Source organism: Salvelinus namaycush, chromosome 14, assembly GCF_016432855.1.
Source record: "Salvelinus namaycush isolate Seneca chromosome 14, SaNama_1.0, whole genome shotgun sequence".
Lineage (NCBI taxonomy): Eukaryota > Metazoa > Chordata > Actinopteri > Salmoniformes > Salmonidae > Salvelinus > Salvelinus namaycush.
Window position 1 is genome coordinate 18,982,105 of NC_052320.1, and position 71,595 is coordinate 19,053,699.

At 43.8% G+C, this 71,595-nt stretch overlaps 4 protein-coding genes and 1 non-coding gene across 5 annotated transcripts; 3 read left to right on the forward strand and 2 right to left on the reverse strand.

Annotated features, from left to right (window-relative positions):
• The first annotated feature begins 489 nt into the window (after window positions 1–489).
• Window positions 490–5,868, forward strand: LOC120058881 (dnaJ homolog subfamily C member 5-like). Its single transcript, XM_039007626.1, has 6 exons — window positions 490–591; window positions 1,749–1,801; window positions 1,983–2,120; window positions 4,685–4,898; window positions 5,126–5,297; window positions 5,480–5,868. The coding sequence occupies exons 3-6, from the start codon at window positions 2,005–2,007 to the stop codon at window positions 5,584–5,586; spliced, it is 609 nt and encodes a 202-aa protein (XP_038863554.1). The 5' UTR covers window positions 490–591; window positions 1,749–1,801; window positions 1,983–2,004; the 3' UTR covers window positions 5,587–5,868.
• A 2,164-nt stretch (window positions 5,869–8,032) lies between these two features.
• Window positions 8,033–12,775, forward strand: LOC120058645 (tumor protein D54-like). The gene is made up of 10 exons (XM_039007400.1): window positions 8,033–8,045; window positions 8,320–8,457; window positions 8,930–9,045; window positions 9,283–9,431; window positions 9,897–9,944; window positions 10,639–10,740; window positions 11,392–11,418; window positions 12,165–12,209; window positions 12,526–12,574; window positions 12,692–12,775. Exons 1-10 carry the CDS (start codon window positions 8,033–8,035, stop codon window positions 12,773–12,775), a joined length of 771 nt encoding a protein of 256 aa, XP_038863328.1.
• A 649-nt stretch (window positions 12,776–13,424) lies between these two features.
• On the reverse strand, window positions 13,425–13,496 carry trnae-cuc. The gene has a single exon. It is a non-coding gene; the product is annotated as a tRNA-Glu (tRNA).
• A 467-nt stretch (window positions 13,497–13,963) lies between these two features.
• Window positions 13,964–17,332, forward strand: ppdpfa (pancreatic progenitor cell differentiation and proliferation factor a). Its single transcript, XM_039008123.1, has 4 exons — window positions 13,964–14,156; window positions 15,702–15,883; window positions 16,114–16,207; window positions 16,377–17,332. Exons 2-4 carry the CDS (start codon window positions 15,751–15,753, stop codon window positions 16,501–16,503), a joined length of 354 nt encoding a protein of 117 aa, XP_038864051.1. The 5' UTR covers window positions 13,964–14,156; window positions 15,702–15,750; the 3' UTR covers window positions 16,504–17,332.
• Window positions 17,333–31,000: 13,668 nt separating this feature from the next.
• LOC120058646 (nucleolar protein 4-like) lies at window positions 31,001–59,445 on the reverse strand. The gene is made up of 11 exons (XM_039007401.1): window positions 59,326–59,445; window positions 56,252–56,363; window positions 54,595–54,704; window positions 47,083–47,224; window positions 36,229–36,515; window positions 35,907–36,092; window positions 35,203–35,391; window positions 35,121–35,123; window positions 32,558–32,683; window positions 31,729–31,936; window positions 31,001–31,221 (listed from the first exon to the last, which is right to left on the reverse strand). Exons 1-11 carry the CDS (start codon window positions 59,395–59,397, stop codon window positions 31,001–31,003), a joined length of 1,656 nt encoding a protein of 551 aa, XP_038863329.1. The 5' UTR covers window positions 59,398–59,445.
• Window positions 59,446–71,595: the final 12,150 nt, after the last annotated feature.

A 71,595-nucleotide genomic window follows, 5' to 3' on the forward strand; every position in this document is an offset into this window, starting at 1 on the left:
TCTGTGGAATTAACGCAATGTGAAAATGAAGTTAAGCAAAGACAGGTATTACTTCTTAGGGTACTTTGACGAAAAAAGATTGCAGTCAGATGTATATAACTGCAGTTAGAGTGCAGTATATCTGCCATTATTCTGCAATTGCTGCATTCAAAATACCATAGTCGACTACAGTTGCTGCACTTTTACTGCAGTTTCAACACTTCTATTTTTTTTGCAAAAGTAGGCATACTAGTGTTTTCTCTGAGGGGGTATCTGGTTGAGAATCACCTAGGCCTACTTTACTGTATTACATCTCTTCAAAATTCCTTCAAAAGCAAATTACTTCATCCCGTTGTAGCTATGTTTATTTATGTTTAGTAAACATTAGTTTATAATGCAGTAATAAGGCTGAGGGGCATCCCAATCAATGATCGTGCGGCGCGCAGGTCGATTGGAAGGTGGTCGGGGGCGGGGCCAATATACTGCTGCAGCTGTCCATGGTTGGGTTTGGTGGGTACGCGCGGTTCTCTGGGATGAAACCATAATCAGACACCGTTATTATATCTCTCTGGATCATTTCCATATACAGCGCATCAAAGCCGACTTCAAGAGGTAAGCATTGATGTGGATTGTTTATTTTTTAAACCTATTCTCCCTTGCCCTTGAAAATTACTGCTGATTTGAACGAGTCCTGTCTTGCATTTAGAGAAGGCCAGCAACAAACCAACATGGATGCTGCGCAGTGCTGCTGCTGATGCAGCTACATAGACTAATCGCTCCAAGCATCGCATTTAGGCTACAGATTCAAAAATAATCCTGAATATATATCATAATATTCTAGTTGTCCTTATAGCAAACGGACATTCCATGAATGATGATCATGTATTCCATTTATTTGAACAGCGTTATAGTGTACGGATTTTAACAGCCTCAGAGCTTACGGGTTTTGACATTTTGCAAAAGTCGATTTTTGTGACAATTTGTTGTTTGGTCAGTCATTAGTGTCATTGACTAAAAAATTGAATAGTTTGTCTGGAGGTTAAAGAAAGGGTATTTTACGGCTAGTGCGCCATCTCAATAAATCTAGCCTATCTATGGTCAGCTGCTTCCTTGGAAGTCAATAACGATTCTCCTCCCCAGGACCACATCACATAAAGTCTCACCATTTACACTAATTACTTGAAATGTAGGATCCAATTAATTACATTATTTGAGTTTACATCTTTTTTTATTCAGGGACAGGCCTATGATGGAAAATGCTCAAAATTAAGCATTTCGGCCTTAGCATCACTGCAGAAGGTCCTTGACGTTTTCTGAATGCTGTAGGCCCTTGGGGTTCTCTGAATGCTGTATGCCCTTGTGCAGTCTGAAGCTGTAGCATCTTGATGTTTGTGATTTGTCGTTAACTTCTTACAGATTTCCTATCAACAATCCAAACAATTGACAGTGAGAGAGTTGACAGAGTAGCTACTTTGAAAAGAGACCCCCGAAGGGTACACATTGCAATTAATATCAGTGATTTGTGTGAGACCTCAGTTCTCAATTAGACACTGAGTGACTGAGAATGACAACACTCATATCTCATGTAAGTGAATTTGTTATTGATTTAGTTATAGCTACAGGATCCTGACATTTGTAGGCCTATTCTAAGTAGAAACCCAATAGATATACAGTAAGAATATGTGACTAGGTTGTCTGATCTGTTGTCGAAAGGGAGAGGGCATCTAGGTTCACAGCGAGATGATTTACTTTACTCTTTCCTCTTACAGGGTAGGAACCCTGCTGAGAGTGCACCATTTTGGAGTGGCGGTAGGGATATAAGGTGTGCAATAGATTCCTGGAGTGTGGGAGTATTTAGTGAATTTGGGGCAGAACCACATATTTGTGAGAATGAAAAATACACTGCTTCAGTCAACACACAGGGTGCTATAGGCTGAATAATAGTGTAATGATGACTCATTGGTAAATAAACATGTGCAATTCTTCCTTTTCTATGTGTTCAGATTGTGAAGGACGTGAGGCATCATGGCAGCACAAGAACAGGCGAGGCAGCGCTCACTCTCCACCTCTGGTGAATCACTCTACATTGTGCTTGGCATTGACAAGCTAGCCACTCCCGACGATATCAAGAAATCCTACAGGTCAGTCAGAGAGGCGCAGCCACTTACTGTAGCAGTTATACTACAGTTTTTTCCAATTGCTAACACACTAAAATGACATGCACAGCACAATTATTTAAACTGACACACAGAGAGCAAAACCTCTTCTCAAGTCTCCAAAAGTCTAAACACATTTTCTGCTTCATACACATTTTGCAATTCAAAATGGCACTTTTTAAATGCACTGCACACAGTTCTCTGCATAAGACACAACAATCTGACATAAAGTCACATGTTTGCCATTTCAAAACACTGCCATTCAAAATGACACTACATGAGCTAATTGGCCAATACATGTGCCACCTGGCCAAACACCCCAATGGTTAATTGTTACCACTTCAATCAGGAAGTAAGCACTATGAAAAGACCACAGGTGAGCACCTTTTGTTTTACAACAACAATGGAAGCCATTGCAGAGAGAGGAAGAGGGAGGGTGAGAATGAGAGGGGGAGGAAGAGTGAGAGGTAGGGGTAGAGCTGGTAGAGGAGTTCATGGCCAAAGAAGACAACAACTTTCAAATGAAATCAGAGCAACCTTAGTTGATCATGTCATCAACCATGGGCTGACAATGCGAGAGGCTGGACAGAGAGTGCAGCCCAACTTGAGACGTTTTACTGTCGCCTGTGTCATCCGGACATTTAGACTGGAGTACAGGTATGTAACCAAAATTTCTTTCACACTATGTAGTACACCCCATGTCATAGTGTATCAGTTGGGTGACACCTGTTTACTTCATGAATGTCTGATGTCATACACTAACTGCACAAATTTCCTGTAGAATTTACTCTACTGTGGGGGATATATCTTTAGGCTGCATTGTCCAAGCCCTATATTTTAGTTTTTTTGTTTTTCTAAAGGACTGAGAGACGCAACCATGGTGGAGGAAGGGGCCAAATGTTCACCGGGGTACAGGAAGCTGCCATTGTAAACTTGGTTTTGGAAAATAATGAAATCAGATTATGAGAAATTCAAAGCCACATCATCCAAGACAACACCATATTCAACAACATTCAACGAGTCAGTCTGTCCATATTGGCTCGCATTCTCAAGCGAAACCAAATCAGAATGAAACAACTTTATAAGGTGCCGTTTGAGAGAAACTCTCAAAGAAACAAAGAGGTCAGACGAGCATATGTGGATGTAAGTACAATATTGACTGCAGTACACTACACGCAACATTGTTTCCCAGTGTACTGGATAACACCATATTGACTGCTTTTGTTCTTTGTTTTCAGGGAGTACTGGAAATGGATGCTCATGCAATCCCACATGAGTTCATCTTTATAGATGAGGCTGGGTTCAACCTAGCAAAGACCAGAAGAAGGGAGAAACGTCATTGGCCACAGAGCCGTTATAGATGTTCCTGGCCAACGTGGTGGGAACATCACAATGTGCGCTGCCATCTCCAATCCGCATGGTGTCCTCCACCGTCATGCCAACCTTGGACCATACAACACAGCCCATATTCTCACATTTCTGGACATACTCCACAACATTCTCATACCACCAGAGCGTATGAATGATGCAGACCATCAAAGAACCCGGTACGTTGTAGTATGGGACAACGTAAGCTTTCATCATGCAGCCCCAGTCCAAAACTGGTTTGCTGACCACCCACCATTTCTCGTGTAATACCTCCCACCATACTCACCATTTCTGAACCCCATAGAAGAGTTATTTTCGGCATGGCGGTGGAAGGTATACGACCGGCAGCCCTTTGTGCGCATGCCTCTTGTGCAGGCTATGGAAGAGGCATGTGATGAGATTGATGTGGGTGCGATTCAGGGATGGATAAGGGACTCAAGGCGCTTCTTCCCTCGATGTCTGGCAAGGGAAGATATTGCCTGTGATGTGGACGAGGCGTTGTGGCCAGACCCAGCTGTGCGGCAAGATGCTGCCTAATTATTTTTCTTGCCTCTTTTTTTCTGTATATTTTTTCTGCACATTTTTTCTGCAATTTTCTTTTTCAGTTTACTGTTTTTTTGTGAGCATATTTTTGTTCAGTCCAATGTAAATATATCTGCTGTGCATATGTTTTGCACGGACTTGTTTGGTGAAAAATAAAAAAATAAAATGTTTCAACAGCATGTGTGTGTATCTGCAAATATTTCTGTGCATCTGAAGAATTTTCTACAATTTGAACTATTTTAGTATTATGGCAAAGCATACTAAAGATGAGAGGGCTTTTCATTATGCCCAACAGTGTGTAGTTGGTTAGACAAAAATCTGGTAATATGAATGAAGTGTGTGCCATTTCGTGCAAACGTTTGATTTTGATAATGCTATATGTAGTTTTGGTTGCAGTGCTTCATTTTGCAGGATATATGAGGTATTTTGCCGTTTGGGTGTGTGGTTTTGTGAATTGTGTTAAGTATTTTGATAAAACCAGCCTAGTTTGCAAAATTGTGTTTTAGCAATTGGGAAAAACTGTAATACTCATCAATAAAAATATAGCCACATTATTTTCTAGAGTTGTGCCACATATAAATATAGTCTTATGTTTTGTTAATTGGTACTATCTGATTCTCACTCTTATGTGTTCTTAGAAAACTTGCATTGAAATTCCACCCTGATAAGAACCCAGATAACCCGGAAGCTTCTGACAAGTTTAAGGAGATCAACAATGCCCATGCCATTCTGAATGACCCCACCAAGCGGAACATCTATGACAAGTACGGCTCCCTGGGACTGTACGTGGCTGAGCAGTTTGGCGAGGAGAACGTGAACACCTACTTTGTCCTGTCCAGCTGGTGGGCTAAGGTGAGACTGCGAGGTGCCATAGGGAGGTGGGGGGGTCGACATGTAGAATTGACTTTGTGTTAAAGATTAAATGGCATATTTTATAACACAAACCCTGTAAAAACAAAACAAAGCCTCTCTAACACTGTTTTCCTTGATTGTTATTGTTTTATCTTCTTGCCACACTCTCTTGATCACTCTTACACCTCTCTCACACACTCACACACTGCCTTGTTTTCTCTCTGCAGGCCTTGTTTGTGTTCTGTGGCCTGGCCACTGGCTGCTACTTCTGCTGTTGCCTGTGTTGCTGCTGTAACTGCTGCTGTGGGAAGTGTAAACCGCGGCCTCCAGAGGGCCAGGAGCCTGACTTCTATGTGTCCCCTGAGGACCTGGAGGCCCAGATGCAGTCTGATGAGAGAGGTGAGATCGACTGCTTATTGTGTAAGAAACATGTTTCTGCATGAACACAAATCACTTCATCACTGACCATTGACTTGTTTCAATTGCATGGTCATTTACTATGGAGTGCCATCATTACTGACCATGTATATCTTACCTTGTGTGTGTGTGTGTGTGTGTGTGTGTCGCTCTCTCTCTGACAGAGGCTGGTGGTGAAGCAATCTTGGTGCAGCCATCAGCGACAGAGACCACCCAGTTGACGTCAGATGGTCACCATTCTACCTATCAGACCGACATGGGCTTCAACTAAACCCCACCCCTGTCCTGGCCTGTGGCGCTGCCTGCTACCCTGCTCCACCTTAAAAGGATGAACGAGAAGGGCAATCTGTTTAAACTTCACTAAGAGAGCCAAGTCCTGGAGAGGAGATGGAGGAGTGAGCGTGGCCCACATACAGAACTCTTTAAGATACACCTCCCCTTTCCACCCGCTCCAGAGTGGTCCACTCCCGCCTCAATGTAGGAAGAAAGAGAAAGAAAACGTTTGCTTCCCTTCCGTTTGTTCTTTCATATTCTTTGGCCTTTGACCTCACAATCCTCCAACCCCACAGTCCCCTATCCATATTTCATGTCATTGTGTAGCATGCACTGTTTTGAGATAAATAAATAATTGTCTTCATTTGGAAAAAAAATCATACTGTTGCTGCACATGTGAGTGTGATTCATTTGGGGCACAGTTTACTTTATGTTTTTGCTCACTGATAAGAGAGGTTCGGCTCAGGGAGGTTGTGGATAGTGAGGTGTTTCTGTTCATTGTCTTTGCTGCATGACGTCATCACTAAACATTCAAAATAGAGCTACACAATTCTCAGTTTAGAATTGCCATCAGCTGATGCCAGTTATAAACACATAGCTCCTTTCCTTTAGCCACTTAAACCCATAGATTTGGACTCCTGTTTACCTGTGTTTGTGCCCTTCCCATTGCATTGTGGTTATATTGTGCTGAGATCTGTGCGTGTAGAAGGGTGGAAAGGGAGGGCAGGGCACACAAGCTGCATTTTATGACAGCAATATCATGAAATACTGATGGTGACATTGCTTTCTTAACATTTGGTGGGTCTTGAATTTAATTGGTTTGGTTTGGTCTGTTCTTGTGTGAAGGAAGCATTGCTTTGTCCTGCCCCTAAAACCCGAATTGAATGCTTGTAATCTTGCCCCTGACTTCCCTGCATCGAAGAACTGACTAACACCAGAAGATAAATATCATACATAGGTTTGTTAACATATGTAGTCATGTATATTTTGTTTAGTTTTACTTGCCACTGTGCCACCCGCAGTCCCGTTGGATTGTTGGGATGTGACCCAGACATCTCTGAGCAACACTTCTCTGCACATTTGAGTGGTTGTTCTCAATATCCAGTTATTTTATGTTTTACCTGTGTGTAATTTTCTTGTGGTTCAGAGTGTTACCCCACACTGTCTAAGCCAAGGACCATGACCTGATCCAATTTAGAGGGGGACATATTTTCATTCCAAGCACTGTTAATTTATGTTTAGATGTGATGAAAAAGACTACTGTATGGGTGTAGGGAAAAGTTGGGAGCATTTGAAGAATATTATCATCTTGTTTTTTATAATTCTGTTGAAGGGAATTCAGAAGTGTTGTAATTGTCCAATGCTGTGTTCATTTCTTTTTACCATCATTGAATTTTGAGTGTCGATATTGGTACTTTCTTAGGTCATAAGTAATTTCATCAGTGGGCTAGCACTACCACAGGCAGCTCTTATCCTATAACCAGAATAGATTTATGTTTTTAATATAAATATATACAACTAAATATATGTAAAGTGTAACTAATGCATAACCTGCCATTATCATAATTTGTTTGTTTCATTAATGCCAATTATGTTTCAATGGTTTACAATGGATGTCTGAGCTCCTCTCATCTGCCCTCTGCTTTTGATGGTATGGTTGTTTGACATGTGTGGTCCTTTTACAGTGTTTGCTGTGCCCTCCTCAGAAACCGCCCCATAGATATACCTACCTGTTATCGCTTATTTATTGAGATGTTGGAAAATGCTAATTGTTAAATGAGCTGAATGCAATGTGAGTTCAAAAAACTACTGAACCAATGATCAGGAAATAGTTCCATAAAAATGTATCGATACAGACGACATAGTATATAGTATAATGATAGTGATATAGTAATTTTGTGAAATTCATTTTATTTAAGTTAACTTATTTTGTCATGTTTTGATGATGAACGGCTATAGTTATAAATGGTATGTTTTTTGTTGTTGATGTGGCCATTAAATTTTGCAACGCATGGTTTAATGGTTAAGGTCTGTTGTACATACACTTAAATATTACGTATAAATCTGGACCTTTATGTTGTAGCATGGTAATGTGTGTGTGAAAGAAAACAAAGTGGGTCATTGATCTGCTGTTGTTAAATAAATGTTCCTGAACATTTACTGTTGTTTTCTTTATCATTTCAATTCTCATGCTTCTACAAGTATGCTGCAAATATAATATTCTCGTAGGACTACCGGGACCTTCAAATAAACCTACACTAGAACATGAAAGGCGGCTTGGTGCATTAATTTTGCCAGTAGATGGAGACAGAGCCCGTGCTGTGGAATCCTCTGTTTCGCGCCCTCACTCATTTTACCACCTGATGGATATTTTCCCAAAGATCCAGCAGTCTGCACAGGTGCCAAAATTGCGTTTCCCGCATTAGCAGCAACGTTCTTACAACATGAATTGGGAAAGTAGCTTATACTGTAAAATAGCATCGATGATCAATGTGGCGCATCTTCTGTATACAAATACCTATTATTTGTTTACCTAACCGGAGCGCACTCCCCATTATCACACACTCTCACGTGCGGAAGATTAACTCTCATTCTCATAATTACAGGTTGCTTTTTCCTCTTGAATAAACAACATTACTTTTCCAATAAGACTACATTATAGTGTTTTCTTCGCTTTTCTGTAAATGGCTTAGGCATGTAAACCATTGCGTGAGACTGAATTTGAGCATAGAGAAGCATTTGAGAGATCTAGTATCGACGAGTAGGGATTGGACTCCATTTAGCAAGAGCAACGTTAGCTTGAACACGGAAAATACGTACCGGGTGAAACTTGAGTTTTTCATACGTCTGCTGATCATGAATAGGCAAGGTAAGTCGGTTGCATTTCATTTACTAAGTCTAGATTGTTCAATTGTTTAATTACCAACTGACATACTACTCAGAATCACGCGGGTAGATACAATACTTTATATTAGACTACCTAGCCTCTACTGCTATGCGTGATTGGCCACACGCAATGTTATTGTTAGATCTACAGGTAGCCATATAATTCCTTACCATGGACAGCGCACTGGGCGAAAATGAGTACAACGTACTGGGTCAACACAGTGGCTGCCCTACATGATGTAGCTACACATTTGTTCAGGACATTTTCAGCCTGTCCTTGACTAGACTACATGAATGTATTATTTACTTCATGAAGATGATTTACTTCATGAAGATGAACTGTATGTTTGAATGGCCAGTAGCTACTGTAATTAATGTCAACAACTGATCGAAAATGTATGCCCAAGCATCTATGGTTTGCATCTCAGACAGTAACATCTATACTCCTTTAAAAGGTTGCAGTGGGGGGAATGTTTCACCAAGGAACATTTCCATTGGAATATCAAGAAATGGTCTGACTAACGGTTTATCAGAGGAGGATGAGGATGATTTAAAGATGGAGCTAGCAAAGGTAATATTCCCTCTGTGTCTGTCCAACGTTGCCATTTTGTCCCATTCTTCATGTTGTCAAACATTGTCATACTCATGTATGATGAATGTGTCTCTTAGGATAATACTTTGTAAAGATTTGATTTAGCACCGTACCCAAATGAATGGAAAAAGACAAGTCATAGAATAATTTCCAATACAATTATTATTACCTCTGGTTCCTTGAAGGTAAACTTTTCTGTCATTTTGTTCTGCTCAGACAGAGGATGAGATGCAGACATTGCGGCAGGTGCTCTTGGCCAAAGAGAAATATGCGGTGGACATCAAGAGGCAGCTGGGTATGGGCCCCTTCAGTGAGATTAAACAGAACATGTCCAAAGGCTGGCATGAAGTCCAAACCTCCAACATGTAAGTACTTCCTGTGAGATGCCATCATGATGTCACGCTGTTTCAACCACCTATACACCATCACCACCACCAGAAAAATTTCTTAAAGTAACCTGAGGTATTAGAAAGAGCTTGACAATAGTACATCAGATATAGCATCAGAATAGTATCAGAATTGAAGGCATTCCAAAACTGTGAATAGATTTCAAACTAATGAAGAGCCTTTGCAAATGAACCAGGGAGGTTTTGACTCTGACCTAATGTGAGTAAAAGTTGGGCAAAGGTCAAACAACAACCATGCCTGCCAAAGCAGCTATTGTAGCTATTATTATTTCTGGCAGAATGTTGTGGGAAAGCATGCAACGTCAGCACCCTGTTTTAGCCTGATGTGATAGTTGCTGGGTACTCCTGAAAGGCACACTCATGTTTGGTACTTAGTGTTCTCCAAGATGGAGCCGTGATGATAATCTACCTCTATTTTTACAGATATCTGACCGCCTCAGCTACTCTGGAGGACATCAGCCAATCTAACGCGTGAGTGGTTACTATGTTTACATCCTTCATATGCATTATATACTATATGTTGATTTAACCAAGATGGGGTTTTCCGAAAGTGTTGTTGTTCTCACATGTCAACTAACAAGTAATATGTGGGGACAGCTGATGGGATTTTAAGGTCAACTAGGATCAGATGCCTGTTAATAGCCTGTCTAATAGCCTGTCTTAACACTGGCAGTAGCATTAACACAACAGGCTGGCCTGGCCAGGGAGGAAGCACTTCATTTGGTGAAAACAGAGGGGGTGGGGATATCTGGCTATATGCACTAGGACGGGGGTGAAGATGATGTACGAAAAATGTATGCACTCACTACTGTAAGTCACTCTGGATAAGAGCGTCTGCTAAATAACTAAAATGTAAATGTCCATCCATGTTCACTCCCTTTGTCCTGCTGCTGCTGTTTGCTACACGGAGCTCGTCACTGTGACGTTGTCTCAGAGATTTCCCTTTTTGTTGTTCCAATTCTAAATCTACTTTAAGGAATGGGAGGAGACACAAAAGTGGAATGTGAGGATGTGGTCGAAATACAAATATGAATAGAATACCACTTATTGGGTAATTGAACACAGTACCTCAGTGACATAGAGATTGTGAATTGCCCTTTTCAACAATAAAAGAAACTCCTGTCACTTCATATAGTCAACACTCTCTCCCTCTCTGTGTCTCTAGGTATAAGATGACCCATGACACTATTTCTCATGCAGGACAGATCAGCACTGCTGCCATGTCCACAATGGGTGTGGCCATCACAAAGAGACTGGGAGAAATGAGGTACCTTTCAGCCTTCCCTTGACTCTTTTATTATCCTCCCATACATCCTCCCATTCTTTCCATCTTCCTTTACCCCCTCTAAAACTCATCCGTCCACCATTGGGGCCACCCTTCATATTCGTAATCTCTTTTCTTAATCCGTTAAATTATCCATCCATCTTTTTAATCCAGCTAAATACTGTATATTCAGCTATTTTCATGCAGTTCATCTTCACAGGACACATTTGTTGAGGACAAAGGTTTCTTCTTTCGGACTTGTTTATGAATGCCAGGGAGAAAACAACAGCCTTAATCCAATCAGATCAGCCTGTCTTAGTTGGCAACAATATCTGTTTATCTACTGTACTGTTCCTACAAAGCCTTTAAATGGAGCCTGTGTAAAGGGTAGCTACCGATGTGATGCATTTTTGCTTTCCATTAATGGCAAGCACACACAAACACACACACACACACACACACACACACACACACACACACACACACACACACACACACACACACACACACACACACACACACACACACACACACACACACACACTCATACAGCGCACTGCCAATTTACACCTCCATGTGGCCTCTTGATTACTGTATCTGACCCATCTCTCTATCCCCATCTCTTTCCTGTGACGCTGCACACTTACCGGATAGAGCACTGCCTTTGCCAAGCCCACCTCGGTAAGGATAGTACGAGTGCCTTGGCCTCCAGCCTACTGCACCAGATTGTCTCACCTCTGAAGCTTTGTGATGATGAAACATCTTGATTTCGATGTGATGTATTCTCAAACTGTTGCATTAGCTTTAGCCTCGGGATCCAGGCTCCTCGGCCCTGCAATACTATATTACCTTAGACCTGAGTGAACTACCTAAACTAACTAACTAACTAGTTAACTATAACTAACTAACTACTGAGTGAAGTGTTGCATTCGTTTAGACCTGAGTGAACTGCTGATAGAAGCACGTTAATGTTGCTGACCTTTCACCCTTCACCTAATTAAGCTGCTACTGATATTATCTATTGTTCTTGCTGACATGCTGTACTATTGTAGGCCTGCCCTACTACATGCTGTACCGCTGTAGGCCTTCCCTACTACATGCTGTACTGCTGTAGACCTGCCCTACTACATGCTGTACTGCTGTAGACCTGCCCTACTACATGCTGTAGACCTGCTCTACTACATGCTGTACTGCTGTAGGTCTGCCCCACTACATGTTGTACTGCTGTAGACCTGCCCCACTACATGCTGTACTGCTGTAGGCCTACCCTACTACATGTTGTACTGCTGTAGGCCTGCCCTACTACATGCTGTACTGCTGTAGACCTGCCCTACTACATGCTGTACTGCTGTAGGCCTGCCCTACTACATGCTGCACTGCTCTTACTCATCTCTCTTTGTCTCTCTTTCTGCTCTCTGAAACACCAGCCCCTCCTTGGGCCACTCCATCAGTGTGCCTGCTATGAGTATGAGGTAAGACACTGGGCACGCCTGTTTCACTCTCTGACATCCCTGAAATTCTGCCCTACTACCACTTCCTGCAGTACCTCCATAGGCGGTGAATGACATTTGAATGATATTAACCTCGTCCCCAGGCTAATTGCGAACAGCGCTTGGGGAGGAAGACTCTGGTGAACGAGATTAGAATTACATTAATGCTGCAAGTAAAAAAAGTTTAATTTAAAGTTAAATTTAGTTTGATTTATCTTTCAGTGAATCGTTTAACCTGAAATGGTACTGTACCTCAAAGTGATTTCCATTGTTTTAGAGATCATTCTTTCTGCCTTAGACATTCCAATACATTCAAGTCCTTTGAAGACATGGTGGGAAGCGTGAAGGTTAGTGTCTGTGTTCTCTCACAATCACAAACAAACACAAAGAACAGAAAATATTGTATTGTCTCGTCTTTGATATTCAATTCCTCATCTCTCTACTGTTTCCTGTCTCTCACATAGAACAAGGTGTCCGGGAGTCGAGGGAATGACGGAAATGTCTCTGGGTTTGGCAGAAGCCCATCTCAGAACAGTGGTTCCTTCTAACATAATCCACCTAATTTTCCATCTGTAATCTTATTACAGTATACTCCCTTAATCACTTTCACCTGATGTCATTGTCCACACTATCCCATCAGACATTAAACATTTGTAGGATGTTGATGAATGAATAAATTACCAAATACAGTTTCTATGGATTCCATGTGGGCTATGCAGAGATATTTAACTTTTTTGTTGATGTTGGAGTGGGGTGGGAGAGATTTAAAATGTCATACTGTGAATTGAATGTCATCAAGGTACAAATGTTTTTCTACAATTTTATAGGATGTAGCTTCACTTTTGAGATAGGAGTAATGCATTTTGTATAGCTTTGTCAGTGTTGGTTCCAACCATTCATTAATTTAAAATGGTAAATAGTATTTCCAATATCCAGCTATTTATATTGTCCTGTTGATTGAAGGAAAATATTACTGTTAGCTTATATCCTGCTACTGCATTCTAAGAACATAACAATCCCAAATGTACAGTGAAGTATTTTTGTACTTTGAGAATTTTTTATTAAAACGTATTATATGTGGTCTGGTCTCATGTGTAATGATTTTGGATAACATAACTTACGGTTAGCATAACGAGATACATAAACATGATTATTGCTGTTTCACATTGACAGTCATTTTTGTCAAAGAAAAATGTGTTCCCTGACCGGGAATCGAACCCGGGCCGCGGCGGTGAGAGCGCCGAATCCTAACCACTAGACCACCAGGGAAGGTTAAAATAATTGATTACAATATAGTTTTTAACCTTGAAAATCCGAAGATATTATACAGTTCTTTTAGGAACAATTGTTACACTTGTCTGATTCCAAACAACTTACAAACACTGAAAATAATAAATTCTGATAATGACATCATGGCATATGTTCTGCTAGAGTTATGATTCATTCCTAAATGCGAAATTCCACGCCATAGCTAGAAAACCAAATTAAAACAATGAATCAGAACATTCACTGGGTTAAAGTTCGCTGACTTATAATCAGTTCTTCGTGTTGTTTATTGTTTCCACAGAATTGACGTGGCAAGGGCATTGCAACCAAATGATTGTGATTTCATTGATTGCAACGCATGTTTGTGCTTGCCTTGCCTTGCCTAGTGCAAACGCTGTATAAAAGTGCCCTGTCCACGCCCATGAGCAGCTCGTCCAGTAGGCGTCATATTCTGCACTGTATAAAGCTACCTGCCTTTCGCTCTTCAGTAGCCTGCCTATTCCTACAATAACGACACCATAAAGACCTTGAAGGGTCCTTTCAGAGAATATACCCACAAATGGGCAATAATAGTCCTTTAGTGTAATTCACTGATCTTTGCCAACCGACCCTCATCCTCAATCCTTTGTTGTTTTTCAGCATCACCAAACGCCAAGTAAAAAGGTAAGATTGATTTGATTGCTTTTAGATTAAGGCAAACAATATGGGCCTCTGACTATGCCATCTTCAATGTCAATTGTATAACCTATATTTTCTAATAATGGACAATGTATTTCCAATCCTATATATTAACCTATTAAAGAAAGAGCTATGGTACTAAATGATATTGTATTTATTGTCCTGGCACAAATCATTACAAATTCACATTTCACATTGTCTTTAATAATGTAATAGGTATGTGGTATGTGGATTTTGACTGCTGATGTTTTAGTCTCTTTGCATCTACATTTTATCTGGATAGTCTGTTGTTTATTATGCACCTGCCAGTGCCACTGTCATTTATTGTACTGCACATGAGGTTATATTGTATTGGTCCCCTGCTGGCATTGTCTTTGCTCCCTAGGATCCTTGGGACCTCCCTACTCTAAACCCTAACCCTTACCCTAACCTTAACCATAACCTAACCTTAACAATATACACACATAAAAAAATATCAGAATGAGCAATGTCAGAGTCCGGAATATAAATATATATGTATATACAGTTTGGACAGTACATGAATATAAAAGGTGTGTACAGCAGTAGTTATAAAGGTTGAGCCTTGACTAGAATACAGTAAAACAGTATGAATATAATGTGTAATGCGGATGCATATTCACACACATCTAATGTGCCCCACAGCAGTAAACATTTATTTAAACTTTATTTTTCCACTGTGTGAAGGGAATTGGTTTATCCTTGAGATGTTTTATTTGCAACTGCCTATGTAGCACAGACGAGAATTAGGCTGGCAATCCCCAGCCATCTGGACAAGAGCTTCTGTCCTGTTTGGACCGGTTCGGACATGATAGAACTGACTTAGCATCGAACATGTAATCATGAGGTTGCTTCTCAGTAAACTATTCACTTTTGCTTATAGTAATGTAGTTTGGTTGGGGAGTAAAATCACATTTTTGGCATGTTTCATTCCACTGCAGTGTTTGAGATGTCAGTGTGAGTGATTACCACAGTTGAACTGTTGGCAACCTTTCTCTTAGAAAAAGGTTTTTGATTCCTGTATAGTCCTGCTTACCGCTATATTCTGTTTTTCGAGTGGCTTAGTCAGTACCTTAGAGGTCCTGTAGCGGCTAGCCCCAGTGTTGAGCCCTGCCACGCACCTAGCCGGTACACAGCACTCTGTTTCCTGGCTAGGTTCCCGGAAGTTGGGACATTATACCTGCAAACCCCAGCCCCGCACTGTCCAGTTATTTTCAGAACATGGTGTTGAAATCAGACTCTCAACTGTTGACCTCTCTAAGCCAACATTGAGACCTGCCTATAATAGGCTAATGATATGCTTCTGTTAATGGATGATGCTAGTAATCATGAAATAGGTCGTCAATTTGCACAAAGGCTTTTGCACAGCTTTTTGTCTATGTTCAGGATGTTGTGTTATGGCACATTCAGTGAGATCTCATCCCAGTATCACTTGCCTCTACTTGCAAGGTTCCTGTTTCCACACTCGTAATAACCCATTCTTCTCTCTCTCCTTTCCTCTCTCTCCCTAAGGTTTCCCATCTTCCATCTTTGAGCGTTTTTGAAGGAAAGGTTGAAGAAAATGGCAGCAATTCCATCTACCGGCTCTCTCATCGCCACCCATGATTACTACAGAAGGCGCATAGGATCCACCTCTAGCAACAGCTCTTGTGGCAGTTCTGAGTACGCTGGCGAAGTCATTCCACACCCCCCAGGTACAGATGATCAGATAACTGCAACGGTGCCTCTGAAATGGCACCCTATTCTCTATATAGTGCACTACCAAGGGCCCTGGTCAAATGTAGTGCACTATGTAAGGAAAAGGGTGCCATTTCAGACAACTCTCACTCTAACAAATGCCTTTAATTAGGAACATATCCTATATCTCTCTGTGCAACTTGATCTGACCAGGTTCCTAATCTTCCTTTTGTATTATTTTTCTTAGGTCTGCAGAGACAGGACTCTGGTCACTGGTGGTCTTCTTTCTTCTTTGCAAACAAACAGAACCAGCCTGGCAGCATGGTTGGATCTGAACAGAAGTGAGTTCACTAACCTAAGAGTCACATAAATTAATCAAATCCATGCATGGTTTAAATGTTGTGCTTGATTTCTCCTTTCTTTGTAAAATGTCTAATTTTGAGTAACCAGTTGTTAGGCCTAATTGTAGCCATGTACCTCTGTCTAAACAATATTTCCCTCTTGTTGCAGGAGTGGAACATACACGGTGAACAACGGTCGGGTGACTTGTATTGCCAGGGAGATGGTGTTGAAGAGGCAGCTCAGTGAAAGCAGCGACTCTGGGAAGATGGAACATGGGAGCCCACCACCCTCCTAATTCCTTCTCCTCAACACCCAACATCCCACTCCTCACCACCCCATGGAGATGGAGGCAGCGGAGACTACTTTTTTTTACCTTTTAGTGATGGAGGCTGCTTTTCCTCCCTCTTTGTTTATAAGTAATATATTCTATCTTTTTATAATTAAAGACTAAAAAAGACAAACAAATTTTTTTCCCCCCCAGTGTCTGTCTGATATGCTTTTTGCTGTTAAATAAATCAAAGTATTTAATACTTTTTTCTTGAATTGTATAAGTCCCTAAATATTTTATTTTATATATTTTTTGTTAATATTTTTGTTTATATAAACTTTACACACAGAAAAGATTAGGGCAGAAATTGCTCTCTAGTTATTTCACCTGATTAGCCTAGTTAGTGAGAAAGTGTAGTTTATAATAACTTACTTTCTATAACAAGCGTGAATATTCCTATAACTCATAGCCACTATATTGAACATGTGAAGTGTCCATGGCTCTGATGAAAGGGGATAGACAGACTTTAGAAGGAGCAGTTCTGGCATCCACAATATGTAACCCGATAACAATCCTGAGAACTCCATTGTCAGGTTTGTTCATGTCATTACTGATGTGTAGAATCTGTATTACAACATGCTGCTAGCCAGTGTTGATGTACTTGCTGAATGGAATTAACACGGTTAGGCTGCAATGTGATTAGCAACAGCTAATTGATAAAGACGATGGCTTATATAATACATTACACCTGTTCTGTTCTGAAATATAGATCAACCACCTGTGGAACATTCTGCGTTATTGCAGTCATTAACATTGTTTCGCACAACCTCTTGGGGATAAAAGTGAATGTCAACTATATTTTTGATACAGTCTTTCTATGATCTCAACATATTGGCATGGTGGAGTCAACACCTAGTTATATCAACAAGGATCCGATAAAATACACTTTCAGGATTGTTCATTAAAGCATGGAGTTAATGGGAAGAGTTTACTAGTTTTACACTGACTGAAGTCATCAACAATGTTTACTCCAGTTACTGTAGTTAACCATTTAATTGAACCTACTGTATAGTTATACAAGTTATTCTCATTGAGATAAAATCTATTTAGCAAAAGAGACCTGTAGACATGGCTCTTACATACAGTGTCACACCCTGACCTCTTTTTATGTCTCTATTTGGTTTGGTCAGGGTGTGATTTGGGGTGGGCATTCTATGTTTTTGTTTTCTATGATTTTGTATTTCTATGTTTTGGCCGGGTATGGTTCTCAATCAGGGACAGCTGTCTATCGTTGTCTCTGATTGGGAACCATACTTAGGTAGCCCTTTTCCCTCCTTTCTTTGTGGGAAGTTAACGTTGTTTGTGGCACTTAGCCTTAAGCTTCACGGTTGTTTTGTATTGTTTATTGTTTTTGTCGGCATCATCCTAATAAAAAGGAATATGTATGCTCACCACGCTGCACCTTGGTCCAGTTCTTTTGACGGCCGTGACATACAGGCTACATATAGTTGAAGTCAGAAGTTTACATACACTTTAGCCAAATACATTTAAACTCAGTTTTTTACAGTTCCTGACATTTAATCCTAGTAAAAATTCCATGTCTTAGGTCAGTTAGGATCACCACTTTATTTTAAGAATGTGATATGTCAGAATAATAGTAGACAATGATTTATTTCAGCTTTTATTTATTTCATCACATTCCCAGTGGGTCAGAAGTTTACATACACTCAATTCGTTTTTGGTAGCATTGCCTTTAAATTGTTTAACTTGGGTCAAACGTTTCGGGTAGGCTTCCACAAGCTTCCCACAATAAGTTGGGTAAATTTTGGCCCATTCCTCCTGACAGAGCTGGTGTAACTGAGTCAGGTTTGTAGGCCTCCTTGCTCGCACACGTTTTTTCAGTTCTGCCCACAAATTCTCTATAGGATTGAGGTCAGGGTTTTGTGATGGCCACTCCAATACCTTGACTTTGTTGTCCTTAAGACATTTTGCCACCTCTTTGGAAGTATGCTTGGGGTCATTGTCCATTTGGAAGACCCATTTGCGACCAAGCTTGAACTTCCTGACTGATGTCTTGAGATGTTGCTTCAATATATCCACATAATTTCCCCCCCTCATGATGCCATCTATTTTGTGAAGTGCACCAGTCCCTCCTGCAGCAAAGCACCCCCACAACATGATTCTACCACCCCCGTGCTTCACGGTTGGGATGGTGTTCTCCGGCTTGCAAGCATCCCCCTTTTTCCTCCAAACATCACAATGGTCATTATGGCCAAACAGTTATATTTTTGTTTCATGAGACCAGAGGACATTTCTCCAAAAAGTACGATCTTTGTCCCCATGTGCAGTTGCAAACCGTAGTCTGGCTTTTTATGGCGGTTATGGAACAGTGGCTTCTTCCTTGCTGAGCGGCCTTTCAGGTTATGTCGATATAGGACTCGTTTTACTGTGGATATAGACACATTTGTACCTGTTTCCTCCAGCATCTTCACAAGGTCCTTTGCTGTTGTTCTGGGATTGATTTGCACTTTCGCACCAAAGTACGTTCATCTCTAGGAGACAGAACGCGTCTCCTTCCTGAGCGGTATGACGGCTGCGTGGTCCCATGGTGTTTATACTTGCGTACTATTGTTTGTACAGATGCACGTAGTACCTTCAGGCGATTGGAAATTGCTCCCAAGGATGAACCAGACTTGTGGAGGTCTACAATTTTTTTTCTGAGGTCTTGGCTGATTTCTTTTTTGATTTTCCCATGATGTCAAGCAAAGAGACACTGAGTTTGAAGGTAGGCCTTGAAATACATCCACAGGTACACCAACGATTGACTCAAATTATATCAATTAGCCTATCAGAAGCTTCTAAAGCCATGACATCATTTTCTGGAATTTTTCAAGCTGATTAAAGGCACAGTCAACTTAGTATATGTAAACTTCTGGCCAACTGGAATTGTGATACAATGAATTATAAGTGAAATAATCTGTCTGTAACCAATTGTTGGAAAAATGACTTGTGTCATGCACAAAGTAGATGTCCTAACCGACTTACCAAAACTATAGTTTGTTAACAAGAAATTTGTGGAGTGGTTGAAAAACGAGTTTTGACGACTCCAACCTAAACTTCGGACTTCAACTGTACGTACATGTTACATGTTGTGACATAGCCTACAGTACATGTTGTGACATAGCCTACAGTACATGTTGTGATGCACAGTGTGATATGTATAGCACCAAATAGTTATTGCGGTCGCTTAAGCGTTTCATTTATGCATGGAAGATATTCTGTGCGCATGCACAATACACTTTCACGTTCTTGCCATGCTGACAGATCTGTAACTGGAGAGGAATCAACAATCTGTCAACATCGGAGTTGATAGAGCAGGTGCATGTGTCTTGAACCAGGCTAACCAAACACCAAATCGGTGTAAAAATATCTACAATCTCCAAAAAACAGTAGTTGTTTTGTTTTGCAGACTGACCGTGAAACTAAACAGAAAAAAATAAGGTTTGAGAAGCCACTGTACAACCGGGAGAGCTTTAAGAACAGAATCTTGAACTTATCTTACTCAGCCACTGGAACATAGGAAATGAACATAACAGGCCAGAAAAACGGTAGGAGCAATCCTTATTAACAGTTTAAAACGGGTTCAAACAAAACAATAACCTGGAACAAAACTAAACATGTGACTGACAAAGATTGTTCAGAGCACCTGACCTGTGTCAATGTGTGATTTAAAGATTAAGCACCTAAATACCATTGCCTCAACAAACACCATAACCTTCAACAAATACACTCAACGCCCCCTCCTCCCCCCTGCCCTCCCTGTTGCTATTCCTGACTTAGCATTTCTAATTATATTCCAGTCTCTAAATCTGTCACACCTACAGACATGGGAATCTCGCATCCAGCACACGCATGGTCCGAGCATGCGCTGTGACTGGCACTCCTTATTTTACCTCAGAGGACAGAGGATATTGTAGGTTACCCTGCTCAAAGTTTAGGGGAGCACAGTATGTGAGAAAGAGAGAGGGGGGGGGTCGAGAGATAGAGAGACACAAATATCACTTTCACTACCGTATGAAAGGGCGAGAGGTAAAGACAAACAGACAGAGAAACAGACATTACGTAAAGTGGGTAAGAGGTGAGTGGGTTCAGATATCATTTTTATATGTGGTCTCAGGTTGGGCCTTGTGTGGCAGCAGGCCCGGTAGTCCCGGATAGACAGTCCCTCATCATGGGCTCAGTGATATAAGGGGAATCTGGGGCAAACCTATAGCAGCTGCCTGGCCGAGTCTGAGCTGTGACTCACTAGATCTACTGAGCTAGAATGCAGCCTCCAAACTTTCACAGTAGAGTTGGGAGGTGGAGGAATGGAGGGGATGTGGGATGACGGGGTTCTCCACATCACACAGAATATTACAGTAACATGGAGTCTATTAGGCGTGGGACACAGAGTTAATATTACTCTGGTTGGGTGTTTTTTGTATTTTGTATTAATTATTTGTGTACTTGTTTGACATTTTACTGCATATTTAGAAGCTAGTAACATAAGCATTTTGCTACACCCGCTATAATATCTGCTAAACTGTGTATGTAACAAATAAATGTTGATATGATTTGTTAGGGTTAGGTTTAAGGTTGAGGGTTAAAGTTGAACTGGGATGTAGACATGAAGCTAGGGTTAGAGTTAGGGTTGAGATTAGTGTTAGGTTGAACTGGGATGTAGACATGAAGCTAGGGTTAGACTTAGACTTGAGGTTAGTGTTAGGGTTGAACTGGGATGTGGAGACGAAGCTAGGGTTAGAGTTAGGGTTGAGATTAGTGTTAGGTTGAACTGGGATGTAGACATGAAGCTAGGGTTAGACTTAGACTTGAGGTTAGTGTTAGGGTTGAACTGGGATGTGGAGACGAAGCTAGGGTTAGAGTTAGGGTTGAGATTAGTGTTAGGTTGAACTGGGATGTAGACATGAAGCTAGGGTTAGACTTAGACTTGAGGTTAGTGTTAGGGTTGAACTGTGATGTGGAGACGAAGCTAGGGTTAGAGTTAGGGTTGAGGTTAGTGTTAGGATGGAACTGGGATGTGGACATGAAGCTAGGGTAGGGGTTAGGGTTAGGTTTAAGGCTAAAGCTAAGGCCAAGGTCAGGATGTTCTCCCCTTTAACCCTTTAAACAGAATAAACCAGTAACCTATAAGTATTATGAGTGGGAAAGAACACATTGTTTGTATCACTGTCTCAGTTGGTTTGTGGCTAGGGCCACCAATCTCTGAACGCAGGGAGAATGTGTACACACTGGGATCATGTATTGAGTATTTGCACATGTCCCAATGTGAAATTTCAACATAAACACAGAGATCCCGGAAGTGATTGATGATTGATAAGCTCAGTTACGTCTTTACGCAACAACAACAGAGGGCTCCTGGCAGTAAACTAACACTCAGGTCACCTCCACATGTTTCTGGGAAACTCAGAAGCATAAAGTGATAAAGAATAAACTCTGGAGAATAAGTTGTGTAATACAAATAGTAAGTTAGTGTTATAATGCTATAATAATATGTTTCTAAGAATATGTTTCTAAGAATATGTTTATAAGAATACTGTTATGATTCAGTTATAACGCAACCCCAATCAGCATCAGAGGTCTGATAAATTGCTGCATGTGAAACATGGTAGAGGGAAATCCAGCCCATGCTTCTGGTACCTTCTCGGCAGGTCAAGACAGGACTAAGTTCTCCCTCCAACTGGATGCTTGGTCCATTTCCGTGCCCTGATTGTGAAATTGCTTTTGCTTTTTGATCCTAGCCAGACATGTAACCGTAGGCAGCCAGAAACATGTAACCTATTCGTTCAAAACCTCTACTCAGTCGCCATTAAATGTAAATATAATTGTCCCTAGAATTTCTGAGCAAACAGCTGGAGGCAGGGCTTTCTCCTATAGAGCTCAATTTTTATGGAATGGTCTGCCTACCCATGTGAGATGCAGACTCGGTCTCAACCTTTAAGTCTTTACTGAAGACTCATCTCTTCAGTTGGTCATATGATTGAGTGTAGTCTGGCCCAGGAGTGTGAAGGTGAACGGAAAGGCTCTGGAGCAATGAACCGCCCTTGCTGTCTCTGCCTGGCCGGTTCCCCTCTCTCCACTGGGATTCTCTGCCTCTAACCCTATTACAGGGGCTGAGTCACTGGCTTACTGGTGCTCTTCCATGCCGTCCCTAGGAGGGGTGCGTCACTTGAGTGGGTTGAGTCACTGACGTGATCTTCCTGTCTGGGTTGGCGCCCCCCCTTGGGTTGTGCCGTGGCGGAGATCTTTGTGGGCTATACTCGGCCTTGTCTCAGGATGGTAAGTTGGTGGTTGAAGATATCCCTCTAGTGGTGTGGGGGCTGTGCTTTGGAAAAGTGGGTGGGGTTATATCCTGCCTGTTTGGCCCTGTCCGGGTATCATCGGATGGTGCCACACTGTCTCCTGACCCCTCCTGTCTCAGCCTCCAGTATTTATGCTGCAGTAGTTTATGTGTCGGGGGGCTAGGGTCAGTCTGTTATATCTGGAGTACTTCTCCTGTCTTATCCGGTGTACTGTGTGAATTTAAGTATGCTCTCTCTAATTCTCTCTCTCTCTCTTTCTTTCTCTCTCTCGGAGGACCTGAGCCCTAGGACCATGCCTCAGGACTACCTGGCATGATGACTTCTTGCTGTCCCCAGTCCACCTGGCCGTGCTGCTGCTCCAGTTTCAACTGTTCTGCCTGCGGCTATGGAACCCTGACCTGTTCACCGGACGTGCTACCTGTCCCAGACCTGCTGTTTTCAACTCTCTAGAGACAGCAGGAGCGGTTGAGATACTCTTAATGATCGGCTATGAAAAGCCAACTGACATTTACTCCTGAGGTGCTGACTTGTTGCACTCTCGACAACTACTGTGATTACTATTATTTGACCATGCTGGTCATTTATGAACATTTGAACATCTTGGCCATGTTCTGTTATAATCTCCACCCGGCACAGCCAGAAGAGGACTGGCCACCCCTCATAGCCTGGTTCCTCTCTAGGTTTCTTCCTAGGTTTTGGCCTTTCTAGGGAGTTTTTCCTAGCCACCGTGCTTCTACACCTGCATTGCTTGCTGTTTGGGGTTTTAGGCTGGGTTTCTGTACAGCACTTTGAGATATCAGCTGATGTAAGAAGGGCTATATAAATACATTTGATTTGATTTGAAATACTTATTTTATTAGGCCATTGCTCAGGACCCCATTTGAACTGAAGAGGCCTGTGAAATGAAGTAATTTTCTAATTTAAATGAAGGATTGCATTTTAGGGAAATAGTATTGACATTTCTTCACATGATTTCTTCACATGATGCAGAATACTCTCAGTTCTTTGGAATGGATACACCTGATAATAACTTTACGCACACTAACTTAGTCAATTGCAAAGAGATTGTCCACTTGGACTGAGGTAATTCACTCAAACACACAGGCTATTAGCAGATGCTGTATGTATGGGCACACTTAAAGCATCTGTGAAGCTCAAAAAAATCGCACAAATCTGCAGTCAGTGCTGTTACTGTCAATTGGCCATTGTTCTATGCTGCGCCCTCGTGGCTGTTATTGGTTTGCTGAAGTTTAAATGGACTGGACTTTCAGTCTCCCTGCTGCTGCATTCTGTCTCGTTGCTGAACTCCTGTGGACTTAGGCTGTCACTACGGTTCTTTGCATAGTGGTACACGGTCAGAAGACCTTCCCCAAAGCAGAGAGACATTTACTCTGTTCCCTCGTTCTCAGGTGTTGTTTGATGTTTTGCATCTTATGACATCATCATTCTACTGGCTTCCAGAGCTGGATGGACTGGAAATGCTGCATAATTATCTCTACACGACAGATTAAGTATACACATTTTAAACGTATTTGAGGCCTTGGAAGGAGACAGTGAATAGTTATGTACTTCAACTCATTTTTTAAAAAGTGATTGGCAAGGCAAAGGTAAATGTGACAGAGTATGGACAAATCTTTATAACTGTGTTGGAGTCAGTGGATATAGGCACATTCAGGAGGTGCAGCAGCTCAGATAGTGACATCGAAAAGTATTATGTACAGCTGCATCCGTAACCTGGTCATTCTGTAGTTATTATATACAGTATCTATATAAAGAGAATGAAGGCCTCACCATGGCAACAGAGCACATCTATCCACAAGGTTAATCCATCTTTCCAACTCTATCTCTCCATATCTGTCTCTCCATCTCTCTCAAACATTGTCTGCACTACATTCCCAATCCAAGAAATTAATCAAAGTAGCCAAGTTTCAGTTTTATTCAGTTACTGACATCTCTGAAGAGAAGCTTGCAATTCTGCTGTTGGTAACCAACATTTTTTACCGTAGCGTTGACGTTACACTGAAAAAGCGCTATTTCAAAACAAGAACAAGTCCCTCATCATTAGTGATATGTAAGAGGCAGAGAACATCCTGCCTGGGCGGCATTGCATGAAACAAACAGATGAAAATGTTTCTGCCTTTTCTTTTGTCTTTTTAGTCGCTTCACATATATTAATTCATATTTATACCTATAAACACTTTTCAAAAAAATCTAAATATTCAGTCACATGTACTGGAAAAAGCTCCACTTTTAAATCACAATGATAAATGTACAAAACAATGATAAACGTTTCATATAAATGTTATGGTAACAGGTAGAGAGACTTTACTGTCATCAGTAAATATCATAATGGAACAAAAATAAACTCAGAGATTCAGCGTTTCCTGAGGTTCTTGTGTTTCCCCTTGAGGACCAGGAGAGGGGAATGGCTTTTACATCACATCACTGAGGAGCTGTTACGAGAGGTCAAAGTGTACCTTATAACAACCAGGGAATGTGATCACAATAGAATCATCATAGAATGAGTGGCTACCATTGCGTTTGAACTACTGTAATCCTCCTACCGTTATATTATGTTGCTCAGTGATTGAGTTACATGCTAATGATCCTTTTGACTTCACCCGCCAGAAGCTTGTTAAAACACGGCTATTCAGAAGGGAAAAGGTGGCTGGGTTATCTGCAATCGTTCAATAGGAATCTGTGTATCATTATGCTACTGATAAATCTGACAGAGGTAGGCTATTCATGGTGCACTTTGAACTGGCATGACGCTCACTCTCACTCCTGAATCCCTAAAGAGTCTGATGCTATCAGCCATCACCAGATACCAACCCCAACCTGGTTGTCTTAGTCTAGCCTCACTTCGACCATGTGAATGTCATCTGACCACCTTTCAAAGCAGTCACATCTGTCTGCATTTGATATAATGCACTAAAGAAATGTCTGAGCAAATATAAACAGGAAGGGTAGGTGAGAAAATATCATGGACAAAAATGTAAAGTATTTGGAAAAATCTGTACATGTAAACATCACACTTTCACTGAGTCCAAAAAAACAGAAATAAAAAATACAAAGCTTCACATTGGTATACAGTACATTACAACCCCCTGCACAGAACTACAGTCTCTGGCCAATGCAAGAGAAGTAACAAGTAAAATAATATCAAGAACAATAGAAGTTTTACAGAGCACCACCAACTGTTAAAACAGGCAAGGGTTGAACTTGAAACCACATACATTTTCTGGAACCGTGCTGTACACCACAGAAAAATTATTTAGGTTTAAAATGTTTCTTTTACAACCTTTTGTACAGCTATACATATATCTGACCACATCAGCAATCCACAAGTTACTAGGGCTTTTACGCTACATTTTTATAAAACATCTATACATTAAATTGTCCTGCCAATGCAACGAGAAATCCACTGGAATAAAATATGTCTACAAATGGTTGCGTTTCATTGGTCACAGTAACTGCAGCACACACATGAAATGTAGCTTGTAGTCTTAAGACAAATTAAGAAGAGACCCTTTTCTGGACACACAAAGAAAAGTGATGCGTTAGAAACGTGAATTTAGATCAACCCGGCATCAATAACATAATGTGTATCTGCATTGTGATATGTTGTTGTCTCACCTAGCTATCTTAAGATGAATGCACTAATTGTAAGTCGTTCTGGATAAGAGCGTCTGCTAAATGACTAAAATGTAAATTTAAGTGTAGATGGCAGTTTACTGATGGCTGTTGGAGCTTATGGCTGGCCAAAAGTAAAATAGGGGCAAGGTGAAGGAGACATGGAAGACATTTGAGTGTATCAGGACAGAGCCCTACCCACTGAGCACAGATGTCAATTCAACGTCTATTCCACATTGGTTCAATGTAATTTCATTGAAATGACATGGAAACAACATTGATTCAGCCAGTGTGTCCCCCAGCGGGTACACTCTTAGAAAAAAGGGTTCTAAAATGGTTCTTCGGCTGTCCCCATAGGAGAAACTTTTTTGATTCCAGGTAGAACTTTTTGGGGTTCCATGTAGAAACCTCTGGGGAAAAGGTTCTACATAGAACCCGGGTTCTACCCTGGAACCACAAATTATTCTTCAAAGGATTCTCGTACAGTATGTTCTAGATAGCTATACCTACACTCTTTGGAAAAAAGGTGCTATCAAGTTGATTAATCCAAATGAGTCTATTCAAATTAACTTTTTAAATGCATTCAAATGTGTACACACGCCTGAGCCCCCATGATTTTTCAAAATAACAGTTTCTAAAGCCTGACTAGTCTAGCTAAAATAAAATGTCTGAAGTCTGATGCGTGCAAAATATAATTCTCTTTTAAAACAGTCTTTTCTTGTGTTGCTAGTAAAAATTCAGATTGAAGTTATTTAGTTAAGACTGTGAGATTGGCTGATTCTTGCATGAGCCTTGCCATGTACTTTAAAACCCAATATTGTGCATTTTAATAATGATTTCCACAATAAGTTATCCATAAGATGATCAGTTTAGTGGACAAAAATCATGTACATTTAAATCAATACAGACATCCAAACTAAAAAGTTAAACACACACTCAGATCAGCTCTGATCATAGACCACCATGATCAACCCATTGTCAGGCATGAGTATCTTAAATATGTAAATTGAATATGTGAATCAAGTATGATTGTTCTGTAACAATGTCCGGTTACAAATATATACCATGTAATTTTATCCTGAGCTGTAAAGTGCTTCCAAACTTGCAATAGATTATACATTTGAAATATGATAAAGAAGTCAAATTTTGTCATGGATGGTGACCATAAATAAATTACAGATTATTTTGTGTATGTCATTTTAGACTGACCTGTTCTTGGAATGATCATCATCACAGCAATGTAGTAGATATGTGCTGCTGACATCATTTATTATTAATTACACTGAAATGTATTCCTCTCTTATATGAATTATCTGACAAATCTACAGTACATTCGGAAAGTATTCGTACTCTTTCCCTTTTTCCACATTTTGTTACGTTACAGCCTTATTCTAAAATTGATTAAATAAAACATGTTCCTCATCAGTCTACACATAATACTATATAATGACAAAGCGAAAACAGGTATTTTGACATTTTAGCACATAAAAAAATAAATAATAATATTTACATAAGTATTCAGACCCTTTGCTATGAGACTAGAAATTGAGCTCAGGTGTATCCTGTTTCCATTGATCATCCTTGAGATGTTTCTACAACTTGATTGGAGTCCACCTGTGGTAAATTCAATTGATTGAACATGATTTGGAAAGGCACACACCTGTCTGTATAAGGTCCCACAGTTGACAGTGCATGTCAGAGCAAAAACAAAGCCATGAGGTCGAAGGAATTGTCTGTAGAGCTCCGAGACAGGATTGTGTCGAGGCACAGATCTGGGGAAGGGTACCAACATTTTTTTTACAGCATTGAAGGTCCCCAAGAACACAGTGGCCTCCATCATTCTTAAATGGAAGAAGTTTGAAACCACCAAGACTCTTCCTAGAGCTGGCCGCCCAGCCAAACTGAGCAATCGGGGGAGAAAGGCCTTGGTCAGGTAGGTGACCAAGAACTCGATGGTCACTCTGACAGAGCTCCAGAGTTCCTCTGTGGAGATGGGAGAACCTTCCAGAAGGAAATCCATCTCTGCAACACTCCACCAATCAAGCCTTTATGGTAACCACTCCTCAATAAAAGGCACATGACAGCCCACTTGGAGTTTGCCAAAAGGCACCTAAAGGACTCTGACCATTGGAAACAAGATTCTCTGGTCTGATGAAACCTAGATTTAACTCTTTGGCCTGTATTCCAAGCGTCACATCTGGATGAAACCTGGCACAATCCCTCCTGTGAAGCATGGTAGTGGCAGCATCATGCTGTGGAGATGTTTTTCAGCGGCAGGGACTGGGAGACTAGTCAGGATTGAAGGAAATATAAACAGAGAAAAATACAGAGAGATTCTTGATGAAAACCCGCTCCAGAACGCTCAGGACCTCAGACTGGGGCGACGTTTCACCTTCCAACAGGACAACGACCTTCAGCACACAGCCAAGACAACACAGGAGTGGCTTCGAGACAAGTCTCTGAATGTCCTTGAGTGGCCAGAGCCCGGACTTGAACCCGATTGAACATCTCTGGAGAGACCTGAAAAAAGCTGTGCAACAACGCTCCCCATCCAACCTGACAGAGCTTGAGAGGATCTGCAGAGAAGAATGGGAGAAACTCCCCAAATATAGGTGTGCCAAGCTTGTAGCGTCATACCCAAGAAGACTTGAGGCTGTAATCGCTGCCAAAGGTGTTTCAACAAAGTACTGAGTAAAGGGTCTGAATACTTATGTAAATGTATATTTCAGTTTTTAATATGTAATAAATTAAATGTTTTTTACTTTGCCATTATGAGGTATTGAGTGTAGATTGAGGGGGAAAAACGATGTAATCAATTTTAGAATAAGGCTGTAACGCAACAAAATGTGGAAAAGTCAAGGGGTCCGAAAACTTTCCTAATGCACTGTTTAAGGTGCTGACCAGGTTGACTACTTAAAATAATATTTAGTCTTTGTTTGGAATGTTTAAGTGTACCGAGCAATTTTTTTTACTAAAGAGCTTTGAAAGGGCAACTCCACTTCACTTACACAACAAACAGAAATAATGCCAACGTTTACCAACAATAAAACGACCACTTAGGACAGAGTGCTCAAATGACTGGCCTGTCAAAGTATGTTGATAGAGGATGTTACGGCTACAGTACTCTGTTCTGCTCTCACATACAGTACACACACCATAGCAAGGAACTGTTGAGTAAACTGTGATGCCATCACACATGATCAAGATTGTCTTTTGCTTCTTTTTTAAACAGTGTGTTTTATGTCATAATTTCTGCTAATGAGAAATGCAAAGACCGGTAAGAAAAAGGAGTTGAGGTGGAGAGAATATGGTGGGATTTTGAGGGAAATCGTTTTCTATAGCAGACCAACAGCCGTTACAAGGAGCACAATGCATTCACCATACATTTCCATGAGACGAACATGTGACGTTCATGAGACAAAGTTTATGACACAACCATATGCTGTTCATATCTGACTGACTTAAACCAACACAAACTGTTAGTCTCTGAAATAATCTCAAATGACTTAACAAAGGTTATTTGACCTCAAGTCTACTATCATTGTATATCAGGTCCTCTGTCCTATTCACATCTATCTGATTGGTGCCAGTCAATGAAAGGCCTCAGTTATGAGGTTCCAGATAAAGAAGAGCATCTTTCAGAACAGACAACAATGAAGCTACAGTGCTGCCATGAGACATACTTTCTTTTTACACAGCATTCCTGATTGACAAATTACGTTACTGCTCCCAGCGGAGCCTTACAAAATATTATGGGATGTTTGTGGTAAATCTGCTATCTCTGGGGAATGTTTTACATGTTAGCTCATCATGCTGAGACTAAAAGCATGAGGAGGAGGTAGAGGTACGCTAAGAAGACCTCCCTTTGCACAAAGTCCCACAAAAAGACTGAGTATGTGGAAATTGGCTTGCATTTACTGATTATCTTCCATGTTGCACCCTGTTACACACTTTTCCCAGAAGCATTAACCTTTTGCCGGCAATCCAAAGCCTGTAGGTTTGGACACATTACAGTACTTTACCCTACAGGTTTAACATCCCCCTTTTCTATGATCACACTTTGCATACCTAAACCTTCAAACTTTAAAAACTACTGTTGAGGTTAACAGAGCAGTGGCATAATGCCAAATCTGAAGCAGCAATTCATGTTTGACAAATACCTCCTCAGTTTAGAAAGAAAATCCGTGGAAGGAGGTGACTTGGCGGTGTTTCTGGGGGTATAAATTAAGTGGGTGAGGAGTAGGTTTGTTATGGGAATGTAAAAGCTAACTGGGCACTAAGATTAGTGTGAATGTATGGATTTTATATTTCTGTAAATTGTTTGTGTTCCTGTGACCATATATCTACTATCTACATGGCCCAATTGCGCGATGTAGTTTGACTCCTAGTTTTTACTTTGACACTTTACTGAGTTAAACTCTTAAGTGTCTGTCTGTCTGAATGTGTTTGACTGAGGGTGATAGTACAGACAGACAGCCTGGGGAGACGGGTCTTGGCACGGCATAGTTCGTCCGGTCTGGCCTGGTTATGGTTCAGTTCTGCTGCAGGATCAGGTTCTCCAGCTCGTCTGCAGATCGGAGCAGGAAGGCAGCAGACTCTCGGTACCCGGCGATGAGCTGCCTCACCGCTGTGACCTCAGGGGGGCTGAGCTGAGCCGAGGCACCCCCCCCACCTCCACCCTGACCACTGTGACTGTTAGAACTGGAGGAAGAGGATGTGGGAGCCACAGACTTCATACTGAGATCAGTGGGACCTGGAGAGAGAAATGATAGTGTACTTTAAGTGTGATAACCCCATACAGTAAAGAAAGCACAAGATTACTGGGTCACAATTTATTAGATTAGTCCATCTGTAGATGCTCATACTGTCAACAAACTAGCTGTTGCTAAGCAACTGCTTCCTAAGGTTAGGGTTAGGGTAAGGTTGAGAAAAACATTAGGGTAAGGGTTAAAGTTAGAGTTAGGGCTAGGGTTAGGGTAAGGGTTAAGTTTAGGGTTAGCATAAGGGTTAAGGTTAGGCTAGTAGATAGTTCGTTAAAAAATGACTGATAGTCTGTAGATACCCTGTTGAGCATCTTCAGATGGACTATCCAAATAAAGTGTTACCGATTATTTATATACAGAAGGCCTATATAAAATGTTACATTATTGATATACAATATAGGCAATCAATAATCACACTAATATAGATAGAGGTACATACAGTACAAAAACACATTCTAACTGAATCTCAGTCTAGGACTTAGGTAGAAGCTAATTACCATTGGTCTGTGTGGTGGTGGCACCAGTGGTCGGCAGGTTGTTGCTCATTGCTCCGTAACTGCGGAAGCTGTAGTTGAGGCCCCTGTTGGTGCCGTTGGTGTATGCTGGGTCCTGGGACTGGGAGTAGGCTGAGGCAGCCAGGGAGAAGCCTGAGGGGGCAACTGAAGCTGGGTCCCTGGAGCCGTTCTTATCAGCAGTAGCAGGTTCCTCCTACAGGAGTAGCTACAATAGTTATTACACTGTACTTATTGGAAAAATCACATAGTAATAAGAACATGTAAATTTTTAGCAAGATATACAGTATTTGAATCTACTGTAGCTACAGTATGTACATACTGGTAATGATGTTACCGACAGAAGAACATGGACTTCATTTACTGTCATGGATAAACAAACACACAAATGAACACACTCCAAAATAACATTAATTAACAAATACACACATGCTGTGAACACACAAATACTGTAACGGCTGTTGGAAGGAGAGTTGACCAAGGTGCAGCGTGGTACGTGTCTATATTTATTTAATGAACACTGAAATAACAAAAATAACAAAGAGAACGACCGAAACAGTTCTGAAAGGTGCAAACACAAAACAGGAAACAACTACCCACAAAACACAGGTGGGATGAGGCTACCTAAGTATGGTTCTCAATCAGAGACAACGATAGACAGCTGCCTCTGATTGAGAACCACACTTGGCCAAACACATAGAAATATAAAACATAGAACAAAAACATAGAATGCCCACCCCAACTCACACCCTGACCAAACCAAAATAGAGACATAACAAAGGAACTAAGGTCAGGGCGTGACAAATACATGTACACTCACAGGGCCTTGATAGACATCTAGTCGCATCCTCTTGGCAGCGTTGCGTGTCTCACTTTCACAAGCAGCAGCGAGAATGTTCTCAGCCATGGCAGATGTGAGGTGTGGGGGTGTGGGCCGTGTCTGACAGCACAGACAATAGTGTTAAGGGTGTGCAGTATAATATTCATGTGTGAGTGAATTTAGTGTATATTTATGCATGTTCATGAAACTTGAAATTGTACATTGGCAGATACAAAATGATAGCTTTCTACAAATCCTGGCCATCCCAGTCTCTACAAACAATCAACCCCCTTCAAATGAAATTCCAAGTTCAAGAACACTGGGAAACTGCGGCACTCCAAAATGTTTCTAAATCAGAGAATCAAGAGCATCTTAGAGTTACAGTTGGTGCACAGTCTCTAGTAGAACTTTCGGCCAGTGAGAGGGTGTGGGAAGTATTTACAGGTTGCAGTGTTGTTACATTGAACCAGTGGTGACACGTCATTCTGTTTTGAGCACCACATTTTTAGCTACAAAAAACTAAAACAAACTGAAAATATATATACACGTATTAATGCCAAAATATATATACACATATTTATGCCAAAATAACATGCAAAACAGGCAAACCCAACCCCCCAAAAAACTATAATATATATATTTTGGGGGGTGGGTTTGCCTGCTTTGCATGTTATTTTGGCATTAATACGTGTCACATATCACTTTGCAAACAATGTAAAAAAAAAAATCTAAATCATTAAGTTAATAAAGCTGCATACAAACATGGTCTCATTTTTGCTTTCTTGAGTAAGCAGCTCCAAAATGCAGGTGTTTCAGCCTAGCTCAATGCTTTCTGTGGTGGTGGGACAGCCAGGGGAAAATACGGAGCGTAGGGGTTGGTAATGTTCTCTAGTTGCGCCGTGACTGGCTCAGTGTTCTGTCATTCTTTGGGACTCTACGTCACAGCAAAATCTAAGGGTAGAGCTCCAAAATTCAAGCCCATTGGGTGCTGCCATATAGTTACATTCGAAGTGCCCATCTAAGAAGTCTCAAGGTTATTGGCCACAGATAAAATGACGTCAAATCACGTTATATCTACAGTAGCTTTGATTGGACATACTTTCTAAATGATCTTACGATCAAGATCATACTTATGATCAACATCATACTTTCTAAATCTTAGCTAGCAGTCATCATCATGAATTAAGTCAACAATCTACTGGCAAATCCTTTTAATCCTTGTTATATGAAGAGAAATAATTAAGAGAAATTATAGATAAAACGTATCGTGCTCATCGACCATTGAACATAAACATTACACAACAAGTTGGAAATCGCAAATTCAACAATGAGTGGTTCGGAAGTAATCAGTGGCTAACTGCAAGCATTGCAAAGCAATCACTAGCCTGCTATTCAGTGGAGTGGGTGTGTGGTCCTAATTCTGGGTTTAAGGGTCTCTTTTCCAAGCTTAAAATGATAAACATTCAACATTGGCCATGCTGTCAATCCAGCATGATTTCTGCCACGCTCTGTTAACTCGGAACTGGGAAATCTGACTTCAGTGAGTTCAAGACAACTGGGAATTTGGGAAAAAACGAGCTAACCTATAACCTGTTTTAGAGAAATGTAATCATTAAATATTGTAAGAGCTTTCATTGTCTGCTTATATGCCCCCTTTTATTTATCCTACGGTTCTGACTTGGTGTACAGGGAGAACACTGTAAGAACGGCCATGTTCTGAATTCTGTAGCTGTACATTTCAAAAGTGTTGAACAAATAGTTGTATTGACTACGTCCGTCCTAGCTCGCTCATTAATGTCTTAATCGAAATTACGGATTGCCTCTTATCCGCTTGTCGTCCCCTTATGCCATAGTTTGTGTATCTCAATTGTCAGTAGGAACCACATTTGTTTAAGCAAGTCAGCCATATCAGCTATGTTTTTTTAAAAGGCAGTAAATTAGGCTGAATGAACTGTTTCACTGCCAGACAAGATAGCCAGGTGTAACAGTGGTAAGGTGTTGGGACTGCTGTTGGGACTCTGCTGTTAGGACAGCTTTATGTAGGCCCTAACAGTTTGTGGGCAGAGTTTGTCACTGTTATAGTGCAATTAATGTATTGTTTCAGTGTTGTGTAGTGGCTTTGGAGGCATGCATCCCCAATTGTTTTATTTTGTTTGCCCCACCAAGATTTACATGCTAAAATCGCCACTGCATTGAGCACATCTTCCACACTTATAGTTCCCAGTTTGAACAGTAAGGCTTTTGGAAAGAATGGACCAGCGTATCTCTGATCGTCTGTATGAGAACACACCAGGCTGGAGCATCAGCTCTATTTGTAGAATAGGCCAATGTTTCAGGATATTTTTTTTTAACAATGATTGAAGTCTGTTATGAAGCACAGCCATGACGTGCTGTCCTTTTGGGGCTTCTGAGCTAGAAGTGATGGTCTGGGCATGTTCGTGTGCTGCTGTTTTCCAATGTTCTTGAACTTGGGATTTCACTTGAAGTCATTGTCATATATGGCAACTAATAAAGTCCACTCTACAATCAACCCCCCTTCGTAAGATCAAAAGACTACCATCTACTAAATAGGGGGGGGGGGGGGGGGGGGGGGGGGGGTTAGGGACTATGGGGAGGATACTGAGGGGAACAGTGCCTACCTCAAAACCAACCTTCTTCAAACGGCGGCAGGACTTGAGGTAGGTGCGGATGCGCTTGCGGGAGCGCTCCTGGAACTCAGGGAACTGTCGGCTGCATGACTCGATGATGGCCTGGATCTTCTCCTTGGGCTGCTTGGAGATGGGCACCATGCGGTCCAGGTTCTCATCCACAAACAGACGAACAAACATCTGAGAGGGTAGAGATAGAGGGGGGAAGGGAGGAGAGAGAGGAGGATGGGGTGTATAAGGGAGGAGAGGGGGGGGTAGGTTTAGAAGGGAGACGAGATGATGGGAGGTGTAGAGGGGAGAGAGGAGGAGGGGGTGTAGAGTAGGGGGAAGCAGGAGGGGTATGTGTAAACAGACAAAAAGAGCAACAGCAGAAGTGGGGGAGTAAACATGGAGGTAGAGCATGAAAGAGGGTGCAAAGAAAAGGAGCGGGATTAAATAAAGAGGGGGGAGAGATGAGAAGATATAGTGAATGCAAAAAAACATTTAAAATGCACAATAACATGACAATGGTCTTAAGGTTGAGGAGTGCCATTTAACATTTTCCCTCTGACATTTATATTATTTTGAAAAAGTGCTAACTTAACTTCTTTGTAGATATTTGGGTTGCATGAAGACAAATTGTGTTGCATAAAGGCCAATTTCTTCAATTTCTTGAAGTATATATTTAGTTGTGACAGCTGCGATGATACTCTTACATTAAATGCTTTCAGCCTCTCTGGGTCCATTCCCTCAGCGTCAGTGATCTTGTCACTGTCATCGTGGTCGTCATGATCGTCATCATCATCATCGATGATCTGAGCATGCCCAGAGGTCAGGTCCTCAGCACTCATGCTCAGTTCTGTCTTCAACGAGTCATAGCTTCCGGAGCTGTGCTGAGGAGACTGTAAACACCCACAAAGAAACAAACACTGTTACTATTGCCACAGATAAGGACACAAAACAGCATTCAAGTTGTAATAAAACATCTGGTGTGGCTATCACCAACACGCCATATTCAAATGTATTTTCTGTTCTTACCTTGTTGCCGTAGTCTGGTTTCCCAGGGGACTTTCTCGTAGGGTCAGCTGAGTAGGGCATCCCAACAGGGCTCCCCACAGGCAGCAGTCTGTCAGTCAGATTGATGGGTTGCTGGTCCTCTGATGAGGAAGAGGAGGAGGTGGTGGTGCTAAAGTCCAGGGGAGCACTCACCCCGTTCTCAGTCACCTCCCTGTATGGAGCCACACCATCTGAAGGGACACTGCCCACAACCATTGCCTCCGGGGGGGTCAGGGATGGCAGTCCGTTGGCACTCTCAGACTCGTCATCTGAAAGAGAAAGAGGGAGAGAGAGAGAGCGAGCGAGCGTGAGAGGGAGAGAGGGCGGGGAGAGAGAGAGAGAGATAGAGAAAGAGAGAGCGAGCGAGCGAGGGGGAGAGGGCGGGGAGAGAGAGAGAGAGAGAGAGAGAGCGAGAGAGAGAGAGAGGCATGATATAATAAATTAATTAGTCTCAATAAATCCAGATATTATTATTCATAAAATTTTCCTTTTTCCGGCCCCCATTTGAAAATGTGAATTGCCAAATCCTACAAATTGAGGTTTTTGCTAACTGTCATATAAGTAAGATGACTTGGTGTGTTGTGAGGATGTGCAATGTAGTTGTTTTTGTAAGAGTAAATGTGTGTTTATTTATTTACTCAACCATTTCTATCACAATCACTCTATTTGTGTGTGTGTGTGTTGAGGGCTGGGGTGGATTTACATGCTATATGTTGTGCTCTCAGTGTTTGTATAGGAAGAGGAGGGTATTGGGGTCAACTGTCAAACTAAATAGGGTGTGCTGCCACTGTGGAGGGCTGTGTTTCTAATGGGGGAGGGAGGGATGGAGATGAGGAGAGAGGAAAGGAGGAGGAGGACATGATGGGATGGTAAGGCAGGATGTGATGGGATGGTAAGGCAGGATGTGATGGGATGGTAGGGGAGGATGTGATGGGATGGTAAGGCAGGATGTGATGGGATGGTAAGGCAGGATGTGATGGGATGGTAGGGGAGGATGTGATGGGATGGTAGGGCAGGATGTGATGGGATGGTAGGGCAGGATGTGATGGGATGGTAGGGGAGGATGTGATGGGATGGTAGGGGAGGATGTGATGGGATGGTAGGGGAGGATGTGATGGGATGGTAGGGAAGGATGTGATGGGATGGTAAGGCAGGATGTGATGGGATGGTAAGGCAGGATGTGATGGGATGGTAGGGGAGGATGTGATAGGATGGTAAGGCAGGATGTGATGGGATGGTAGGGGAGGATGTGATGGGATGGTAGGGCAGGATGTGATGGGATGGTAGGGCAGGATGTGATAGGATGGTAAGGCAGGATGTGATGGGATGGTAGGGGAGGATGTGATGGGATGGTAAGGCAGGATGTGATTGGATGGTAAGGCACGATGTGATGGGATGGTAAGGCAGGATGTGATGGGATGGTAAGGCAGGATGTGATGGGATGGTAGGGGAGGATGTGATGGGATGGTAGGGGAGGATGTGATGGGATGGTAAGGCAGGATGTGATGGGATGGTAAGGCAGGATGTGATGGGATGGTAGGGGAGGATGTGATTGGATGGTAGGGGAGGATGTGATAGGATGGTAAGGCAGGATGTGATGGGATGGTAGGGGAGGATGTGATGGGATGGTAAGGCAGGATGTGATGGGATGGTAAGGCAGGATGTGATTGGATGGTAAGGCACGATGTGATGGGATGGTAAGGCAGGATGTGATGGGATGGTAAGGCAGGATGTGATGGGATGGTAGGGGAGGATGTGATGGGATGGTAGGGGAGGATGTGATTGGATGGTAGGGGAGGATGTGATAGGATGGTAGGGGAGGATGTGATAGGATGGTAAGGCAGGATGTGATGGGATGGTAAGGCAGGATGTGATGGGATGGTAAGGCAGGATGTGATGGGATGGTAAGGCAGGATGTGATGGGATGGTAGGGGAGGATGTGATAGGATGGTAAGGCAGGATGTGATGGGATGGTAGGGCAGGATGTGATGGGATGGTAAGGCAGGATGTGATGGGATGGTAAGGCAGGATGTGATGGGATGGTAAGGCAGGATGTGATGGGATGGTAAGGGAGGATGTGATGGGATGGTAAGGCAGGATGTGATGGGATGGTAGGGGAGGATGTGATGGGATGGTAGGGGAGGATGTGATAGGATGGTAAGGCAGGATGTGATGGGATGGTAGGGCAGGATGTGATAGGATGGTAGGGGAGGATGTGATAGGATGGTAAGGCAGGATGTGATGGGATGGTAAGGCAGGATGTGATGGGATGGTAAGGCAGGATGTGATGGGATGGTAAGGCAGGATGTGATGGGATGGTAGGGGAGGATGTGATAGGATGGTAAGGCAGGATGTGATGGGATGGTAGGGGAGGATGTGATGGGATGGTAAGGGAGGATGTGATGGGATGGTACGGGAGGATGTGATGGGATGGTAAGGCAGGATGTGATGGGATGGTAAGGCAGGATGTGATGGGATGGTAAGGCAGGATGTGATGGGATGGTAAGGCAGGATGTGATGGGATGGTAAGGGAGGATGTGATGGGATGGTAAGGCAGGATGTGATGGGATGGTAAGGGAGGATGTGATGGGATGGTAAGGGAGGATGTGATGGGATGGTAAGGCAGGATGTGATGGGATGGTAAGGCAGGATGTGATGGGATGGTAAGGCAGGATGTGATGGGATGGTAAGGCAGGATGTGATGGGATGGTAAGGCAGGATGTGATGGGATGGTAAGGCAGGATGTGATGGGATGGTAAGGCAGGATGTGATGGGATGGTAGGGGAGGATGTGATTGGATGGTAGGGGAGGATGTGATGGGATGGTAGGGGAGGATGTGATGGGATGGTAGGGGAGGATGTGATGGGATGGTAGGGGAGGATGTGATGGGATGGTAGGGGAGGATGTGATGGGATGGTAAGGCAGGATGTGATAGGATGGTAGGGGAGGATGTGATGGGATGGTAAGGCAGGATGTGATAGGATGGTAGGGCAGGATGTGATGGGATGGTAAGGCAGGATGTGATGGGATGGTAAGGCAGGATGTGATAGGATGGTAGGGGAGGATGTGATAGGATGGCAAGGCAGGATGTGATGGGATGGTAAGGCAGGATGTGATGGGATGGTAAGGCAGGATGTGATGGGATGGTAAGGCAGGATGTGATGGGATGGTAGGGGAGGATGTGATGGGATGGTAGGGGAGGATGTGATGGGATGGTAAGGCAGGATGTGATGGGATGGTAAGGCAGGATGTGATGGGATGGTAGGGGAGGATGTGATTGGATGGTAGGGGAGGATGTGATAGGATGGTAAGGCAGGATGTGATGGGATGGTAGGGGAGGATGTGATGGGATGGTAAGGCAGGATGTGATGGGATGGTAAGGCAGGATGTGATGGGATGGTAAGGCAGGATGTGATGGGATGGTAGGGGAGGATGTGATAGGATGGTAAGGCAGGATGTGATGGGATGGTAGGGCAGGATGTGATGGGATGGTAAGGCAGGATGTGATGGGATGGTAAGGCAGGATGTGATGGGATGGTAAGGCAGGATGTGATGGGATGGTAAGGGAGGATGTGATGGGATGGTAAGGCAGGATGTGATGGGATGGTAGGGGAGGATGTGATGGGATGGTAAGGCAGGATGTGATGGGATGGTAGGGGAGGATGTGATAGGATGGTAAGGCAGGATGTGATGGGATGGTAAGGCAGGATGTGATGGGATGGTAAGGCAGGATGTGATGGGATGGTAAGGCAGGATGTGATGGGATGGTAGGGGAGGATGTGATAGGATGGTAAGGCAGGATGTGATGGGATGGTAGGGGAGGATGTGATGGGATGGTAAGGGAGGATGTGATGGGATGGTACGGGAGGATGTGATGGGATGGTAAGGCAGGATGTGATGGGATGGTAAGGCAGGATGTGATGGGATGGTAAGGCAGGATGTGATGGGATGGTAAGGCAGGATGTGATGGGATGGTAAGGCAGGATGTGATGGGATGGTAAGGCAGGATGTGATGGGATGGTAAGGGAGGATGTGATGGGATGGTAAGGCAGGATGTGATGGGATGGTAAGGGAGGATGTGATGGGATGGTAAGGCAGGATGTGATGGGATGGTAAGGCAGGATGTGATGGGATGGTAGGGCAGGATGTGATGGGATGGTAAGGCAGGATGTGATGGGATGGTAAGGCAGGATGTGATGGGATGGTAGGGGAGGATGTGATGGGATGGTAAGGCAGGATGTGATGGGATGGTAGGGGAGGGGAGGATGTGATTGGATGGTAGGGGAGGATGTGATGGGATGGTAGGGGAGGATGTGATGGGATGGTAGGGGAGGATGTGATGGGATGGTAAGGCAGGATGTGATGGGATGGTAAGGCAGGATGTGATGGGATGGTAAGGCAGGATGTGATGGGATGGTAAGGCAGGATGTGATGGGATGGTAGGGGAGGATGTGATAGGATGGTAAGGCAGGATGTGATGGGATGGTAGGGCAGGATGTGATGGGATGGTAAGGCAGGATGTGATAGGATGGTAGGGGAGGATGTGATAGGATGGTAGGGCAGGATGTGATAGAATGGTAGGGGAGGATGTGATGGGATGGTAGGGGAGGATGTGATAGGATGGTAGGGGAGGATGTGATGGGATGGTAAGGCAGGATGGGATGGGATGGTAAGGCAGGATGTGATAGGATGGTAGGGGAGGATGTGATAGGATGGTAGGGGAGGATGTGATGGGATGGTAGGGGAGGATGTGATGGGATGGTAAGGCAGGATGTGATGGGATGGTAGGGCAGGATGTGATGGGATGGTAAGGCAGGATGTGATAGGATGGTAGGGGAGGATGTGATAGGATGGTAGGGGAGGATGTGATGGGATGGTAAGGCAGGATGTGATAGGATGGTAGGGGAGGATGTGATAGGATGGTAGGGGAGGATGTGATGGGATGGTAGGGGAGGATGTGATAGGATGGTAGGGGAGGATGTGATGGGATGGTAAGGCAGGATGTGATGGGATGGTAGGGCAGGATGTGATGGGATGGTAGGGGAGGATGTGATGGGATGGTAAGGCAGGATGTGATGGGATGGTAGGGGAGGATGTGATAGGATGGTAGGGGAGGATGTGATGGGATGGTAAGGCAGGATGTGATGGGATGGTAGGGCAGGATGTGATGGGATGGTAGGGGAGGATGTGATGGGATGGTAGGGGAGGATGTGATAGGATGGTAGGGGAGGATGTGATAGGATGGTAGGGGAGGATGTGATAGGATGGTAGGGGAGGATGTGATGGGATGGTAAGGCAGGATGTGATGGGATGGTAGGGGAGGATGTGATGGGATGGTAGGGGAGGATGTGATAGGATGGTAGGGGAGGATGTGATGGGATGGTAAGGCAGGATGTGATGGGATGGTAGGGCAGGATGTGATGGGATGGTAGGGGAGGATGTGATGGGATGGTAAGGCAGGATGTGATAGGATGGTAGGGGAGGATGTGATAGGATGGTAGGGGAGGATGTGATGGGATGGTAAGGCAGGATGTGATAGGATGGTAGGGCAGGATGTGATGGGATGGTAAGGCAGGATGTGATAGGATGGTAGGGGAGGATGTGATAGGATGGTAGGGGAGGATGTGATAGGATGGTAGGGGAGGATGTGATGGGATGGTAAGGCAGGATGTGATGGGATGGTAGGGGAGGATGTGATAGGATGGTAGGGGAGGATGTGATAGAATGGTAGGGGAGGATGTGATAGGATGGTAGGGCAGGATGTGATGGGATGGTAAGGCAGGATGTGATGGGATGGTAAGGCAGGATGTGATGGGATGGTAAGGCAGGATGTGATGGGATGGTAGGGGAGGATGTGATAGGATGGTAGGCAGGATGTGATGGGATGGTAGGAGAGGATGTGGGATGGTAAGGCAGGATGTGATGGGATGGTAGGGGAGGATGTGATAGGATGGTAAGGCAGGATGTGATTGGATGGTAAGGCAGGATGTGATGGGATGGTAAGGCAGGATGTGATGGGATGGTAGGGCAGGATGTGATAGGATGGTAGGGCAGGATGTGATGGGATGGTAAGGCAGGATGTGATGGAATGGTAAGGCAGGATGTGATGGGATGGTAGGGCAGGATGTGATGGGATGGTAGGGGAGGATGTGATGGGATGGTAAGGCAGGATGTGATGGGATGGTAGGGGAGGATGTGATAGGATGGTAGGGGAGGATGTGATGGGATGGTAAGGCAGGATGTGATGGGATGGTAGGGCAGGATGTGATGGGATGGTAGGGGAGGATGTGATGGGATGGTAGGGGAGGATGTGATAGGATGGTAGGGGAGGATGTGATAGGATGGTAGGGGAGGATGTGATAGGATGGTAGGGGAGGATGTGATGGGATGGTAAGGCAGGATGTGATGGGATGGTAGGGGAGGATGTGATGGGATGGTAGGGGAGGATGTGATAGGATGGTAGGGGAGGATGTGATGGGATGGTAAGGCAGGATGTGATGGGATGGTAGGGCAGGATGTGATGGGATGGTAGGGGAGGATGTGATGGGATGGTAAGGCAGGATGTGATAGGATGGTAGGGGAGGATGTGATAGGATGGTAGGGGAGGATGTGATGGGATGGTAAGGCAGGATGTGATAGGATGGTAGGGCAGGATGTGATGGGATGGTAAGGCAGGATGTGATAGGATGGTAGGGGAGGATGTGATAGGATGGTAGGGGAGGATGTGATAGGATGGTAGGGGAGGATGTGATGGGATGGTAAGGCAGGATGTGATGGGATGGTAGGGGAGGATGTGATAGGATGGTAGGGGAGGATGTGATAGAATGGTAGGGGAGGATGTGATAGGATGGTAGGGCAGGATGTGATGGGATGGTAAGGCAGGATGTGATGGGATGGTAAGGCAGGATGTGATGGGATGGTAGGGGAGGATGTGATAGGATGGTAGGCAGGATGTGATGGGATGGTAGGAGAGGATGTGGGATGGTAAGGCAGGATGTGATGGGATGGTAGGGGAGGATGTGATAGGATGGTAAGGCAGGATGTGATTGGATGGTAAGGCAGGATGTGATGGGATGGTAAGGCAGGATGTGATGGGATGGTAGGGCAGGATGTGATAGGATGGTAGGGCAGGATGTGATGGGATGGTAAGGCAGGATGTGATGGAATGGTAAGGCAGGATGTGATGGGATGGTAGGGGAGGATGTGATGGGATGGTAGGGCAGGATGTGATGGGATGGTAGGGGAGGATGTGATAGGATGGTAGGGCAGGATGTGATGGGATGGTAAGGCAGGATGTGATGGAATGGTAAGGCAGGATGTGATGGGATGGTAGGGGAGGATGTGATGGGATGGTAGAGCAGGATGTGATGGGATGGTAGGGGAGGATGTGATAGGATGGTAGGGGAGGATGTGATAGGATGGTAAGGCAGGATGTGATGGGATGGTAGGGGAGGATGTGATAGGATGGTAAGGCAGGATGTGATTGGATGGTAAGGCAGGATGTGATGGGATGGTAAGGCAGGATGTGATAGGATGGTAAGGCAGGATGTGATGGGATGGTAAGGCAGGATGTGATGGGATGGTAGGGCAGGATGTGATGGGATGGTAGGGCAGGATGTGATGGGATGGTAGGGGAGGATGTGATAGGATGGTAGGGGAGGATGTGATAGGATGGTAAGGCAGGATGTGATGGGATGGTAGGGGAGGATGTGATAGGATGGTAGGGGAGGATGTGATGGGATGGTAGGGGAGGATGTGATGGGATGGTAAGGCAGGATGTGATGGGATGGTAGGGGAGGATGTGATAGGATGGTAGGGGAGGATGTGATGGGATGGTAGGGGAGGATGTGATGGGATGGTAGGGGAGGATGTGATGGGATGGTAGGGGAGGATGTGATGGGATGGTAGGGGAGGATGTACTGGGGGAGAAGCTAAGGGGGAAACAGACCCTCACAGGGTGGCATGCAAAGTACAAGTGACCAGTAATAATCTGTCAAAATAACACTAATGTGGGGTTATGCTGTTAAACCACGAAGACGACTCATTTCTACCATCACCTTTTCCTTGAGGCAGGGGAGCCATCAAAGTCTCCCTTTCCCCCATCCAAATCTAAAAGGCCCCTCTCACAGGCATTTCCATTGTTGTGCTGAGCCTGTGAGGGCTGATATGGCTTTTTTCTATTGTGTTGACTAGCTAGAATCCAGCCAGTGCAAAATCTGTGACTTTTACTTTGAATATACTATTCAATACAAACTGGTAACCAGAGTGTCTGGTTGTCTAGAGTTTTTAATATCTGTAGTTTCTTAGTGGATGTCCACTTTCCCATCATGAGTTAGTCATGGATGGAGGTGGGGGTGGCTGGAGAACCCACAGACATTAGGGATGATTGAGGTTGGGGTGGGGTAGTGAAACACAACACATAATGATGGATTTGGTTGGATTAGTACATTAATAGAAGCACAAAGTGCTCCCTATCCTATACTACTAGTACATGGTTCTCCCACACCTGCTTAACGTACAGTCGTGGCCAAAAGTTTTGAGAATGACACAAATATTAATTTTCACAAAGTTTGCTGCTTCAGTATCTTTAGATATTTTTGTCAGATGTTACTATGGAATACTGAAGTATAATTACAAGCATTTCATAAGTGTCAAAGGCTTTTATTGACAATTACATGAAGTTGATGCAAAGAGTCAATATTTGCAGTGTTGACTCTTCTTTTTCAAGACCTCTGCAATCCGCCCTGGCATGCTGTCAATTAACTTCTGAGCCACAACCTGACTGATGGCAGCCCATTCTTGCATAATCAATGCTTGGAGTTTGTCAGAATTTGTGGGTTTTTGTTTGTCCACCCACCTCTTGAGGATTGACCACAAGTTCTCAATGGGATTAAGGTCTGGGGAGTAGCCTGACCATGGACCCAAAATATCGATGTTTTGTTCCCCGAGCCACGTAGTTATCACTTTTGCCTTATGGCAAGGTGCTCCATCATGCTGGAAAAGGCATTGTTCGTCACCAAACTGGAGGATGTGTTGGCACCATTCTTTATTCATTGTTGTGTTCTTAGGCAAAATTGTGAGTGAGCCCACTCCCTTGGCTGAGAAGCAACCCCACACATGAATGGTCTCAGGATGCTTTACTGTTTACATGACACAGGACTGATGGTAGCGCTCACCTTGCCTTCTCCGGACAAGCTTTTTTCCGAATGCCCCAAACAATCGGAAAGGGGATTCATCAGAGAAAATGACTTTACCCCAGTCCTCAGCAGTCCAATCCCTGTACCTTTTGCAGAATATCAGTCTGTCCCTGATGTTTTTCCAAGAGAGAAGTGGCTTCTTTGCTGCCCTTCTTGACACCAGACCATCCTCCAAAAGTCTTCGCCTCACTGTGCGTGCAGATGCACTCACACATGCCTGCTGCCATTCCTGAGCAAGCTCTGTACTGGTGGTGCCCCGATCCCGCAGCTGAATCAACTTTTGGAGACGGTCCTGGCACTTGCTGGACTTTCTTGGACTTCCTGAAGCCTTCTTCAAAACAATTGAACCGCTCTCCTTGAAGTTCTTGATGATCCGATAAATGGTTGATTTAGGTGCAATCTTACTGGCAGCAATATCCTTGCCTGTGAAGCCCTTTTTGTGCAAAGCAATGATGACGGCACGTGTTTCCTTGCAGGTAACCATGGCTGACAGAGGAAGAACAATGATTCCAAGCACCACCTTCCTTTTGAAGCCTCCAGTTTGTTATTCGAACTCAATCAGCATGACAGAGTGATCTCCGCCTTGTCCTCGTCAACACTCACACCTGTGTTAACGAGAGAATCACTGACATGATGTCAGCTGGTCCTTTTGTGGCAGGGCTGAAATGCAGTGGAAATGTTTTTGGGGGATTCAGTTAATTTGCATGGCAAAGAGGGACTTTGCAATTAATTGCAATTCATCTGATCACTCTTCATAACATTCTGGAGTACAGTGATCCCTCGCCACTTCGCGGTTCACTTATCGCGGATTCGCTATTTCGCGGATTTTCATAATGCATTTTTTTTTTTTTTTTGGTGCATTGTGCTCTGCATTCTGATTCGCTAAAAACTCACTCCCGCTTCTTGTATCAAAACATGCTACGAATTGTGCTATCATTTTGTCGTCTCGTGCAGTTATGTGTACGTACATAAAACAGCTTGGCAAATTTACATTAAGTTGGCCAAATTATCTTGTAATTTCGAACTTAGCAACCATGGTGCGAATGGCCACTGAACTTAAGCGAGTAGCTGAGGAATGGGACCCTTTGATGAGCCGTTCATTACAGTTCTCCAACGTAATCGATGGTGGCATGTCGGTGTACAAGGATCTTTTTGCAAAGAAGAAAAAAGAGCGACAACAGCTGCCTATCACTATGTTCTTCTCCCGAACAAACACACCTGCACCGCGGGCTTCAGAAGAAGAGAACACTGCAGAGCGCAGTCAGGATGCAGCGGCCCAGTCTGAAGAGCAGTGAAACGGCCTACACGTGAGTCACTGTATTTGTATACATGTAATAGTTGCTAATTGTAAAAAAAAAAAAAGTTTTCTATTTCGCGGATTTCACTTATCGCGGGTCATTTTCGGAACGTAACCCCCGCGATAAACGAGGGATTACTGTATATGCAAATTGCCATCATACAAACTGAGGCAGCAGACTTTGTGAAAATTTATATTTGTGTCATTCTCAAAACTTTTGGCCACGACTGTACATCCCAAATCCCACTCAACCAATGGAAACAGGGACATACTGTAAACAAACAAACATACAGTACGCAAAAACACACACACTCTCACACACAAACACACGAAAAGGCTTACCGTCTTCCTCTTTCAATGCGGCTTGTGGGCTGTGTACCATCCCTCCATTGGGGGGACTGAGCTCAGGGACAGGGGGACGCTCAGCAGAGACCCACGTGGGCTCAGCCATATCCATGTCCTCACTGCTCACCGAACTTTCATCCTGAGAAGAGAGAGAGATAGAGAGAGATAGAGAAAGAGGAGAGAAAGATTGAGACATTTCTCAAATTACGATTTCGTCCCTGAGGACGATTGAATAGGCTGCTGAAGATTTGATTGTATTTAATTTATTACGATCCGCATTAGCCGACGCCAATGGTGACAGCTAGTGTTACTGGGGTCCGACACATAACGAACAAGACATTACAGACTAAAGACTATACAATTGATATACATTTAAAAACATTAACATGTAGTGTGTGTGTGAGGGTATCGTTCAGTTACACATACATGTCGCGAGGTGTCGCTTTATTCGTTTTTTTAAACCAGATTTGCTGTTCACTTGCGCTATATAAGATGGAAGGGAGTTCCATACACTCATGGCTCTGTATAATACTGTATGTTTCCTTGAATTTGTTCTCAACACCTCTGGTGGCATGTCTGATTACAATAAAGAGCAAAAGTGGCTCTGTTCTGGGCCAGCTACATCTTAACTAGGTCTTTCTTTGCAGCATTTGACTATATGACTGGACAATAATCAAGATAAGATAAAACTACAGCCTGCAAGACTTGCTTTGTGGAGTGTGGTGTCCAAAAATCAGAGCGTCTCTTTATTACGGACAGACCTCTCCCCATTTTTACAACCATTGGATCTATGTTTTGACCATGACAGTTTACAATCTAAGGTAACACCAGGTGATTTAGTCTCTTCAACTTGTTCAACAGCCACACCATGCACTACCATATCCAGCTGAGGTCTAGAACTTAGGGAATGATTTGTACCAAATACAAAGCTCTTAGTTTTAGAGATGTTTAGGACCAATTTATTACTGGCCAACCATTCCAAAACAGACTGCAACTCTTTAAGGGTTTCAGTGACTTCATTAGCTATGGTTGCTGATGCGGATATGGCTGAATCATCAGCATACATGCACACACATGCTTTGTTTAATGCCAGTGGCAGGTCATTGGTAAAATAGAAAAGAGTAGAGGGTCTAGAGAGCTGCCCTGCAGTACACACACTTTACATGTTTGAGAAGCTTACATAAAAAAAGCTATTTACTCAACAACAGATTATGGTCAATATTATCAAAGGCTGCACTGAAATCTCACAGTACAGCTCCCACAATCTTCTTATTGTCAATTTCTTGTGTCAGTGCAGTACATGTTGAGTGCCCTTTGTTTACAGAGAAATGAGCAAAAAGCTCACCTCTAACTTTGTACAGTGCTAATGCAATTAGTAAAATCAGTCACACTACGAAATGCTACCAAATAAATCACAATTAATTTATAATACTGTGAATATATAGTTTCACAGACATATTGTTGCATTTTTTATGGTTTGAGCGAAATCGTTAAGAATAATATAAAACCAGTCTGCACACCACCAAGGTGAATTGGTTTAGTCTTGACTTGATTGACAGTGTTGAGGGATGGGTAATGTATTGATGCTCCAGTGCCAAATCAACACAAATGTGTTTCTATTTGTCATTGTTACTTCTTTTTGATATTTCTGAGTCTTATTTTTGTATATATTTTTATATTTATATAGTTTTAAATATTATGATTATTGATTTGTGTTGTTCCAAATGTCTGAATAAAAATTATAGTTAGTGCAGAATGGTGCTGTAACGTTCGTCTTGTGGTGATTGAACGGACCAAGGCGCAGCGGGTGATGAATACATACTGAATTTATTTACAACAAGACGAAAACACTAACGAACACTAGAACAAACTACAAAACAATAAACGAAGTCAACAGACTTGAAACAAATGAACTTACATATAGACGAAGAACGCACGAACAGGAACAGACTACCTAAAACGAACGAACAAACGAAACAGTCCCATGTGGTATACACTGACACAGGAACAATCACCCACAAACAAACAGTGAGAACAACCTACCTTAATATGGCTCTCAATCAGAGGAAACGACACACACCTGCCTCTAATTGAGAACCATACCAGGCAAACCATTAACCCAACATAGAAAACACATAACATAGACTACCCACCCCAACTCACGCCCTGACCAATTAAACACATACAAAACAACAGAAAACAGGTCAGGAACGTGACAGAACCCCCCCCTCAAGGTGCGAACTCCGGGCGCACCCCTAAAACTCAAGGGGAGGGTCTGGGTGGGCATCTGTCCGCGGTGGCGGCTCCGGCGGTGGACGAGGACACCACTCCACTACTGTCTTTGTCCCCCTCCTTAGCGTCCTTTGAGTGGCGACCCTCGCCCCCGACCATGGTCCAGGAACCTTCACCAACGCCCCTCTAAAATAGAGGAGACAACTCAGGACAGAGAGGTAGCTCAGGACAAAGAGGTAGCGCAGGACAAAGAGGTAGCTCAGGACAGAGAGGTAGCTCAGGACAGAGGGACAACTCAGGACGAATGGCAGCTCCGGACTGAATGGCAGCTCCGGACTGAAGGGCAGCTCCGGACTGAAGGGCAGCTCATGACTGGAGGGCAGCTCATGACTGGAGGGCAGCTCATGACTGGAGGGCAGCTCATGACTGGAGGGCAGCTCATGACTGGAGGGCAGCTCTGGCAGCTCCTGACTGGCTGGCGGCTCTGGCAGCTCCTGACTGGCTGGCGGCTCTGGCAGCTCCTGACTGGCTGGCGGCTCTGGCAGCTCCTGACTGGCTGGCGGCTCTGGCAGCTCCTGACTGGCTGGCGTCTCTGGCAGCTCCTGACTGGCTGGCGTCTCTGGCAGCTCCTGACTGGCTGGCGTCTCTGGCAGCTCCTGACTGGCTGGCGGCTCTGGCAGCTCCTGACTGGCTGGCGGCTCTGGCAGCTCCTGACTGGCTGGCGGCTCTGGCAGCTCCTGACTGACGGACGGCTCTAGCGGCTCCTGACTGACGGACGGCTCTAATGGCTCGGGACAGACGGGCAGCTCTAATGGCGCTGGGCAGACAGATGGCTCAGATGGCACTAGGCAGACGGATGGCTCAGACGGCGCTGGGCAGACGGATGGCTCAGATGGCGCTGGGCAGACGGATGGCTCAGATGGCGCTGGGCAGACGGATGGCTCAGACGGCGCTGGGCAGACGGATGGCTCAGACGGCGCTGGACAGACGAGCAGTGCAGGCGGCGTTGAGCAGACGAGCAGTGCAGGCAGTTCAGACGGCACTGGGCAGGCAGGCAGCTCAGACGGCGCTGGACAGACGAGCAGTGCAGGCGGCGTTGGGCAGACGGACGACTCTGACCCGCTGAGGCGCACAGTAGGCCTGGTGCGTGGTGCCGGAACTGGTGGTACCGGACTGGAGACACGCACCTCAAGGCTAGTGCGGGGAGCAGGAACAGGGCACACTGGACTCTCGATGCGCACTATAGGCCTGGTGCGTGGTACCGGCACTGGTGGTACCGGGCTGAGGGCACGCACCTCAGGGCGAGTGCGGGGAGAAGGAACAGTGCGTACAGGGCTCTGAGGACGCACAGGAGGCTTGGTGCGTGGTGCCGGAACTGGAGGCACTGGGCTGGAGACACGCACCACAGGGAGAGTGCGTGGAGGAGGAACAGGGCTCTGGAGACGCACTGGAAGCCTGGTGCGTGGTGTAGGCACTGGTGGTACTGGGCTGGGGCCACGCACCATAAGGCGAGTGCGGGGTGCTGGAACTGGAGGTACTGGGCTGGGGCGGGAAGGTGGCGCCGGATATACCGGACCGTGCAGGCGTACTGGCTCCCTTGAGCACTGAGCCTGCCCAACCTTACCTGGTTGAATGCTCCCCGTAGCCCGTCCAGTGCGGGGAGGTGGAATAACCCGCACTGGGCTGTGTTGGCGAACCGGGGACACCATGCGTAAGGCTGGTGCCATGTACACCGGCCCGAGGAGACGTACTGGAGGCCAGATATGTAGAGCCGGCTTCATGGCACTTGGCTCAATGCTCAATCTAGCCCGGCTAGTACGGGGAGGTGGAATAACCCGCACCGGGCTATGAACACGTACAGGAGACACCATGCGCTCTACTGCGTAACACGGTGTCTGCCCGTACTCTCGCTCTCCACGGTAAGCATGGGAAGTGGGCGCAGGTTTCCTACCTGCCCTCGCCACACTACCCTTTAGCCCCCCCCCCAAGAAATTTTTGGGTGAGCCTCTCGGGCTTCCAGCCGCTCTGCCTTGCTAGCGCCTCATAATGCCGTCTCTCCGCTTTTGGGCGGCGACACTCCTCTGGCTCTGCCCAGGGTCCTTCTCCGTCCAGAATCTCCTCCCATGTCCATTCCTCCTTGAACCACTGCTGCTGTCGCTGTTGCCCGTTAACCCGCTGCTTGATCCGGGTTTGGTGGGTGATTCTGTAACGTTCGTCTTGTGGTGATTGAACGGACCAAGGCGCAGCGGGTGATGAATACATACTGAATTTATTTACAACAAGACGAAAACACTAACGAACACTAGAACAAACTACAAAACAATAAACGAAGTCAACAGACTTGAAACAAATGAACTTACATATAGACGAAGAACGCACGAACAGGAACAGACTACCTAAAACGAACGAACAAACGAAACAGTCCCATGTGGTATACACTGACACAGGAACAATCACCCACAAACAAACAGTGAGAACAACCTACCTTAATATGGCTCTCAATCAGAGGAAACGACACACACCTGCCTCTAATTGAGAACCATACCAGGCAAACCATTAACCCAACATAGAAAACACATAACATAGACTACCCACCCCAACTCACGCCCTGACCAATTAAACACATACAAAACAACAGAAAACAGGTCAGGAACGTGACAGGTGCTTTTTTTACATTGGCGGGAGGGGCGGGGTCCGCCCAGGGAGCCATACAAGCTAAAAACGCCACTGGGTAGCGGAATGACTTTGACTTCCCTCCAGGCCTGTCGACAAAGGCTTTCCTCTAGACTCACATTAAAGACGACGGATAGGAGTGGTAATAGAGTCAACTACCATCCTCAGTAGCTTTCCATCTAAGTTGTCAATGCCAGGAAGTTTGTCATTATTGATCGATAACAATCATTTTTCCACCTCTCCTACATTAACTTGTAGAGAGCAGCAGACTACAGGAGTAAAATCACATACACTATTTTCATGTGAGCGAGCATTCAGTACACATGTCAAACACACATAATAATATGCATTATTACAAATGTCAATAGAAAGCACTGTACACAGTCACAGTTTAGCCAACGCCATTTTCTCCTGACACTGCCAACACCACTGTGGAACTTTGACAGCAAAAGGGTAAGAATGAGGGAAAAAATCTCCCTGTTAAATAATGTGTACTTGCAGTACTGCTATTTTTAACTGTGGAAAGAAGAAACCTCAAACATGCTCACTATAGCGGAACATAGACAGGAATGGACCAGAGTGGGTTAGTTGCCAGAGCTTGAGGAAAATAAACAACAAACACAGACTACGACGATGGTGGTGCTGAACATTGTTTTATTATATAGCGGGAGGAAGGGTCCATAGTCAGTTGTACAACAATGCATTCAACTGAAATGTGTCTTCCACATTTAACCCAACCCCTCTGAATCAGAGAGGTGTGGGGGGCTGCCTTAATTAACATTCACCTCATCAGCACCCAGGGAGCAGTTGTTGTTCGGGGTAAACTGCCTTCCTCAGGAAGAGAAAGACAGATTTTTACATTGTCGGCTCAGCGATTTGATCCAGCAACCTTTGGGTTACTGACCCAACGCTCCTACCCACCAGGCTACCTGCTACTGAACCTCTACCAACAGGGAGGACAACAACTCTGAATGTAACATTCTGCAATACACTGGAGTACCTAGTCACAGAGAAGCAACCCAACACAGAGAAACAACCTCCACAATACGTCCATATTTGATATTGTCTCTGTCAACATCTCAGTGTTGTCTTGTCGCCGCCAATCAACATGCTTTTGGTCCTCTTGTAGAATGAATGACCAATACTTTGGTAAAGTGGTTACTTACAAGCTAGCCTTGCAAGCCGCCTGATCTCGCTAACTTAAGTAATTTAGGCTACTTACAAGCAGCCCTGGTTTATATGCATGATGAAAACAAAATCTGCTCTTTCCAGGCCAAGGGTTTTGCCGATGGGGTTAGCTAATTTATGAATACACTTGCTAATGCCTCTGAATAAAAACCTTGAAATATATCATGAATGCAAGAGAACACGTTTGGCAGAACCCCACACATACAGTACAGTACAATAAGCACTAAGCACACACTGCTATCTTCCTGAGGAAACACAACACACCCCTCTGAGGGTTCTGTAGAGGACTGAGGCATTTACTGAAGGCTCTATTAGTGATTCATGACATAATAAAGAGAGGGAGAGGAGGGGAAGAGAGGGGAGAGAGAGAGATTGAGAGAGAGGGAGAGAGAGAGAGTGGCAGAGAGATATAGAGATTAATTTAGCCACTTATGCATGTCTAAACAACATGCACAATCTCCAAACAAAAGCTGTGAAAAGTGACATCATGATGACATAGGCTAACATTCCCTGCTGCCATAATGTCATCTGGGCACGCAAAGGCGAGATTCATTCAAAACGGAACTGACAGTGAGCTGCATCATTACAATATCTGAAAAATATGTTTAGTAGGCATAATATTGCTACTAGCCAACACAGACGATGGATCAAATTATTGTCAATATTGTAAATAAATATAAATGTGTAAAATACACATTACTACACATGGGTTTAAGCACAGGGAATAGCTCTTACCTAGATAGGGTCCTGGTTTTCACCTAAATAAAAAACAGCAAGTTGTATAATACATGCTTCCTCTCTTTGTCAACAACACTTCTATCCTTCCGGTGATTTCACAAAAATCCTACTGCACGGGTATGCATTGAAGTCCAGTGTTGGAGGAGAACAAGGCGGAGCGTTGCCTCTGATGTTACTATCATGGTACAGTGAGTTCAGTATCCTACAGTGGCATACAGTCTAATCTCTTGGTGTCTTTAGATTTTGATTGGTAAATCTGCTGCTGCCTCCTATGCTTTGTTTGGTTAATTTGTTGATTCCCACCCCTCCATCTTTAAAAAAAAATTCACACTTTTTTATAATTTCTAGTAGGCCTATGCCTTGTGCTGAATGGGAAATTCTAGACTAAGATGATGAACTGAGTCAATCTGGGATTTTATTTTTGCAAAAAATTACAGTTGAATGGGTCCTCCGGTTCCAGAGAATGTAAACCTCTCAGTGTCTCTCCAACTCACAAAGTAATAGAAAGTTGTGGATATGTGAGAAATGTTGATGATTTCTCTCAATCAGCCCCCCCACACACACCAACGTCACTCTCTTCTTTTTCTCTCTCTCCCCCTCTCTTTCTCACACACACACAGCACAGCATTCACACACACGCACGCACGCACACACACACGCACACACACTATGCCTTACCCGCTCATTGGCAGTCATGCACTGTAGTTTCATCTGTTTCAGGTAGGTGGCCGTCAGGGGCATGTTGTAGTCAATGAGGTCCGGGACCAGGGATGTTGGTCGATCATTTTCTGTACAGAACATAGAGCAAAGTAGGTTGGTGGCACCTTAATTGGGGATTACGGGCTCGTGGGAATGGCTGGAGCGGAATAGGTGGAATGGTATCAAATAAATCAAACACATGGTTTGATGCCATTCCATTTGCGCCGTTCCAGCCATTATTATGAGCCGTCCTCCACTCAGCAGCCTCCACTGACATAGAGATAGATACAGTAAGATGTTTTTCAAGACAAACAATCAAGTAAAACAAGCCAGGTATGATCTCTTTTGTACCACTTTAACTGAACAAAACTCTCATGGCTCAAACCAAACAGAGATGCCTTTAGAACTTTTTGACTTCTCCCACTTTCCCTTTGGGCTCTGCCACTCCCCTGCACTGTCTATTGGTTTTCTTTGACCAGAGAGTTCATTCATCTGATCTGGTTTCTCTGGTTTCTCTGATCTTAATTAGAAGCAGTCTCTGATTTTAAGGCAATAATGACAACCGGTAGGCACTGTGGCCCTTTTTTCATATTCTGTTATATACTGTTGTTTTCTCACTGTGTATGTACAGTATATACTGTATTCTCAAAATAGCTCATCCTAATATTTCCTTTCCAAATGGTATACTGTCTATACACAACACATATTTATATTCTGGATTCTGACACATGCTCACTCTAATATATCTACTCTGGATTGTTAATTGGACTCTATATTTCTTGATTTTTTGTTTTGATTTCTCTTTTGTATTTGTATTCTATTTGAGATACAATCTACTGCACTGTTGGAGCCAATAAACATAAGCATTTCGCAGCGCCTGCTATAACACCTGCAAACCTGTGTACGCGACCAATAATCTTTGATTAGATTTGATCTGGAGTCATGGACTGCTGTTCTAATGCTGTAAACCAGGGGCGTTAAACTCATTCCATGGAGGGCCTAGTGTCTGCAGGTTTTTGACAACCAGGTGAGGGGAGTTCCTTACTAATTAGTGACCTTAATTCATCAATTAAGTACAAGGAAGGAGCGAAAACCCGCAGACACTCGGCCCTCCGTGGAATGAGTTTGACAACTATGCTGTAAACTAAATGGGAGCCCTCTGTGTTCCACACTATGGCCACTAGAGGGACCCCATGCTACTTCTCTTGGAACATCTCTTTCATAATTTAGGACCTCTTGGGTCTTTCTTACATCATTTGATGGCCTCTGCTTTCAACCAAAGTCCACACCTTTAATTGGCTGACGAAACATACACAGAGACCTAAGATATATTTAAACGACAGATTGGACATTGAGTTGAGGGTGTGAAACACAACGAATATGAGCTATAAATGTACTAGCAGTCAATTAAATATTTCATTATTTGTGGTAGCATTGCAATTAATAATTTTAACAAAGGCAGTAGGAAGGTGATACATGTTATAACGATGCATTAGAAGTCTTTGGCATTGTTGCTATTCAGATAGATATCAAATTGAAAGAAGCCTTTCTTTTCAAACAAGGATTTAATGACTGAATAAATATATACAGTAAATTAATAAAAAGGAACCAGTAGACTGACTGGGAAGTTAGTTACCTTTAAACTCTGCAGTGTTGGGATTGATGTGCATCCTTTTCTGACACTCTCCACAGCTCATTAGGAAGCGTGTCACTGCCTCCCTGGGCAGGAAGGCATATGTCTCCGCTATCTGTGCCAGGGGAAAGGTCAGAGGACAAAGCACAGGTCAGGAAGGACAGGAGCAAAGGAGGCATGAACTGTTATTAAAGCCTGAGATCAATGATTATGTTAATACTGTGTTATGTGGCATGGTGAGGAATGAGGAAGGAATCCTCCCTCAAGGACTCCAACAACCTCTCTCTCTCTCTCTTGGCTACTGCCGAAGCCCTGACCGTTTGACTCTACCATCTACTTACAGTGCATTTGGAAAGTATTCAGACCCCTTGACTTTTTACACATTTTGTTACGTTACAGCCTTATTCTAATATGGATTAAATGCCCCCCCCCCCCATCAATCTACACACAATACCCCATAATTACAAAGCAAAAACAGGATACATTTTCTGTTGTTGCAAATATTACATTTACATAAGTATTCAGACCCTTTACTCAGTACTTTGTTGAAGCGCCTTTCGCAGTGATGACAGCCTCAAATCTTCTTGGGTATAACGCTACAAGCTTGGCACACCTGTATTTGGGGAGTTTCTTCCATTCTTCTCTGCAGATCCTCTCAAGCTCTGTCAGGTTGGATGGGGAGCGTCGCTGCACAGATATTTTCAGTTCTCTCCAAAGATGTTTGATCTGGTTCAAGTCCGGCCTCTGGCTGGGCCACTCAAGGACATTCCTATGTTGTCTTGGCTATGTGCTTAGGGTCCTTGTCCTGTTGGAAGGTGAACCTTCACCACAGTCAGGTCCTGAGTGCTCTGAAGCAAGTTTTCATTAAGGATCTCTCTGTACTCCGTTCATCTTTCCCACGATCCTGACTAGTCTCCCAGTCCCTGCCGGTGAAAAACATCCTGACAGCATAATGCTGCCACCACCATGCTTCACCGTGGGGATGGTGCCAGGTTTCGTCCAGACGTGAGGCAAGGCATTCAGGCCAAAGAGTTCAATCCTGGTTTCATCAGACAAGAGAATCTTGTTTCTCATGGTCTGAGTGTCTTTAGGTGCCTTTTGGCAAACTCCAAATGGACTGTTACGTGCCTTTTACTGAGGAGTGGATTCTGTCTGGCCACGATATCATAAAGGCCTGATTGGTGGATTACTGCAGAGATGGTTATCCTTCTGGAAGGTTCTCCCATCTCCACAGAGGAACTCTGGAGCTCTGTCTGAGTGAACATCAGGTTCTTGGTCACTTCCCTGAACAAGGCCCTTCTCCCCCGATTGCTCAGTTTGGCCGGGCAGCCAGTTCTTGGAAGAGTCTTGGTGGTTCCAAACTTCTTCCATTTAAGAATGGTGGAGGCTACTGTGTTCTTGGGGACCTTCAATGCTGCAGACATTTTTTGGTACCCTTCCCCAGATCTGTGCCTCGACACAATCCTGTCTCGGAGCTCTACGGACAATTCCTTCGACCTCATGACTTGGTTTTTGCTCTGGCATGCACTGTCAACTGTGTGACCTTATATAGACAGGTGTGTGCCCTTCCAAATAATGTCCAATCAATTGAATTTACCACAGGTGGACTCCAATCAAGTTGTAGAAACATCTCAAGGATGCACCTGAGCTCAATTTCGAGTCTCATAGCAAAGGGTCTGAATACTTATGTAAATAAGGTATTTCTGTTTTTCGAAAAACCTGTTTTCGCTTTGTCATAATGGGGTATTGCGTGTAGATTGATGAGGAAAATGTTTTAGTTCATCCATTTTAGAATAAGGCTGAACCGTAACAAAATCTTTTTCAGATTGTTTTTATTACTTGTTAAACTAAATCTCTTTCTCTGAGCAATTGTATTAGTATAAAATAATATAATTTCCCACTTTTTGTAGCATATAACATAGCTCAGTATTTGTATTATTTATATTATACAGTGTTTTTTGCTCATCTTTATCAAGGGTGCCAATCATTTCAGACCTGGCTGTATATTTCCCTCTCTCACGCTCTAGCTCCCTTCCCTGTTTATCTCTGCTTCTCTGCCCCCCCTGGCATTTCCCTGCTAAACAAGGCGACCTTCATGTGACCATGGCGAGGCAGCAGGGGTGCCCAGCTCACCCCCCCCCCCCCCCCCTTTCCTTCCCCCAGAGGCAGAGGAGAAGGAAAGGCCACCCAGAGGAATCTGCACTTCCCAGAAGGCCACAGTGACAGCTTCATATTATGCCCCAATGGCGCTCAGTGCCTTCTCAAAAGGGTACGTACTATGAGACATGACAGGACCTCTCTACGGGGCAGGGGCGAGAGGCGCGAGGGAGAAAAGGCCCTGGTCCCTGGGGGGTGTAACAGCCATGCTTCCCAAAAAACTATCTCACAAAACAGACAAAGACCTCCCAGCTGCAGACACAGACATGGCATCTCAGACCTAACTAGATGCTGAATACACTGGGTGAATACACTAGGACTGGGTGAATACAGATACACCATAAAACAATTTAATCTGGGAATGCATATGCTGTTGATTATGTGGTATATATGGATTTGACTTTTGTCTCCCGTTGAGGATGCCTTTTTTCCTTAGTAGCTACTGATGCTATGAATAAGAAATAGCCAGTCTATAATATGTATATTTTATGTGGCAGTCTCTAAGAGAATAGGAAGAATATGTTTTAGTACAGTCTTTAGCAGGGGTAGGCAACTAGATTCAGCCGAGGGCCGATTTTTGTCGGCGCGGATGATGAGGGGGCCGGATCATAATTATAATAATTTGTACACAGCAAATTGACCACAACTAAGCCCCAAACAGATTGTATTTGAAAATAACAATAATTTCATACCTTGATTACATTGAGACACAATCACATACAGTATGTCTCTTTTTTCATTTGTGTGAATACTTGGTGAACAGATTTCCTAAATGAAACTCATTCTTAGCAGAATACTGGGTGATTTTAGTATTTTTTTTAGCAAAAACGAACCCCCCCAAAACATATATATATATATATATTTTTTCTTCTAAAAACTTTGGAGGGACAAAATAAATCACTTGCGGGACGGCTTCTTACCGCTTTGTAGGTCTTCTTCTGGCCAGCGTGTTTAGGTGCTCTACCAGGGTCGGCACCCATCTCCACATGCATGGCATAGATGATGTCGAAGAAGTCCTCCACCACTGCCACCCTCTTCAGGGACAAGCTGTACTGGGCCGAGCCTGCATCTGCACACTGGAAGACAGAGAGGGAAACATTCAATACCCTGCCTGAGGAAACTGAGGCCTGTGTGTGTGTGTGTGTGTGTGTGTGTGTGTGTGTGTGTGTGTGTGTGTGTGTGTGTGTGTGTGTGTGTGTGTGTGTGTGTGTGTGTGTGTGTGTGTGTGTGTGTGTGTGTGTGTGTGTGTGTGTGTGTGTGTGTGTGTGTGTGTGTGTGTGTGTGCATGTCTTTACAAAAAAAGCACGTCAAATTAGCAGTTTCACATGTGAAAATTGCATTTTCACATGTATTACATTTAGAGTTCACATGTTAACACCACTTTTTCACGTGAGGAAAATAACATGTTTTCACCTCACGTGAATTTCAATTGCAAATGTGAAAATCATATTTTACATGTAAGAAAACTCCAACTGTGTAAAAAATCTCACTTTGACATGTGGAATTGCAGATTCACATGTTTGGTTGAACTAATGTTATTCTCCGTACATGTGAAAGGATGGTGTTAACAGTAGCAATGTTTCCACTCGTGAAATTAGGGAGACCACAACTAAAAATCCCAAATGTGGGCCAAGGCAACGATTTTGCGGGACATTTGCGGAACAGTCGACAGAATACATTTTTGGGAGGTAGGTTAATGGATCATGTGCAAATGGCGACATAGTTCTGCTGTATGAAGGTCACTGCCTGTCAAAGGGGTAATCCTTAGTTGCTACATCCATATAAATTAATGATATGTACCCTTTGATTCTTGAAGAATATAACGTATAAATGCCTCTTGAGCTTAATTCAACTGTTGTATCCCATCAGAACCCAAAATATAAAATGTTTTACTCCAATGTTCGAAACAAAGTAGATGTAAACAACCACTGTATAGCCTCAAAACATGGTTAAAACTATCATTTTGATATCATGGACAGCCCTCGCATCCATAGCGTAGTCTACTGATTGAGAGCAGGACATTTCTCCAGTCTCATCCATCAGATTTGTACTGAAACTGTGGTGGGGAAAACACTTTGTTATTGTTTCAATTAAGGATTGCCGCTTTAAACACCTTAAATAGAGTAATAGTGTTATTATATGGTGCAATCTTCTAGTGAGTGAGTTACTTTTATGCCATTAATATCAAGCAAACTTCTGAAGTCGAGAACAAAATTCTTACTATTGCAAACAAAAATAATGATATTGAAAGCAAAACATAAACCCAAAATATTGATAGCAAAAACAAAACATTTCAAGGAAATAATTTCGAAATGTGAGAACAAATAAAATCTAAATGATTGCCCCAAAAAATGTAATCAGGGATTTTTTAAAATGATAACATGATTAAATAAAACGTCTCCCTCTTTCCTGCAATTTTCTCCATCTTTGGTTATGTTACACTGGCCTTTGCTTTCGCTGCCTTTTTTCCAGTTGCAAGTTTTGGCAATTTAATTCCAGAAACATAGTATCCTGCATCGCATTACTAGTTTGCCTCTGAAAGTAAGCAGGGTTGGTTCCTGGATGGGAGACCAGAAGTAGCTGGATGTGGTAAAAAAGAAACCAGAGAAAAAAAAGTAAAAGGTGGAAACTTTTTTTTTCATGAGGGGAAACAGCTGAAACTTCACACCTGTCCCAAAACCACGTCTCACTCATATGATATAGATGTGTTTTTATTTTTCACGTGATTTGTTTTTTAACGTGTTTTTTTTGTAAGGGTGTGTGTGAGCACATGCATGTATACCACATGGGGATGTGTGAAACTCATTCCTCAGCCTGAAGTGTCCCCCCTTGCGACAGCAAATAGCTAGCTTTTAGTGTGGCGCCAACTGGTAAGAGGCTTTAGGAGAGCGGTCACGTGTGCTAGCAAAGCAGAGGTCCCGAGTTCGCACCAACTGTGGGCCCAATCGGGAGGAAGTGTACTCACTAAGCAAGCAGTGTGACGTCCTTTACACATGCACGTGTGTGTATCAGTTCTATATGGAAAAATATATCTGAAACATAATAGTCATGAAAATCTGAAAATATCCTAACCCCCAAGGCTATTAGCTGATGCAGGGCTCGTAGTGTGAATGTTAACAAGATGGCTTTCTTATTCAAGCATTGAGAACAGTGAATATGATTCAGCAGAGTAATATGGATCAGCACACAGGAGAGAAGAATATGGAGCAACTCAAACAGGGTGCAGGAAAAATCACCACTGGGTCAGCTCTCCTGAGATGTCCAGTGCTACGGTCTGTGTCCATGTAGATCCCAGCTCTACAGGCTGGGTGCCTGTCTGTGTCCATGTAGATCCCAGCTCTACAGGCTGGGTGCCTGTCTGTGTCCATGTAGATCCCAGCTCTACAGGCTGGGTGCCTGTCTGTGTCCATGTAGATCCCAGCTCTACAGGCTGGGTGCCTGTCTGTGTCCATGTAGATCCCAGCTCTACAGGCTGGGTGCCTGTCTGTGTCCATGTAGATCCCAGCTCTACAGGCTGGGTGCCTGTCTGTGTCTATGTAGATCCCAGCTCTACAGGCTGGGTGCCTGTCTGTGTCTATGTAGATCCCAGCTCTACAGGCTGGGTGCCTGTCTGTGTCTATGTAGATCCCAGCTCTACAGGCTGGGTGCCTGTCTGTGTCTGGGGCTAGCCTAACAGAGTGTCTCCTGACAGATGTCACTGATCCAGGCTGCTGCTTCTGGCTTTTGGTATCATCACCCACCCACTGTCCAGAGCACTGCTGGGACTGGGGATAGCACTGGGTCTAGTGTACTGCGGTGGGCACTGATTTATTTTGTGTTCAGGGAATTAGCTGCCAGATTAGCTTCCCCTTAGCAGAGCTTCTTCACCCCTGCAGAGTCAGTCTCTTTCTCTGTTACACACACTCTGAGATTGCTCCATTGCAGAGAGAGAGAGAGAGAGAGAGAGAGAGAGAGAGAGAGAGAGAGAGAGAGAGAGAGAGAGAGAGAGAGAGAGAGAGAGAGAGAGAGAGAGAGAGAGAGAGAGAGAGAGAGAGAGAGAGAGAGAGAGAGAGAGAGAGAGAGAGAGAGAGAGAGAGAGAGAGATGTCTGGGGCTTCATTTGATGGGCACCACCAACACCACCTCATCCCTGCAGTCAGTGTTTAAAAATAACACCACCTCTAGTCCTGTCCATTGCAGAAAGCTACTCCTACAGCAGCTACCCTGATTCCCATGTAGCTGACCCCGTAACCATAGAAACTGCCACAATCTCTCTCTCGGGCAGGTGTGGTTGGAACTCACATTGCTACTACAGCGGCCTCTCTGCTTAATAGCCTACCTACCACATGGGCTTTCTTTCGCGTGGTCACCGCTGGGTTTTCTCTCTCTCCTTTTCTCCCTCAACTTTTCTGTATTTCATTGTTACACTTGTCTCTATTCTTTATAACTTCCTTGTTTAGGTTTATCTGGTGTATTATTTCCTCGAGAAATTAGTTTTATGTAAACAAAAGAACATGTGAACTGAGGCTTATGTGCATGGTTAATAGCTCTGAACAGAAGCTGAGGTCAGTGAAACAAAATAATGGAATATTATATGCATCTAGTTGAGTTCCTGGTAGACAGCACACATGTAGGTTCCAAAAGCTGTGCTTTGTGACTAGCTGTGAGATGTCAGGGGATGTGTTCTAGTGTTCCCGGAGGAGGGTCCAGAGTTCAGAAAGTTCTCCTCTGGCATCACTGAGGAATCTCACTATTTTTCTCTCCTTTGACATTTCTATCCTGTTCCTGCTATCTGACGTTTCTTTCTCTCTTCTTCCTCCAACTGTGTCCTTCTCCTCCTCGCTCCCTCTGTCCCGTTCATTCTTTCTTCCCCTTCTCCTTGCTCCTGCTCTCCCAAGTGCAAGGTAATGATCGTTGCCATGGCAACTAAAACCAGCTCCCAGAGCAGGTTTGTTTTAATCCGGCCCCACTCCCCTCTCTCTCTCTCTCTCTCTCTCTCTCTCTCTCTCTCTCTCTCTCTCTCTCTCTCTCTCTCTCTCTCTCTCTCTCTCTCTCTCTCTCTCTCTCGCCACTCTCCTTCCCTGTCAGCATGTTCTAAATGTAATAGCCTAATGATAATGCTAACATCATCACTCCTGTCTCATTTTCCTGATGACATCATCATTATTCAGGACAAAAATAGTGAGTGAGCCGGTACGTTATTTTTTTTGCATTCTCTCCAAAATAGTAATCCAACCTAGGATGCTTTTGTACTGCACATACTTGGACATCTACCAGTGTTAGATCTGCTATTGTCCTCTAACACAGCAACACTTTATATCTCACTAACCAAGATTATAGCTGTTGTTGCCTCGTATGCCTCCTCGTTTTTGAGTGAACTGTGGTACAGCAAAGATTCCATCACCCTTGGCAGGAATCAACCCAGAGTCAATACAGCCATCCATTTTGTTAAAAGATTTTGGATCCCTTTGAAGGGTTGCGTGTGTGTGTGTGTGTGTGTGTGTGTGTGTGTGTGTGTGTGTGTGTGTGTGTGTGTGTGTGTGTGTGTGTGTGTGTGTGTGTGTCAGTGTCAGTGTCAGTGTCAGTGTCAGTGTCAGTGTCTGTGTCTGTGTCTGTGTCTGTGTCTGTGTCTGTGTCTGTGTCTGTGTCTGTGTCTGTGTGCGTTTGCGCACGCTCATGTTTGTGTGTTTAAATGCTCCTCTGTCTGTATATTCAGCATAGTCCACAAGGTATATGTTGCGTTGCTGGAGGAGACCAGCTGTTGAATGGTTGTGTAACTATGTGTTCTCATCAGCATCACAGCGTTTTACAGGAGGAAGACATGTCAGCAGCCCTAATCACCATCACCACATAAACCTATCAACACTCAACTCCAACTCTCTCTCGCTCTCATTCTTCCCCTTTCTCTTTCTCCCCATCTTTCTAATCCCATAGGACTTTGCTCTCCCCATCCCCTCCTATCTCTCTCTCTCCTCTCCCTGTCCCGCTCCAAACAGCTCTGTTGCTAGGAGACTGGGGGGTTGAATCAGACGCCCCCCCCCCCCTCCACAGTGAGAGGAGAGGAGGAGAGGAGAGAGCAGGAGGAGAGGAGAGAACGGAGAAGAGGAGAGAGCAGTCCTGCACATAGACGAGTCGGGGGGGCTGGAGGCAGCTGGGTCACACAGACAGGCCAGTGGAGAGAGGAAGGGAGAAAAACACAGCAAACATTTAAAATGGAAAGGGCACTTTATCCTCAATGGAGTAGTGGGAGCAAACACTATAAAGCCCTACAGCCATCACACCACATACATCATAGGATTTACAGTTATATGTTGTCTCAAATACCGCCAGCAGCAATACTACAGGTACAGTACAGCTACACTACCAGTCAAAAGTTTCAGAACACCTACTCATTCAAGGGTTTTTATTAATTTTACTATTTTCTACAATGTAGAATAATAGTGAAGACATCAAAACTTGGAAATAACACATATGGAATCATGTAGTAACCAAAAAAGTGTTTCATATTTTATATTTGAGATTCTTCAAATAGCCACCCTTTGCCTTGATGACAGCTTTCAACACTCTTGGCATTCTCTCAACCAGCTTCACCTGGAATGCTTTTCCAACAGTTCCCACATATGATGAGCACTTGTTGGCTGCTTTTCCTTCACTCTGCTGTCCGACTCATCCCAAACCATCTCAAATTGGTTGAGGTCGGGGGATTGTGGAGGCCAGGTCTTCTGATGCAGCACTCCATCACTCTCCTTATTGGTCAAATAGCCCTTACACAGCCTGGAGGTGTGTTGGGTCATTGTCCTGTTGAAAAACAAATGATAGTCCCACTAAGCCCAAACCAGATGGGATGGAGTATTGCTGCAGAATGCTGTGGTAGCCATGCTGGTTAAGTGTGCCTTGAATTCTAAATAAATCACTGACAGTGTCACCAGCAAAGCACCCCCACACCATAACACCTCCTCCTCCATGCTTTACAGTGGGAAATACACATGCGGAGATCATCCGTTGACCCACGCGCGTCTCACAAAGACATGGCGGTTGAAAGCAAAAATCTCAAATTTTGACTTCAGACCGAAGGACAAATTTCCATAGGTTTAATGTCCATTGCTCATGTTTCTTGGCCCAAGCAAGTCTCTTCTTCTTATTGGTGTCCTTTAATAGTGGTTTCTTTGCAGCAATTCGATCATGAAGGCCCGATTCACACAGTCTCCACTGAACAGTTGATGTTGAGATGTGTCTGTTACTTGAACTCTGTGAAGCATTTATTTGGGCTGCAATTTCTGAGGCTGGTAACTCTAATGAACTCTGTAGCAGTTAACTCTGGGTCTTCTATTCCTGTGGTGGTCCTCATTAGATCCAGTTTCATCATAGCGCTTGATGTTTTTTTGCAACTGCACTTGAAGAAACTTTCAAAGTTCTTGAAATGTTCCGTATTGACTGACGTTCATGTCTTAAAGTAATGATGGACTGTCATTTCTCTTTGCTTATTTGAGCTGTCCTTGTCATAATATGGACTTGGTATTTTACCAAATAGGGCTATCTTCTGTATACTCCCCCTACCTTGTCACAACATAACTGATTGGCTCAAACGCATTAAGAAGGAAAGAAATTCCACAAATTAACTTTTTTCAATTGAAATCCATTCCAGGTGATTGCCTCATGAAGCTGGTTGAGAAAATGCCAAGAGTGTGCAAAGCTGTCATCAAGGCAAAGGGTGGCTATTTGAATCTCAAATATAAAATATATTTTCATTTGTTTAAGACTTTTTTGTTTACTGTCACACCTTGATCTGTTTCACTTGTCTTTGTGATTGTCTCCACCCCCTCCAGGTGTTCCACATTATCCCCAATGCATTTATACCTCTGTTTGTCTGTTGCCAGTTCGTTTTGTTTCGTCGAGCCTACCAGCAATCTTCCCTTGCTCCTGTCTTTCTCTAGTTCCTGTTTTCTAGTTTCCCCGTTTTTTACCATTCTGCTTGCCCTGACCCTGAGCCCACCTGCCGTTCTGTACCTTGTCACACCTCCCTGGATTACTGACCTTTGCCTGCCCTGACCTTGAGCCTGCCATTCTGTACCTTTTGGACACTGCTCTGGATTACTGACCTCTGCCTGCCCTTGACCTGTCGTTTGCCTTGTTTTTGTAATAAACTTTTGTTACTTCGAAACAGTCTGCATCTGGGTCTTCTCCTGAGCCTTGACAGTTACTACATGATTCCATATGTGTTATTTCATAGCTCTGATGTCTTCACTATTATTCTACAATGTAGAAAATAGTAAAAATAAAGAAAATCCTTTGAATGAGTAGGTGTTCTAAAACTTTTGACTGGTAGTTTATGTGTAAACTAATTAATAATTATGAGGTATAATAGGCTACAGTACATGAAAATATAGCTGTAATCATATATTTTTTTACCTTTATTTAACTAGGCAAGTCAGATAGGAACAAATAAATTCTTATTTTCAATGACGGCCTAGGAACAATAGGTTAACTGCCTTGTTCAGGGGCAGAACGACATATTTTTACCTTGTCAGCTGAGTGATTTGATCTTGCAACCTTCAGCTACTAGTCCAACACTCTAACCACTAGGCTACCTGCCGCCCCAATGCAGTTGGTTATGGGTGGCTGTGACAGAGAGACGGCGCTCCAAAGAAAGAAAGAAGGACAGTTGGGGTAAAGGTTGGCTGTTTCAACAGCGCCAATGATTCAGATTATCTCATTGCAGATGTGACAACAGGTCACCTTTTAAAGTCCCATCTCATCATGGTAAACCCATCAGCGAGGTAATAGACGCATAAATAGGAAAGCCCTAGTGTCCTCAGTGGGGAGGGGGTAGAAGGGGGGTAACACAGTGAGGAAGGCGCTAAGGGACTAGGACGACCTAATAGGGTGAAAAATATGTAAAATATAATCTCCTTGACCCTCTTTTTAATACATACCTTCACCCTCTCCTCTTTCTGCCAGCCACCCTCCTTTATTTCCCCCATTTCTCTTTTTTTTCTCCCTGTTCCTTTGCTCACTCTGTTCTCTAGACTCTGTTGATGTTCCAGTCACCACCCCCAAACGGAACATTCTGATGTACTACACATTCATTCTGCAATCTGGGCCTAACACATTCCTTTTATCATTGTGTTATTACTACATAATTACTATATATTTTCTATTTATGTTACTCTGGTGTAGTTTGTTAAATATTGGTCCTACTACTGCATAAGAAAATTACAGTAGCAGAGTGTAGTAGTAAGATTCAACACTGAGTCGTAAGGCTGTGTGTGTGTGCGTGCGTGCGTGTGTGTGTGTGTGTGTGTGTGTATGTGTGTATGTGTGCATGTGTGTGTGTGTGTGTGTGTGCGTGTGTGTATGTGTGCATGTGTGTATGTGTGTATGTGTGTATGTGTGTGTGTGTATGTGTGTATGTGTGCATGTGTGTGTGTGTATGTGTGTGTGTGTGTGTGTGTGTGTGTGTGTGTGTGTGTGTGTGTGTGTGTGTGTGTGTGTGTATGTGTGTGTGTATGTGTGTGTGTGTGTGTGTGTGTGTGTGTGTGTGTGTGTGTGTGTGTGTGTGTGTGTGTGTGTGTGTGTGTGTGTGCGTGCGTGCGTGCGTGCGTGCGTGCGTGCGTGCGTGCGTGCGTGCGTGCTACGATCTGGAGCAGAGCTCAAACTCTCTCCCACACAGGGGCGAGGCCTCCTGACCAGTTAAAAATTGTGTTAATTTCTCCTCCTATGGGAGCAAAGAACTGTCTCTCCATGGCAACAGAGAGGGTGCTTAGAGGAGGAAAACCGAGCAGGGCGATCAACGACCCCCTCTTTGTACAGACACACACACACACACACACACACAGTAACATACACATTTTTACACAAAAACACACACACTCACATATGAACCCACTGTGACACTCCGTGCACAGCTTACTAGAGATCAATTACAAAAATATTATCAAAAGGCTAGGAACACATTGGCTTAAAATATGTAGACATATCGAATTCCCTTGTCCTATAAAGAGGCGTCATTCACACAAAAAATTGTTAAATTGTGTGTCTATGTGTGTCATCTACATCCAACGCAGAGGAACCTTGCACATTACTTATTAGGGGACACTGAGGGCCCAAATTCAATATATTTTATTATGTGTAAAATGAACTGTTTAGGGATCAGATTGAGGAGGCACTGGAGGCACTCCCCCATTGCCAAAGAAGCACTAAAATAACCACAGCACACAATCACTCCTAAAAAAGTAGGTAAATTGGAGATATGGTTTGAGAGAGGCCTTGTTGCAGAAACATCGACATCAAAAGCAGTCTTTATTATAATGCCTTGTCCTTTTTATATTAAGTGGGCAATCTGCTTCATCCATTTTTGGACATCTGAATTAATAAAATGTATCCATTTATTCTTGAAGAATATTTTTTTTAACCTTTATTTAACTAGGCAAGTCAGTTAAGAACAAATTCTTATTTTCAATGACAGCCTAGGCACAATGGGTTAACTGCCTTGTTCAGGGGCAGAACGACATATTTTTACCTTATCAGCTTGGGGATCTTGCAACCTTTCGGTTACTAGTCCAACGTTCTAACCACTAGGCTACCTGCCACCCCATGATATTAACCTAGAAATGTTTCATGAGCTTAGTTCAACTGTCGTTCCCCATCAGAACCCAAAAAATGAGCTTATTTCACTCCAAGGTTTGAAACAGAGCAAATGCAAACAAACATTATATAGCCTCAAAACATGGTTAAAGCTATAATTTTGATATACAGTATATAATGGATGGCCAATCCTTGCATCCATAGTTATGTCTATGAATTTGAGAGTGGTTACATTTCTCCAGCCCTATCCCTCAGCTTTTTACCGAAACAGGGGTGGGGAGAACGCTTTATTATTGTTTCAACTGCCGATTGCCGCTTTAAGGTCAATTCTCCCCCATCTCGCCAGGTGGAGAGTGAAGTGGTGGCTTTGGGTATTCAGCATTTGGTGTAGACTTAATAACCCATGTGCCAACCCATAGAGACTGAACAGGAGGGATAAAACAATGGCTAGATTATGCTGGAGTTGTGCCATGCAAAACTGTTAGCATTAATGCAAATGTTGTTGAATGAAAGGAGCACTATTCTTTTGACTCTGTGCCCTTCTGACAGAGGGGAGCTATCAGGAGAAGTGGAATAATTAATCAGATAATAATGATGATGTTCATGCTCCATTTTGATGGCAGAACACAAATATTTAGTACTTCCTTTCCGTTCCATGTCTGCCTCAGAGGGGGACATACTCAACTACTCCAACACCGCTCAGCCTTTTCTTTCTGTTGTCTTTCATTAAGTTACAATAATATATTCACTGGTTTACAGTTCACTGGGTTACAGGGTTACAGAGCGTTTAAGACGTCAATTAACCCTTTATGCCCTTTATGACAGCACTTCCTACAACCTTAGTCTCAACACGGGTAGCTTACATATGGAGTCCCATGCCTACGGCTGTGCTGTGTGTGGTGAGAAAGTCCTACCAAACCCAGACTGTGAATGAGGGATAGAGATATTTACAGGTTGCTGTTGGCATGGCAACAAAAAGCAACCGCTCTCATCCATTAAAAAAACATTCACTGCCATATTCTGAGCAACAAAAGAGAAATTAACACAACATTCGTCTTTGAAATGGAGGGCACACCTATTGCTGAATAAATGATTATATGTGCAAACCAGATTAGTGTTAGACTATACTATATGGTGGCAGAGTATTTTATATCTGCTAATAATAATGTATAACTAAAAATAACAGGCCGGTATGAAGTAATAGTGGTGTGTGAATGTACCACTACAGTGTGCATGTCTACAGTAGTGTATGACTGCAGAGAGTCTCACCGTGCCGTGGTCTATCTATGGTTATATTCACCTCCTCTCTGCTTGGGCTCTAATCACGACATAATGAGTTAAACGAAGTTGCATCCGCACACTGAGGCCTGCTGGATTCTCTAAGCACTGGCTGCTCTGCTGCGTTCACGACATTTTAGTTTTTTATTTTACCTTTATTTAACTAGGCAAGTCAGTTAAGAACAAATTCTTATTTACAATGACGGCCTACCAAAAGGCAAAAGGCCTCCTATGGGGACAGGGACTGGGATTAAAAAGAAACATAAATTCAATAAAAATATAGGACAAAACACACATCACGACAAGAGAGCCAACACAACACTACATATGTTGGAAACTCGGAACTACCGAGTTAAAACGAACATAAGTTATTTGCTAGAGCTTCTTATTGGTTGATTCTAAAACTTCCCAAGTTGGAAACTCGGGTATCATCGTTCTACAATTAGTAACCAAGTCGGAGATGTCTCAGTTTCCGACATGACTTGAACGCAGCATTAGTCATACAGAAGGAGAGCAAGAGAGAGAGGACTGGGATATAGGCAGAGACAGAGAGTGTGAAAGAGAGATAGAGATTCCATACAATCCCATCAACTGTCTGAAATTAAGATTACACTAGGCCCGTGCTGCAAAACTGTTTAAATCCACAATTCCCTTTAGTCAGTATCTGTCTCCTTCCTTCCACTCCTGGGCTATCCTGTATAACTATCTCTGTGTTTACACCAACTGAAAACAGGTTCCTTTCAGCCCATCAACCACCACACCATCCCCGCCGACACCCCCACCCCCTCATTTAGACCCCACAGTGAAACTTGGCACACCCCAGGAGCAGCTGCAGAGAGGCCGCCAACGCACACGCTGTGGAAACACACCCCCACCACACAGGGGGGGTACCGGGGGGCATTGTGGTTTTGTACTCTCTGTCTGTCTGTCTGTCTGTCTGTCTGTCTGTCTGTCTGTCTGTCTGTCTGTCTGTCTGTCTGTCTGTCTGTCTGTCTGTCTGTCTGTCTGTCTGTCTGTCTGTCTGTCTGTCTGTCTGTCTGCCTGTCTGCCTGCCTGCCTGCCTGCCTGCCTGCCTGCCTGCCTGCCTGCCTGCCTGCCTGCCTGCGTGCGTGCGTGCGTGCGTGCGTGCGTGCGTGCGTGCGTGCGTGCGTGCGTGCGTGCGTGCGTGCGCGCGTGAGAGAGACAGAGAGAGAGAGAGAGAGAGATTGAGAGAGAGAGAGAGCGAGAGAGAGAGAGAGAGAGAGAGAGAGAGAGAGAGAGAGAGAGAGAGAGAGAGAGAGAGAGAGAGAGAGAGAGAGAGAGAGAGAGAGAGAGAGAGAGAGAGGGAGGGAGGGCAGGTCTAGGTGTACC

What these genes read in the sequence shown, in the direction of transcription:
- LOC120058881 (XM_039007626.1), top strand. Translation starts at nt 2,005, where the DNA reads ATGGCAGCACAAGAACAGGCGAGGCAGCGCTCACTCTCCACCTCTGGT. An exon ending in TGTCCAGCTGGTGGGCTAAG is followed by an intron (nt 4,899 to 5,125) that starts GTGAGACTGCGA and finishes TTCTCTCTGCAG; the next exon opens with GCCTTGTTTGTGTTCTGTGG. An exon ending in GATGCAGTCTGATGAGAGAG is followed by an intron (nt 5,298 to 5,479) that starts GTGAGATCGACT and finishes TCTCTCTGACAG; the next exon opens with AGGCTGGTGGTGAAGCAATC.
- LOC120058645 (XM_039007400.1), top strand. An exon ending in AAGAGACTGGGAGAAATGAG is followed by an intron (nt 10,741 to 11,391) that starts GTACCTTTCAGC and finishes CTTACCGGATAG; the next exon opens with AGCACTGCCTTTGCCAAGCC. An exon ending in ACATGGTGGGAAGCGTGAAG is followed by an intron (nt 12,575 to 12,691) that starts GTTAGTGTCTGT and finishes TCTCTCACATAG; the next exon opens with AACAAGGTGTCCGGGAGTCG.
- ppdpfa (XM_039008123.1), top strand. Translation starts at nt 15,751, where the DNA reads ATGGCAGCAATTCCATCTACCGGCTCTCTCATCGCCACCCATGATTAC. An exon ending in AGTCATTCCACACCCCCCAG is followed by an intron (nt 15,884 to 16,113) that starts GTACAGATGATC and finishes TATTTTTCTTAG; the next exon opens with GTCTGCAGAGACAGGACTCT. An exon ending in ATGGTTGGATCTGAACAGAA is followed by an intron (nt 16,208 to 16,376) that starts GTGAGTTCACTA and finishes CTCTTGTTGCAG; the next exon opens with GAGTGGAACATACACGGTGA.
- LOC120058646 (XM_039007401.1), bottom strand. Translation starts at nt 59,397, where the DNA reads ATGCATGTGGAGATGGGTGCCGACCCTGGTAGAGCACCTAAACACGCT. An exon ending in AGAAGAAGACCTACAAAGCG is followed by an intron (nt 56,364 to 59,325) that starts GTAAGAAGCCGT and finishes CCCCTGGCACAG; the next exon opens with ATAGCGGAGACATATGCCTT. An exon ending in GCATGACTGCCAATGAGCGG is followed by an intron (nt 47,225 to 54,594) that starts GTAAGGCATAGT and finishes CTCTCTTCTCAG; the next exon opens with GATGAAAGTTCGGTGAGCAG.